Raw genomic sequence first — 70686 nt, forward strand, 5'->3', positions numbered from 1 at the left:
ACTGTCCTTACCCTGGTCTTGGCTCCCTCATACATGTCCTTGATCGCCCTAGTATACGCTACAGGTACACCTTTGGCCTCCAAGCATCTCCATAAAACCTCTCTTGGCACTTAGTCGTAAGCCTTTTCTAGGTCGATGAAAACCATGTGCAGGTCCTTCTTCCTCTCCCTATACTGCTCCACCAGTCTCCTCACAAGATGGATGGCTTCTGTAGTTGAGCGCCCCGGCATGAATCCGAACTGGTTCTCTGAAATGGGCACGCCTCTTCTCACCCTTATCTCCACCACCCTTTCCCACACCTTCATAGTGTGGCTTATCAGCTTGATCCCTCTATAGTTGTTGCAACTTTGAATATCACCTTTGTTCTTATACAAAGGGACCATCATACTCCACCTCCATTCCTCAGGCATCTTCGTCGTCTTAAAAATAACATTAAACAATCCAGTCAACCACTCCAAACCTGCCCTGCCCGCACTCTTCCAAAACTCCCCAGGGATCTCGTCAGGACCGGTAGCTCTTCCCCTGCGCATCCTGCGAACAGCACCCTTAACCTCCTCCACCTTTATACTCCTACAATACCCAAAGTCGCGGCGCCTCTCAGAGTACTCCAAATCTCCCAACACAATGTCTCTCTCACCTTCCTCGTTCAAGAGTTTATGGAAGTATGACTGTCATCTCCGTCTAATGAGAGCTTCCTCTACCAAGTCTAGATTATAGAAATAAAAAGAAAGGTTCTTAAATAAATAAAATATCTAAAGACCTAGATTTCTAACTTTTATGGAGCTAAGGAAAATATTCTATAGTATTAACCTATACACACAGAATGAATCGATGACATTTGTTTCTATTAGTAAGTAACTTTCTAGCATAGAACTAAATGGTGCAACAAAGAAAGAGGACGGGAACGGCATCTTTCCTTCTATCTAGTTTAGAGGATTGAGTTCTTTCTCTAAACAAATTTTGGATAGGAGAAGCAAATGATTTTGTTGTATCCATACAAGGAAGCCAGTTTTCTGCTGTACGGAAAAGCTACTGATTTTTGAGAATTTTCTCTTCTTTTGCATTTTGTGTGTATTTTGTGAGCTGAAGTTATAAACATTGCCCAATGTGTTCATAAGTTACCAATGAAACAGATACATAGCCTGTCTCAATAGACTCTAACAGAAATACATTCCAGTAATGTCAAGGAAATTTAATGAAATAATTATTCCTACAACGAAGCAGCTGCGGACTGTGGTAATGAAACATAAAATCTAAAGTCTGGAAGAGACAGCTTCTTTTTAGCTTGAGGTTCAATAGCCAGGCTTGTTCCATAGAAGCATTGACCAATGGACCATAGCTAATCCTGTTGTTGTATCGATGTGATCGACTCTAACTGACTTTCCTGTGGATTCAAGAATATAAGCAAAAAATCTCATTAGACTAAAACATAGGTGTACACTACAATGAGTTTATTAGAAAAGCCAGAAAACACTACCTGTAAGCGGCGACAGATTTCAAAAATTTCAGTTAGGGGTGCCCAGTCTCCAAAATTCCTTTCAATAAATTGATAAGCAATTCCGCTTTTTCCTTTGCCAACAATGAAGAGTCCTCCTTTTGTCTCACCTTCACCCCTGAAGTTTTGATTCACCCCCATAGATTTTGCTCGCCTATAATTTGAAATAGCTCGAGGATTAAATAGAAAGCCTGAAATGAACTTGTCTTTTAGCAGATTTCCTCCTCCCAGAGCTTTATAAAATTCCATGCTTTTGTCAAAGACGACTACACCACCCCAATATCGAGGCCAGAAATCCTTTACCTGGATAACAAAACCCAGCATAATAAACCAGGTCCTTCCAAAGTAATGTCAGCAAAAAAGTAGATAAAAGTTACCTCTGATTCTATTTGCTCATGAAGAACAGCAAATAACTGAACCCCCAACGCGTCAAATATTGGTTTCCTTGCATAGAGTTGGTGGGCTTCAGCTCTGCACATGATGCACCTGTTTCCATAGTCTTTTTGGGATAAGATCCAGTAATTCATGCTCATAGATAAAGATTTAGTTATCTTCTTTCTTATAAATAGAAATACCCCTTGTTCTTTAAAGGAAAAAACTTTCCTAGGTTGTATCTTTCATCAATGCAGCAGTGTTTAGTGGGATCACAGAGATTATTGGATCTTTCAGTCTTCTACTCTGATTGAAGTTCTATGCAGAAATGGCTTGAGTTTCCTTAATTCCTCGAAATTATTGCAAGGGGTCTCATTATTTCTGTTTAAACTAATATGTGTAATTTCCTATAAGAGGCAGTGCCCGAGACACTAGCTTAACAATTGAGCTAACATTTATAAATTATAGGTGTGAATTGCAGAAACTATTTGATGCCTTACCCAGGGCGACGAATGCATAGAAGCACAGCTGGTTTATCACGCCAGAGCTTAGAAGCCTTCAGCAGCGGAGTCTTTGTTTTCACCAGACGCTCCATTCCGATCTTGTACTCTGGTGTTAGTACCTGAACTGAGATATTCTCTATGGAAGAATAAGGAGCAACATTCTCAACTATTGGGGTTGCCTGGACACAGCCACATGCTCTAGGCTCATCTGGCATTGAACCTACAATTCCCTTATAAACATGTCCATCTTTAATTTCGAAATCAGCCATTGTTTGTTCAAGGGATATATCAGAAGTTGTACTGGTTCTTCTAAGTGATCTTGTCATACTCTGCTTCCTGGAGTTGACAGGAGAAATATCCTTCCTGTAAAGACTCCCATTTCTCGAGGCGCTTCTTCTCCTCACTTGGAGGTTATAGGCTTCTGAAAAAGAATCTCTCCTAAAAGCTGCAGTTTTGTCGGTAAAACGGGCAACGTGTCCCCTTTTCATTCCAAACTTTGAAGTAAAATCTACCGTGCTTAGGTTAAGAAGCTCAGTAAGGGAATTCCCAGACTCCTCAAGCTTATCTGCGTATTGCATCAGAACACGATCATGCAGGTATGATCTGATTTCCTGCGCATCCTTGAGTAGGAAAGAAACAATCATCAGAAGAATAGCTTACTTTGTTTCTATAGTTGTTCAGATACCTGTTGTTTCATTTGTTGTTACTACTGTTCTTTTCTCCATTATTTTCTACTTGGCTTCTTCAGTCGCTACTTTATTTTTTCATACTGTTTTTGACATGCTTTACTTGAGCCTAGGGTCCATCGGAAACAGCTTCTCTACCTTCACAAGGTAGGGGTAAGAAAATGCTTACACATCACCGTACCCAGACCCCACTTGTGGGATTACACTGGGAATGTTGTAATTTTTCAGATGTGCAGAAAAAACAGTTTAATAATTTCCTAGTGAAAGTTTGTTTTGGCAAAAATCATTCAGAGGGGAATAGAGGCATTTACTGCTTCTGGCTAAACACTGAGAAGTCTTATCGAACACTTGTTTCCTAGTGCAACACAAGAATTACTAAGTTGTTGACACAGATTTGAAGGAGAATATGAAGATGAAACACATATGATATTCTCGATATATATACAAGAAGGGTGAATTTTTCAGTAGAAAGAACCTTTTGTCGTTGAGTCATGTTCAACTCGTGCATATCATCTGCATTCATAATCTTCAAAGTTGGCACATCATCCCATCCTTCTTCCAGCAGCTTTGGAAGAAGCCCCTGCAGAGATCCATTTCCAACAAAGTCCTCGATTGCAAAGGAAGCCATCTCTTTCTCAAGAAGAGAATCAAAGATATAGAGACTTAAAAGAAAGCCCTGTGATGCTATCAATGAATGGACACTTTAATTTATATATCCACACAAGTTTGAAACACATTCAATTGGATAGTGTCTATGGCTCTGGTTAACTCCTGTATTAATGTAACGTACAGTCTTTAATAGTGATTGATGAACTACTTCTCTACTCATAAGATCTGTTCATTAGTCACTACTATGATAACCTAGTTTATCTTCTTTTGTTGAAGGATTATTAAACTCAAGCAAGAGGGCCATTCATTTGACATTGGATGTTTACCAAAATTAAGATTACGAGTTTTCGTCCTGACCCTAGAAGAATGAAATGAAAGCTGAATTATGGGAATAATGACAGATGGAAAAAGGTTAAACTTGCTCTTGAAATCATTTTAGTTTAATCAGAGAGGGGCCAATTTGAATATTTAAAGCTTTGTTGGCCATTGTGTCTCAACTGCCGGCCAAACATTTTTGCCAAAGATGCAACAGTTGTGCTTTCAATTCTCTCGGTTTGCTCGATAAGTTCAATAGACTGAGTACAATAAGATGTGTTTAAGAAAAAAAAAATTAAAAAACGTTGTCTATGACCATAAAAGTTACTATAATATTATTTATAAACATTTGAAAAGATTGTACTCCCTCCGTCTCAGGTTATGTGATATAGTTTAACTAAGGGTAAAGTGGGAAGTTGTAAGTTAAATTGTTTCAAGATATAAAAATGTATCATTCTTTTTGGGACAGACTAAAAAAAAAGTATATCACTTCAACTGGGACAGAGGGAGTAAATGTTATTAGCCATAATAAAATGTTGTCTAAACATGTCCATGATGATTGCTTTATAGTTTTGTATTACTGGATATTGAAGTTATTTTTGACTGAACATATATCAACTACGACCTCGGAAATGTTAGATAAGGTTTGAGTACATCATATCCTATTCCCTCTTGACCCCACTTGTGGGATTACATTGGTATGTTGTATATATCAATTACTAGAAATTTATTACTAGAAATTTTATCTGCAGCTCTAGTAGATTTTTCTTTTTGCTACTATAGTAGACTGAATTAATTGAATTTGTGTAAACAAAAAACCCCACGACAATGAAATCCAAAAATAGAGACTATAGATTTGGGTTGGTTTGTTTTATTAAATTGACATTGTAGTTTGGTTTCTCTTTTCATAAAAATGGAACCAAATGGAATTGAAAACTCCTATCACATTTATTATGACCAAGTTCGTTCTTTGTCAAATAACAGATGCTTCTACCGAACCTATTTACGTGCAATAGTATACCGCCATACTACGTTGAATAGTTATCCAATTATATCTTTTCAGAATTATCAAGGTTCAAGATTTTCATTAATAATTTATCAATAGTTTAAACGAGGGACCCCCCCCCCCCCCCGCAGGGGGGGGGGGCGGTGTTCATGAATATCCAGGCTGAATCAAATATTTACCCATCTATTACTCATTTACAGAAATTCACCTCTTAAAAATTACACTTAAATACTGGTATTATAATTCACCTTGTATAATCGGTATACAATTCAACGTTATATACCGGTGTACCGTGTACGATTCACGTTTGTACACTTTAATGATATATATCATTAAGAATAGTTGAATCACATTGTTGCAACATGTGAATTATATAGCCTGAAGGTATACAAGGTACACACCTGGTGGGTACATATTATATAAATATTTTTGCCCTAAATGTATATAGAGTGTAATATTTTTCTTAAAATGGAAATTTTTACATAATTTTATTTGGTCTCCTCGGCACATGCATGAATATAATGTCCCATATCTCTGGCTTCAAAAAAAAATGTAAAGAAAATCCCACTAGATGCAAACATGAAACAAAAGTTCAAATTATAGCAAATTCTCAACTAAAGAGAAAGTACTATGAACAAAAATTTGTACAAAATGTTACTACTACTACTACATATTTTTATGTGGTAAAACTAGCAGTGTTGGCAAAATGTGGCATTTTATTCAAATGCATCAAGATTTTCTCAGCCATTTGCCTAGTGCAAACATCTCCATGGTGAAATGCACTGACAACACTAGCAGGAAACAACCTGTCCTGTGATATATCTGAAACAGATTTGTCCCCACCTTTTGATAGAAACTTCTCAATCAGCCAAAATGATTTGTGCCACAGAACATTATTTTCCCTGTGCTCCTTCACCACATTCAGCACATGCTGAATGGTTTGCATCTCAATCAATAACTCAACACTCTTGTCCACATCAACTTTATCGTCTAGTAACGTCGATATAGCTGATAATGAAGCTTCAACTACTTCCACATTGTCATGGTGCAAACAGGATAGTAGCCTTTCAATTGCCTTGGCATCAATTAAACAGAAACTTTCTTCGGCAGAACAAATGCCTCGGTGAACTGAGCATAAAGGTACTTTCTCAGATTTTGAATGAAGAGACATACATCTTCTTAGCAGAAAAGATTTTAAGTACTTGTTGTTGTTCTTGATTGGTGGTGGTTTTGATAAGTTGACTGATTGCTTCGATAAGTTACCTAGCCCTATTGCTGATAACTTTTGAACTTCATCGCTTGATGTTTTCGCGAGTAACTCTGTGAATATATACGTGAAGTTGAACGTTCTCACCACGTGTAAAATTTGATGATCATAGACTGTGGTTGTCAATCTGACAAGAGTTCCTATTAGACCATCAAAATATACATTTGTATACCTGCTTGTTCTTGTCCCACTGACATGGATTTTGTTGATTTGTTCTATGACAGTAGGAATTGTGTTCTTATTGACCAATGCTAAGTTGAGTGTCATGTTTTGGTGTGGAAGCTTTGCAAGAAGAGTGGCGGAAACTGCTTGCTTTTCTGTGATTGTAGGACTTTCAGATTGATCATGAATTAGGCTCTCGGGTTGTCCTTCAGTTTTGCATAATCTGTCTGATATTGTGTGCCCCATGAAAGGCGAGAGAGCGATAAGAAGCTTAAGTGCTGCAATGCTGAGTTCTTCGTCGGGGCTATTGATGAGCTCGGTCAGATTGTAGCTAGCGTCTGTCTCTTTGATCACAGAGATAATGGTAGACGATGCATTAGGATACTTCATCAGGCATATCAGGATCCTGACTAAGTGAAAATTGATTTCTTCAGGGGTTGAGTTTTTGATACTCTGAACGAAGTTGAATATCATGTAATCCGAAGCCAATGTGTGTCCATGCCCGTTAACTTGAAGGTTCTCTAGCTCTACTAATCCGGACTCAAGCACATTTGCAAGTATACCAGCTGCTTCTTTCTTCGAGTTCACTGGCTCATCATGAGCCGTTTGATTGAAAATCTCTTCCATCATGATTTGGACAAGGCCAGCTTCCACAAGTGTGGAGGCATTTGGATGGTAAGAAGAAATTTGTTGTAGAGCTCTAAAGGCTGCATTCCTTCTCACAGAATTTCCACTCTCTACCATTTTGATTAAAGCAGGAGAAGCTCTCTCAGCAACATAGATAATGCAGTCAGGTCCAAGCACTATTTCCCCGAGGTATCGTGCCATCTCCATTTTCATCTCTTCACTGCCTACTCAAGTTTTTTGGTAGTAGAAGTAACAATCAGTTCCTTGAACTTAAGAGTTAACGGAAAAAAGAAAGGGATAATTACCTTTTTGGACCAACCTAAAACATAATAGCTGGAAAATGTATATGTTTTGTATATTGAGTATAAATATACATATTATATGCAAAATATACATATTCAGCGTAATGTTGTGTATATTTTGGCAAGCGCCTGTAATTAATTTCGGCCTATCTGGAATCGATGTCTTGATACCTGTCGATTGTTGTTGTTGTCTCTGTTCTAGTATACTTGATGATTTCTTCTTAAAAGATAAAGAGATTACACGATTACCTTGAAGAAGATGATTTAAAAGTGGCTCCAGATATCCATTTTCAGCCATGTGTTTGATGTTGCATGGATATTTCTCCAAGCTTTGCAAGACTTCATCAGCTTTATCTGCAACGTATGCATCATCGGTATGTCTGTATTTGGCTGTGATCAGCATGAGGATAGCTCCAGGAACTGCTCCAATATTATCACATAGGAACTGGGATTTTGAAAGCTCAAGTAAAAGTCGTAGTGATGCATGCCTAATAGGTCCATGATTACTCGAGAGCATCCTTGTAACTGTAGAAATATCGATAGTTTCAGCAATTATTTCCTGCATTTAGACATCAGCTCAAATCAGTACATGTCTAGAGGATACTCTAATTATGTTCAATGTTGAGTAGAAATGTGAAATGTATAGTAGCTGTATGCATTTTGATACTTAAAAGCTTTTCAAGGATAGAAGAAAATGACCATTACCTCATCATCATCTTCAGCCAAATATCGCAACAATTCCAACGTTGCACATCTTATAGTTCTGTTTCTGTTATCCAGTAAATTTCCAAGCAGTGGTATTACACCAATGTTACGAACTTGTACCTTATTGTAAGGCTTTCTGAGGCAAATGAGTTGCAAATCTTCGAGCGCTTTGAGTATTATATCATTTGTACTGGCTGAAGACAAAGCTGCTCTTGCAGCTTTGATCCTTGCTGCTTCATTTCTTTCATTCCATTCGTCTATCGTTGCTTTCAATGCTACATTAGTACTAAGATTTCTGCTCTTTAGCTTCTGGCCTGACTTTGGACAAAATATTTCTTCGCGGTTATCAGAATTTTTAATCCATTCTGAAATTGCTTCCCTCTCGTATGTTATTCCACTTTCTATAGTGACAGGATCCTCCATAATCTTCTTTGTCAATGGACAAAAGAAGGTTTCATATAGAGGTTCTATGTATTCAGACTCAGACATCCGCGGAAAATTTGTCAAAGAACCATAGCTCCAGTTACGTAAGCCTATGCTGATACTGCTTCTTGAATTGTTACTTATATGAATATTTGTTGAATCAGCTAGTCGAAGATTCTCCATGGAAACGTCAACATCGATGGAGTAAAGATCTGTTTCTGTTTCTTCTGTTCCATTTGTCAATAGTTCCCTTGAAGAAAACTTGTGAACTTCTAACTCTGTCTGTTCTGAAACCAGATTTTTTCTTGCTACAAATGCTGCTGCACCTTTCATGTCTTTTGAGAGAGACTTAACTGCGATTTCTGCACATTCTTGTTCCCAATAAACAGAAGATGGTATTAGACTTAATCCTTCCGCAATATGTCCATTCACAACTTGAAGTTGTTCTACGACAGCATTTGCACTTGATTCAGTTAACTGATTTAATTGCCTGTAGTTTTGGCATTTCTTGATAAGCTCATTCGCTAAATGAACATTTTCAAACATAGACTGTAATTTCTCTATGACATTTGATGTTGCATTTGTTCCTATTTGCAACTCCATTATGACTGCAGAAGCGCGGTACAAGTAGCTTCCAATCTCAATGAAATTCTCTTTTTCTACATCTATTGAAACCACTAATTTGATGAACTCTGAAATATCTTCCAGCAAGGATTCAACAAGTATGCCAACTCTGTCCCTTTCTCTATTGATCTGAGGAAGAAAATGTGGCATTGTGCTTTCAGCTATCATCAAGCTAAAATCGGAACTTAGAGACTTAAAACAAACATTTTTTTGTAGCTAAATAATTTTTGGAGTCTTTTGAAATTGTTACAAGAAGAATTACTACTAATCTTGATGAAACTAGGATGCAAGAACTAAATAATTTGTTATTAGGTTCTTACTACTGTGGTCAGGCCTGTCTTTTGAAATTGTTACAAGAAGAATTACTACTAATCTTGATGAAACTAGGATGCAAGAACTAAATAATTGGTTATTAGGTTCTTACTACTGCGGTCAGGCCTCTCTATAACAGTCATCCCTTATAGCAACATTTCACTATAATTGTCAAGTTTTTTTTGGAACCGACTTTCATGTTATGTTATATTATATGTTCTCTATATCAGCATTTCATTATAGTAGTCAAAAAAGTATCACAAATGACACTGTTATAAAGAGGTTTGACTGTATGTAACCAAAAAAACAGAAGCAAAAACAATTACAAAAGCTTGTTTGGGTATGAGAAATTTGCTGGAAAAAAAAGGAGAATATACTTACCAGTATGATATCAGAATCTGTACTGCCAGACATGTCCATCTCCACAGTGGATTCAGTGTCTTCAAGTTCTGCAAAAACTAATAATAATAATATGGTAGTTCTCCAAATCAAGAAGACATTTTAAGGGTTGATCTGAATCAGCCACTTTTTCACTAGAAGTAAATTTGCTTTTCTCGTGACTTGTGAGCAACTATTATCTACTAAAATTTTATTATGTCAGTTTGAGGATTTTCTTGCTCAGGTAGGTAGTCTGAAAGAAGCAATTAATAGTCAAGATTTAAGACTCAGTCAGCTGTGCTAGGACAAGATATTAGTAAATTTTTCTTTGATTTTATTTTATTTTACTTTGCTATTTGACTTTAGTATTTGAGTAAGTAGGATCATCAACTTCATATCAGCACCTGAATTTCAACAATTTGTAATCCAGAAAAGGGGGAAACAAGAAAAGAAATGGTAAGAAGAAACTTTTTAATTGGACTTCATTTATTATGGAGTTGTCATGTAGATATTGAGTGGATAGAGAGTGACATCAACTTTGATCAATTCAACTCATAAGATATAATTGAGGTGCTATCAATCTTATGCTAGTTGTTATCTTATAATGGCTACCACTTTTATTTGGGAGTATAAAAATTGTTGAGAATGAAATTTATATATTAATATCATCAATTTATTTTCCTTTTAGCTTTATCTTCACTGACTTTTTATGTCCAGAAGCTTGGGGGCTATTAAATATCAAGTTATAGTTGATTTAGAAGTTTCTGATGAAGTTGCTTATCCAACAAGAGTTACTCCTTGTGACCTAAATCAGTAAACAGTCATGGTCAATGACTAGCCTCATTTTATCTTAGATTTAATTTATATATACTGATGATATAAATCAATGTATTTTAAGCGAAGCTAGGGGCGCAAAGGGGTTCATCCGTACCCTTTTCGTTGGAAAATTGCACTATATATATAAAAAAACATAATTTCTTTTGTACATATTAGTATATGTTGAATCTCTTTGTCTTCTTCGTGCATTTACTTTTTCATATTTTGAATCCGCTAAGTGAAAATCATTGCTTTGCTAGACCGACTACAGAAAGTTATCTATTACTTATATTTTAATGTATATATATTTCCATAAAATAACTATATATAGACGGTTACATGTTTCTATAAGCAAACTTAGCGTGGTAGTGTAAGAAAATCTGTATACTATACAGAAGTTAAATTCTTTTATCTTTACTATTTTGTGGTTCATATGAAAAGTATCATGATTCATGCCGGAGAACAAATTTCTTTTCTTTAAGAAAAAAAAAAAGGCCAAAGTGCAAAATTAAGAAAACGTAAAAAGTTCTTGAGTCTACTGTTTTTGGTTGGAAAACAACCACGTTTTCTGTTTACAAATTGGTTTCTGAAACCAAACTTTAGATCATGTTGGTTTCAAGATTGGAACTGGTTTGATCTTAAAATGAACATATCTAGAATCCAGATATACAGAACTGTTGTAACTTTATATTTTTACGTAGAAAATAATTCAGCGATATATATGTTAATATGGTGAATAGATTATTAGATAATTACCTTTTTAGGCCAAATATTTTTAACAAAACTAACCAATTCAAATGCCTATATTCATTTTTTTTTCCCCTTACTGCTACCGATAGATAAATGCTTGCATGTTCCAATCGTGACAGCACATGAGCAAAAACTATTTTGCATAGAATGCGAAGACTACATAAAAGCATAAAAAGTTATGTTGTTGGTTAGCTATGGCTATGTTTAGGTGATCTATCTAATATTAGAAAAGAATTTAATGTAGCGTGTAATGTCTTACGTTGTAAGTTACTGATCTCACTTTTTATGGACGGCTGTGTACTTGTCATTTAATAACCTGATAGTGTAAAATATTTTCACTGATGGTAGCAAGTGAAGTAGATCCTTGCTTGGCATATCATGTAATTGTATGAACAATGAACAAGATCATAACTCCTTTCTATTAAAAAATCTGTGAACTGTGTTTCTTATTACAACAAAGCTCAGGATAAAGATAAAGATGTATAAAAAATAAGGTGACATTCCACCATAAAAGATATATACAACCTGCTATGTAAATGGTACAAAAGCAAGTAATAATCAGATTTTATTGAGTAAAAAAAAAAAAAGGAAGAAGCTATTATCTTACTGTTCTACTCAGCACTCTGTAGAGCCATCTAGGTCAGTCTTCATTAGTTTGCCTTTTCAGTATATTACTGAAGGAACTTGATTCATATCCTCATATCCATCACAATCATGCTGGTCCATTGCTCTAAGTACAAGCGCGGGAGGCGTTTCCGCTTTAGCTTACACCTGCCTCTACTTGTTTGTACACAAATAATATTTCATCGAAAACATTTGCCGACTGCCTTCGCCCCGTACAACTTTTCGTAGAACACTTATGTCCCAACTCATCCGAGAAATCCAAATCTTGTCCAACATGTATAGTCAAATGCCGCCTTCTGCAGTAGCGTATGGCACGGTTATCAATGCAGAGCAGCCAATGTGTCAGTATAGGCTCTTGTCCTGACATCCAGCTCAGCAGTTTGAAGATCTCACGAGTTTTATCGTTGTAGGGGATAAAGCAAATACCAGACCACACAAAATCGAAAAAATAAGACTGCTCGACTAGTTGAAGAAGTAGGGAGATTCCAGAACCTCTCTTAGATCAAAATCACCCCGCTCTGGTAAGGGCGGGAACTGCAAGTTAGGGAATGAATGCTGAAAACTCTCCAGTAACTGTTAACAATTAGCAGTGTGTTAATAATTTGTGACACAATATACTTTAGCAGTATTATCTTGCAGAAACATAAGCAAAATCCAATGCAAATTTGTTGAAGATAAGAAGGGCTACAGCAGGATACAGTGATTTGAAGTTTGTTATGAAAAAGCAGCAGTAAATGATCATTTTCCTATAGGACTTACATTTTCCAATATAGGTGCGTCATAGAGTTCAACAAATTTTTCTCTCAAAATTTTGTTCATTTGGTCAACGTCACATGCATGTGTCCAGTATGAATCATGCACTCCTGCCACCAATATTGGTATGAAAGCATTAGAATGTGTCATCTGATGCTTAATCACACGGTAACTTAACATTTCATGCAACTGGAAAGAAAATAGGCAGCACTAACAAACCTGCAAAACTTAAGCCAGCTTCTTTGCAGGTAATGGCAGTCATCATCATGTGGGATCCATCAAGCGAGTGAACAAAATTTGGAGGGAATGCTGTTCTCTGCCGCTTAACCATTACCTGTAATTTATGATCATGAATAACAGATAACATCACTTAACTTGCAACTTATTGTCGAGGATATGCAATTCAATACATTGATCCAACATCTCCAATTAGTTTCACATTTTCGAAAGTGTAATTGTATGCTGGTATCATTACTTTTACCTTATCAAAAAAAAAAAGTTATTTTATGTTGGCCAGTCGGCAAAAATTAATTACGGTGCTAGCCAAAACATACAAAACCTATACACTGATTGCGTATATTATATGCATATTTATTACTTAATATACAAAACCTATACATTTACCGGCTACTTTGTAAATTAGATCACTGGAAGGTATTGGACTGTAATTATCTCTTTGAACTAACTTTTACCTTCTCCCACGAGTAGTAGTAGGAGAAAGTTGCATAAAAGGATAATCAATGTGCTATGAGTCCAGTATAACTTCATTAGAATCCAAATTATAGCATCCAGAAAAGCATTAAAAGTGGAGGAAAAACACAACGGAAAGACAAGTTAAATGGACGCAAAGAGGCACCTTATCTGTTTCACGTTGTAATGTCAAAATCTGAAGAGAAGTTTTGATCTGCATAGAGTTCAGTCACATATAGTTAGTGACATTTAAATATGAATTTATCTGCCAAAGACATTAGATTGTTTTGAAACTCCAAGCAATTTAAGCTTTGATGCATCAGAACATTACAAGATGTCTTCCTAATTTGCGGTAAGGTTGCACAACAGGAAGTCCAAGTGGAGTAGTCCATCGTACAGGCTCGTTTTCCATGGCTATAATCTGGATAATTAAGTTTTAAGCATTAGTAAAAGAAAATGAGACCATAAAAACTTCAAATCCATCAAAATGAAAAAAATAAGATAAAATCAGGAGCAACATATTTCAGGTGATACTGGCGTTTTGACATTTCTTTTCATTCCTTTACCTTCAAATCTTCCCCATCTGAAATTATTTCCTCCTTAAGGTTACAATTAGGAACAAAGCACTTCTGAAAACATTGACTAAAACCAAATTGAGTTCAATTAGTGGGTTACAGAATACATTTTGTCATATGCAATTTTGCCTATGCTACTGTTTTTCACACAGTATAGACCAGAACTCATGGAAGCATCAAATATTTTTTTAATTCCACCTTATAGATTCCTAAAGATCAGCTTCTGTGCTAATATAAGAACAAGGAAGTCACTGAACTATGTATCATACATCAAACTGAAATCCTGAACAGGTTTAACTACTCGAATTTTAATTTAAAACTCAAAATTTAATAGATGTACTGTACTAACTACGAAATGTAACAATTGGAATAAAAGCAAACCTTTGCACAATCTCCAAGCCAACTCATGATACTTCTGGCAGCTTCAAACATCTCTCCTAAGGCAGTCAGGGTGGTCTGACCATGTAATGATAGATAATTAGACCAAGTACATAAGCATAGTTGGTGTTGGCCAAAGCCAAATTCAAGACTAAATGTAGAAAAATGTTTCACATGAAATGGCAAAATGATAAAGTACATGGAAGTATGTACTATGTAGAGGATTTAGAATCTCGTAAGATTGCATAAATTTATCCGAAAATGTGTTTGACCAAAGTGAAATGAGCATAAGTTTTAGGATTGGGGTAATACTACATTTTGCACAGGTAACTAGACCCTTTTTTTACAAACAAAAAAAAAAAAGGAAAGAAAAAGAAATTATTGCATAGGGGTCAGGGGAAGGGGAAGGGCCGAAGGGGATTACAACGTGGGGATTCGAACTCTCACCAACAAGGTGAAACTTTAGGTAGCAACCAACTGAGCTACTAGATCCCTACGGGTAACTAGACCTCACTCCCATCAATTTTTTATTTTTTTTTAATTTTGTTAAAACAACACTAGGATTTAAAAGAAAATAAACATTTGACTTCTTTTAACATTTGCTGGGAGAATATGTTGGAGCCTACATTGAATTTTGTGTTTATGGAACAGAACAGAGGAAAATTCATATCAGAACAGTGAAAAGACGAACAATATTTACTTCTATATACATAATATAAGTGATGACCCATATTACTGTTGACAGTATCAAAAGCATAATATTTCCAAAGAATGTAGACACCGTTTCAGGACTAACCACAAGGAAGGATATCTTTTTGAGAGAGACAGATTTATTTTGTTATGCCATGACATTTACTATAACTTCACTAAATAATTTTAGTGAAAAGCCCGAGCAGATTTGAATAATATAAGCACATACCTTCGCCGCATAACAAGCTGCTGCGAACAACTCATTATCATCTTCAATGGCACCACGCTCCTTCAATCTTCTCTTGATTTGGTCACGAGCACCAATATATGTGACACCGTAAACAGATGTCATCACTGTTTGCTTGACCAACTTCCTATCCACCTGCGTTAGCAATTAAAAGCAATGCATTATAGAACAAATATTATTCAGCACATTATAATGATGCTTAGAAGAATAGTTAAATCAGTTCAGAGGATTAAGTTTGATTATCTTTTGTTATTTCATTCATGATGTAAGCTGGAGTATGCTAATGAGGCAGAAACATCGGGTCTTTTTTTTTTTTTTTGGGTAAGGTAAGATTTTATTAAAAAAAGCAGTTTAGGTTACATTAAAAACCTAAGCAGTCTAGCAGGTCCACCATGTTATCTAAAATTCATAACAACATTTCCATCTTTCCAATAATACAACTGGTGCAAACAACTATACAACTGGTGCAAACAACTATATTTCACAGATTGCAACTGCTCCTTTTTGCCTTCAAAACACCTCAAATTACTTTCTTTCCATATAGTCCAAGCTATGCTAAGAGGAATAGCTCACCAGATCTTCTTTAGGGATGCATCAGGACATGCAGTTTCCCAACATTCTTAACACGTTCCTGAACGTCATAGGACTTGTCCACTGAATACTAAAGTTGGATATGAACATCGTCCACACCTGCCATGTAAATTCACAATGCACAAAGATACGATCCACACATTCACAAGCTTTCTCACACAAGTAGCATCTGCTGCACATTTTCCAATCCCTTCTCTTTAAATTTTCTTTCGTTACATGAGCACCATGAGAAACTAGCCACCCAAAGAAAGCAACTTTTGTTGGGACTGACTGTCAAAGGCGCGCTTAAGCCCTGAAGCGAGGCTCAAAACATGTTGAGCGCCTCGGCTCGCTTAATGTGCGCTTCAGTGTCATCATCAAGATTCTTAGACATATTTTTCCTTGCCAATAAGTGTTTCCCCGACACCAAGCAATTACAATATTTCACTTTATTGTTATTTTTTTTCCAATTTCTTTGTCCATATATTTGTTATTCATGCTTATAATTATTAGTCTTGATCTAAACAAATATATTTGTATTTTTTCTCCATTGCGCCTTTTCTCATAAAAGCCCACGCTTTATTTGCACTTGGCGCTTAAAGCCCCAACGGACCTTAGAGCTTTTTTGCACTTTTCGCTTTTGATAACACTGACTGTAGTCTTCCAGATCATCTTCCAAGACAACTTTTGTGCTTGCCCTGGCTGAATGGCATTTAGAATTTTATAAAATGAGCTGACAGTAAACGAGCCACATTTATCCCCTTCCCAGATTAAGCTATCTTCTCTATTTGGAATCAACTTCTTGCATTTCTCTATCAAAGAGATTCCTTCTGAACTGAAAGTTCCATCCTGAATCAATAAACATATCAGCTAAGAGGACTTTCGGATTATAGGTCAATCTGTACAAATTGGGAAATTGATTTTTCGGCAAACCATAACCATCCCAATTATCTTCCCGAAGTCTGATCTTTTTCCCATTGCCCACCCTCAAAACAACATACTTGTTGAATTCATCCCAAAGATTGCATATCTGTCTCTAAACAGCAACTCCATATGGAGTCTTCACTGTTTTAGGTGCCCAAAAGCCCTCTCTTCCATAAATCACCTCAACCACTTCTTTCCAGGGAACTTTTTTCCCATCATTAAACCTCCATAGCCATTTACTTAGCAAGCCTTGATTATGGGCTCTTAAGATTTCTAACTCCCAGGCCCCCTTCTTTCTTATGTTTCGTCACAATGCTCCATTTAACTAAATGGTATTTACTCCTTTCTGCATTGCCTTCCCATAGGCAGAAACATCGTTAGTATTCATAGATTTCATCAGTTGAAAAGAGCCATACTTTTAGTTTTCTTTTCTTCTTTTGTTCACTTGTACAGAAAATGTATCACTCTCTTTGTGCTACTTATTAATACAGTTACCTCTTAAACAGTGTCTATCAGACGTTTAATTGAACATAAAAACCAATTATAGATGTATGCCCCTTATCTATTACTCCATAAAACCATAGAAAAGTTACAATTTTCCATCATCGAACGGTATATAAACGAAAAGAATTTAAACACATCAAAGACAAACCTGGTTAATTAACAGCCTGGCACGCATCACATTTGGATCAGTTGCGGGATCTTTTTCGGCATCTCTCTTCATGATATCAAGAACTCTGGTTGAAGAAAGAAACTTACAATCATGATACAGAAAATAAACGAAGTCGGTTTCTCGATGAAAGTACACATTATCACGTGGAATGTGAGGGGATTAAACGACCTCGACAAGAGGAGGGTGATCAAATCTCTAATACTCGATTGGAAGGCTGATATATATTGTTTCCAGGAAACTAAAATGGAAGGGGATTATGGGGAAGTAGTTAAGCATTTATTCAGTAATAGATGGGCAGATTACGTGGGTTTGGAGGGCAATGGTAGAAGTGGAGGGATTCTTATCATGCGGGATAAAAGGGTTTGGACAGGGGAATTAATCAATTTTGGTTTTTCCTCTATTTCCTGTAAACTCTGTTCTAGATTGGACAATTGCAGCTGGGTGTTAACTAGGGTTTATGCTCCTAATTGCAGAAAAGAAAGAAAGGAGCTTTGGATGGAACTAGCAGGAACTAGAGGGGCATGTGAAGGAGCCTGGGTAGTGTGTGGGGATTTTAACACCACCAGGTTCCCTACTGAAAGAAGGAATTGCACTGTTTTATCTTAGAGCTATGAAGGATTTCTCTAGAATCATTGAAGACCTGGAACCTGTGGATCCTCCTCTGCTAGGTGGAAAATACACCTGGTTCAGGGGTGATAATTATGAATGTTCTTTAAGAATTGATAGAGTTTTGCATTCTGTGGAATGGAATGAAAAGTTCAGCAAGATTAAACAATCTGTATTTCCAAGGATTATCTCTGATCATTGCCCTATATCCTTGAAATGTGGAGAATGGGATTTCTCAAAATCATATTTTAAATTTGAGAATTGGTGGATGGAGGTTGCAGGTTTCAAGGAAAGGGTGGAGGAATGGTGGACATCTTGTGAAGAATCAGGTAAGACCAGATTATATTCTGGCCTGCAAACTGAGGTTCCTGAAATCAAAACTGAAGGAGTGGAGTGCTTCAAATGAGGGGAAACTGAAGGTCAAGAAAGCAGATATCCTATACAAAATCAACTCTATGGATTCCACACAGGAGCAAAGAACCTTAACAGAAGATGAACTAGTTCTGAAAGCAAGTTTACAAATGGAGTATCATTTAGTGGCAAAAAATGAGGAAATCTCATGGAGACAAAGATCTCGAATTCTATGGCTGAAGCAAGGAGATACAACACTAAGTAGAGATACAACACTAAGTTCTTTTAGAAGATGGCTAATTGTCATAAGAGGTACAACCACATTGACAGTCTAGAAGTGCAGGGAGATACCATCACTGATCCACAAGTAATTAAGGGAGAAATTGTGGATTTCTATCAGAAACTTTACTCTGAGACAGAATCTTGGAGACCTAGTTTCAATTTACAAGGAGAATTCAGAGTTACTGAAGGGGAAAATGTTTGGCTACAGATAGACTTTGAAGAACAAGAGGTGCTCGACTGTCAGAAATCATGTGCGGCTGACAAAGCTCCGGGTCCAGATGGCTATTCTATGGGGTTTTTCCATTGCTGCTGGGAGAATGTGAGATCTGATGAACACTGTTAGGAATTTCCATAGAAGTGAATTCTTTGAAAAGAGCTTTAATGCTACTTATATTGCATTAATCCCTAAGAAGAATGGTGCCAATAGACTAAAAGATTTCACACCCATTAGTCCGATTGGGAGTGTGTATAAAATCATCTCTAAGTTGCTCCCAGAGAGGCTTAAGAGAGTGATCAACAAGTTGGTAAATGGGCACCAAATGGCTTTCATAAGAGGCAGACAAATCATGGATGCAGCTTTGTTAGCAAATGAATGTGTTGATTCTAGATTTAAAAGACCGAAAGCAGGCATATTATGCAAACTTGGTATTGAGAAGGACCACGTTAATTGGAACTCTCTCCTTAAAGTTCTAAAAGACATGGGTTTTGGGGTGAAGTGGATTAAATGGATTTCTTTCTGCACAAAGACAGTAAAATTTTCAGTATTGGTGAATGGTTCACCAGAAGGTTTTTTTTCCTCAGAAAGAGGTTTGAGGCAGGGTGACACTCTTTCACCTTTCCTCTTTCTCATTGCCATGGAGGGTATAAATCAGATGTTTCAGGTAGCCAAGGACAGGGGTTTTGTGAAGGGGTTTAGAGCTGCGGTTGGGGGGGAACAATGGGACTGAGATCACACATTTACCATATGCAGATGATTCACTGGTTTTCTGTGATGCAGATATCAACCAGGTGGAATATTTGAGATCTATTATGGTGATTTTTGAAGCAGTATCAGGGCTACATGTTAACTGGAATAAGAGTATGCTTTTTCCAGTCAATAAAGTGGATAATATTTAAGTACTAGCAGAAATTCTAGGGTGTGAGGTGGGAGCCTTACCCACCATTTACCTAGGACCCTCCTTGGGTGCAAAAAGTAAAGCTCTGGAAATTTGGAATGGTGTTTTGGAAAGGTGTGAAAAGAGGCTTGCTATTTGGAAGGGGCAGTATTTATCATTGGGCGGCAGAGTCATTTTAGTCAACAGTGTACTGGATGACCTCCCCACATATGTCATGTCTTTGTTTCCTATCCCATCTAATGTTCTGGAAAAAATAGATTACTTGAGGAGAAATTTCATTTGGCAAGGCAACAAAGAAAAGAAAGCAATCCATTTGGTTAAATGGGACTGTCTCATCACCAGTAAGAAGGATGGAGGACTTGGCATTAGGGATCTCAAAATCCATAATCAAGGCTTACTTACAAAGTGGTTATGGAGATATAACATGGAGGCCAATGCACTATGGAGGAGGTTTGTGCATGATAAATATGGCCAAGAAGAAGAGTGGTGCTCTAATACAGTGAATAGCCCCTTTGGAGTTGGAGTTTGGCAAGCTATTAGATCATTGTGGACATCTCTGACTGAAAATATCAGTTTAAAAGTGGGCAATGGAAGGAAAAAAACCCTCAGGGGTTGGCTTGGTTGGCTTGGTGGCAATTGACTTGAGCCTTGGGGTGCTCCCTTTCAAGGTCTCAAGTTCGAAACCCACTGGGTGCAAACAATTTCTGAGGGCCATCGGACTGGGTAAAACCTGAATTAACCGTGGTGCACTTGCGGGAAACTCCTTGCCGAGGGCCTGTGCACCCCCGGGATTAGTCGGGGCTCTAAGAGACCCGGACACCCGGTGCTTAATCAAAAAAAAAAAAAATGGAAGGAAAATTTTCTTTTGGCATGACAACTGGCTTGGGCATGGTTCTTTAAAAGATTTGTTCCCTGAGTTCTATAATACTGTTACTCTACCAGATGCAAAACTTGAGTCAGCTAAAGGAGTACATGGACGGAATATTACTTTCAGAAGATTACTACATGACTGGGAATTGGAAAGAGCTGTGGAATTATTCAAGACCTTGGAACAATTTCAAGGTTTTAAAGAATCTGAGGACTCTTTGTGCTGGAAACATGGCAATAATAGTGTCTTTACTGTCAAATCAGCATACAATTATCAGCTTAGGCAATATGCACAATCTGATCAGTGGCCATGGAAATTCATTTGGAAGACTAAGGCTCCTTGTAAGGTTTCATGTTTCTCTTGGCTGGTAGCAAGAGAAGCATGTCTCACCCAGGAAAACTTAAGGAGAAGGGATTTTCATCTATGCACTAGATGTGTTCTGTGTGATGCAGCCAGAGAAAGTAACTCTCATTTATTTTTACATCGTCCTTTCACTATACAATTGTGGCAACTTTTCTTGAACGTGGTAGGACTAAGTTGGACTATGCCGGCAACCAGCTGTGAGCTATTGAAGTGCTGGAACTATAATAGAGGAGCAGTAAGACAAAAGAGTTGGTGGAAACTTATTTGGTGGTTAATTTGGAAGGAGAGGAACAATAGAGTTTTTGAAGACAAATACAATTCTGTGCAGAAAATCAAGATGAATTGTATCATTTTGTTTCACTTTTGGTGTAAAGAAAACTATGTAGAGGAGGCTGAATCACTAGTTGATATGATAGGTTCCTTGTGAAGCAGTAGTCCTAAGCATGGTGGGGTTTTTGCAAGTATGGCTGCACTGTTATGGTGCAGGTTTAATATATATATATATGTTACCAGTCTCAAAAAAATAAAGGGCGGTTTAGTGGCCAAATAGTAACTCACCGAGCAGCAATTCCAGAGTAAACATCAGCAGGCTTTTCTCCAGCAACAAGATTGACTGCATCTGCTCCTAACTGTAAATTAATCCAGACTCAGTCAAAACTATGCCAACTCAAAACATATTAGCACCATTTAGAATTAATTCTGTAGTGCAAAACACAAAGCTACGCCATAATTTTGTCAAGTATATCTGAATGATGAATTAGCTAATGCTGCAGCAACTCAAGCCCAGAGCAGGCATACTTGATTACCAAACAAAGACAGCTCATTCTATGAGTCAATCTCACAAAGCCTTAAAGACGACATGCATTACCTTATCCCTGCCAAGGGCGGCATAATGTTGTAGCCCATTGCACGAACCATCCTTCATTAAAAAGTTATAAGCAGACAATCAGATTCACATTGTAGATAAAACTTTAAAACATGTCATATGCATGCAACTCAACATTTAGGTAAAGCTACCACATATTAGAATGTGTAGTTCATCCTTTGAGATTCACCGTAGTGATCAAGCAAATATCTCATCTGTTAAATTTGGTTAAACAGATTTTTTGCAAGTAATTTGGCTAAATGAATTTGAATTATCAAAACTTGTGAAAGTCGTAGAAAATAATCTTTTTAGTAGAATGGTGTCCTGCATTTTTTATTTTTTTTTGAGAAGGTAACATGTTGATGGTGTCCTGCATTTTGGAACTCCCAAAGTAAAAGATTCCCAAGGTAGATTTAAGGACAAAGCAAGTGAGATGTATTCTAATCTCGAGCCATGATTAAGCCCTGAAGCTAGGTGCAAAACAGGTTTCACGCTATGCCTCCTTTAAGAAGCACTTTAATGCAGGAGCTAAGGCATGCACCTCATTGCCCGTGGCCTCTGCCTTGAAGAGAGCAAAACTTGAAAAAATATGTTACTTAATTTTTTTTTTTTTTTTTTTTTTTTTTTGAGAAACTGGTACTTGAAATAAAAAAATATGTTACTTAATTGTATGTTTTTCAATTCTTTTGTCTGCGTAATTTGGTTTGCTATTATTCTTGAACACATATATTTTTTCTTTTCTTCAATAGCACCTTTATTCATTAAAGCGCACACTTTATAAGCATTTCCCGCTTAAAGCCCCAATAAAGTTCAGCTTTTAAAAAAAAAAAAAAAAGCTTTTGATAACACTGAAGGGGACAGTAGTCATTTGGCACAGAAGAACTACTAGACCCCATGACTTTGAGACCTCAACTATCTAAATGGCACCACTAGTTTGAGGGCCTTCACTTTTTTTTGAGAGTGGAAAAAAAAAAGTGAAGGCCCTCAAAAAAAAAAAAATAGTTCGAGGGCCTTCACACAAACCAAAGTCCATCAATCCATCTCGTAGAACACCCCCCCAACCCGGTTCATCACTATGCTAGCAAGGTTCAATTATTAGGATGACCATCGAAACCCTAAACCTAAGCAAGTTTCATCAACCTCTCAAATTGATTAAGGAAATCCTAAAACTATGAGAATAACTTCACACCATTATACTATACATTCACAAGCTATGCACCCTCAGTGACCATCTAATCTAGTTGTGGGCAATGCATCATCTAGAATTAGTGAAAGTACACAAATCATGCAACATAAAATTTAGCTTTTCTTTCCTGCAGCCCTCTCATCTAAGGAGCATTCAAGAGGTTCAAATAAAGCACAAACATTACGAACTCCACCGCAAATACATTCTCGCATTATGTATTACCTGGTGAATGGGCATATGAGATATAGAGGTCTCTGGAGAAGGGCTTCTCAATGCTTCAGATATATTAATACATGTTGCTAAGCATTGAAAAGGATCTTCCGCCCCCAACCACCAACGCTTTCCTTCCAGTGGCCTCTCTGCAGAGTCGAAAATATCCTCCACATGGTTTTCACTGAACGCTTCACGACCCTCATATGATAACTTATCAACGCCACCACCATATACATTCGCTAGATGTATCTTCAGCCAGCGTAAACCGGACTTTCTAAGTGGGCGCCCCTCTGCGAATTCGAGGATGCCGCGGCACAAATCAGAGCCAAGATGGTTCAAATACGGGTGCATAGGGTATGCACGACCACGGAAATCAAGATTATGTGGATAATAAAAACCATCTTCATCCTTCATTTTCCGCGCAACCTGCTCTTCAAAGTAAAAGGTCATGGAATACTGTCCATCAACACGAGAAAAAGTGAAATAACTTAAGACGAGGATACAACTTACAGCTAGTTTGAGTTCAATATCACACCGCTGAGAGTGCCTCTCGCAGTTCTCTTTTTTCACAGATTTAACTTTCCACTTCCATTTCTTGATTTCTGCTTCATCTTCTGTGTCTGGCTCTTCAGGTAAAGGTACCTGCAATCAACTCACCTCTAAGAAAACATGCATGTAGTTAAACAAACCTCAAAAAGCAAAAGGGAGACAAAATCTCAACATCATGTAGCGTCGTCACCCACATCTTCCCTGTCGACTAAGTCAGCAAGACGACCTCCACTGGCCCATATTCTGTCTACTATGCCAAGTACCCTTCTATTCACCCTCCATTTGGTATTACCAAGAGTGTCAAGTGCCTGAACCGCCAAAATATAGAAAGGTGAAAAACATGGCCTGATTTTTTCTCCCTTTTTTTTTTGGGGGGGGGGGGGGGGGGGGGGCGCTAGAATTTTGAATTACTATTATATAAGAAACAAACTAAAAAGGGAACATCTGCCTGCAAACCTGGAATACAGGTTCCAATTGCTTCTTTGGAACTCTTTTGACTGCTTCACGCTGCTGTTTTGCTCCATGTGTCCGCATAATGTATGATGGTAAAAATAAGTATGCACCTTTGTCATACCTGCCAGAAAATGTGGAAATTTAACTCAAGCAACCGATGCTAATATGTGGTCATATTGCCAACCACAGGAAGTCAATAAACCTTATTCACATATAAGTTTAGCTTCCTATGAGCAGACATCTAATAACCACAGACCAAAATTTTCAATTGCGACTTTGAAGATCAATCAAGTTCTTCAGGAAGAAGCAAATACCAATAACAGGTTACACACTAATGGGTACTCGTATGAACTTTGGTCAAATAATCTAGCATTACAGATAAATGGGAGAAACCTCAGTCCACAAATACTATCTTGAGAATGGATTTTGATACACCTCAAAAGTACTAAAGTTCCGGCCAACACGAAACAAAAGCATTTATTCACTAGGGTAGAAAAGGAGAAAATAGAGCAATTATCTAAACTCAAGTATCTAGCAGACAGACTGGAAATAAGAGAAGAAGGTGTGCATACTAACCCTGACCAATTCTGGGGAGGAACCAGCATCGGCATATATGGAATCACCATATGTCTAGCCTGTTCGCGAGCAAAGATTTACTGTCATTATAATTCCTCTATGGCAATTGATTATGTAAGCAGGAGAATCACATTATCACCCAACAGGCGATGAATACCCGTGAAATACTGTACTCACAGTTTTATCTAAGCCTTTACGAACAAGCGGATCACATTGAATCACACCATATCTCCTGCTACCTTTCCTGTAATCACAAAAGCCACAAAAGAAATCAACAATGAATGGTTCATAGATGTTATCTACATCAAACCCCTTGATGAAAAGAGTGGATTTCTTTTCTCTTTTCCTCTATTTCTCAATTGAGGCAACTCAGGGAAAGGGATTCATCGAGTTATGTTTGTACTCACATTGTTTCTACAGTTTTGAGGGTGTGAACAAATGCTGGCCGAATATCAGGCGGACAATCTTCTAACTGGTCATTTGGAGGCTGTATATAGGCGGTTTCCATTAATATCTGAATCAATCGGCATCCAACCTATAAAAAGGCATTACTTTCAGCACAAAAATTACAAACTATTATAAATACAAGGGCATGCCCAAGGAAGGAAGCTCCAATACTGATCATATAAAGGTGATGAAGGAAAGACACTGTTAAAGACAAACCTTGACAAGGTTATCCTGACCCCATGGCTTTTCATCATCTTGGCTCTTCACAATCTTTCTAACCTGCTGCAGCTTCTGTTTCTTCATCAAAATTTTTACTTTTTTCCTTAGCCTCTCTCTTTCTTTCATTATATCACCAGCTGTTTCTTCCACGGCACCACTCAATGCATTGTTTTTCTTGGTCTTCTCCAAAAATCTATGTATTCTGGCCTGAGAAGGAATTGAAACAGGAGTAAATGAACTAGACAAGCCTGGCTGAACAGCTCTCTTTTAGTTATATACTTAAATTTGATTAGTCATGAGAAACACTTCGGAATTTAGGCTAGCAAATGGAGATAACAAACAAAGAAACCATGAAGTTCCCAATAACCTAAAAGGGCAGCCCATTGAACAAAGCATCCCCTGTTAGCAGGGTCTGGGGAAGGGCCGCATCCAAAGAGTGTGATGTAGACAGCCTACCCTAATGCAAGCATTAGTGGCTACTTCCACAGCTCGAACTTGTGACCTATAGGTCACACGGAGAGAACTTTACCGTTGGAGCCGTTGCTACAAGGCTCCCCTTCCCCAATAACCTAAAAGATTAACTTAGAATAAAAGAGCCATCAATACGATAGCACTATGTATAGAGAGCCCATTAATATAGCAGAAGAACATACAATACATGAACTCAGAAGAACAGCACATTGCTTTAGCTGATTTTAGAGGTCCAGAATCTGCAGGTGATCTAATTTTCTTGTGAACTGGAGAGAGAGAGGCAGTAAATTAAGAAATAAATACAAAGCACTTATTGGACATTATCCGCTACCTCCAGTACTTTCATCTTGGTGATGGAGGTGTTGAACAAGATGATGGACCGTGCCATTTTGGGGGGCTACATAAAGGGCTTTAAGGCTAGTGTGGGAGGACAAAATCGAAACACAATGGCACACCTTTATTTTGCTGATGACACTAGTTTTCCTGCAATGCAGATCAAACATAGTCACAATCCCTCAGATAGGTACTAGTATGGTTGGCAGCAGTATGGTTGAAGATCAATTTGAACAAATCTGAAATCATACGAATAGACGAGGTGGACAATGTTGTGCATTGTATTGCAAAATTGGATCATTGCACTCAACCAAGGCTAATTGTTAGGAGCTTCAAGTAAGGAAGTCATGATGATAGAAAGAGTAGAGAAAAGGAGGAACTAGGAAGATAGCAGAAGCAGACCTTATCAAAGAAAAGGTAAGGAAGCTTTGATCAAGATCACATCTCATGCATCCCAACTTCCGGTATGTTCTTGACGAGGGCTCCGATTGCGGTCACCGGGAATTTGCAGAATCACAGGAAGGATGCTAAAGAGGGAGTGAAGAAGTTCCACTTGGCAGATTGGAAGATGGTGACAACCCCAAAGAAGAATGGAGGACTCGGGGTGAGAGACTTAGGGATTTTCGAGAAAGCTCCTCTAGAATATAGAGGTTGGACTAAGAATAAGCCATGTGGAGAATGGTCATAGCTGGCAAGTACGGCACACAAGAAGAAAGTGGAGGACGGAGGACAACAGTACAACATGGTCATGTACATGTGTGGTTTATGGAGGACATCATAAAAGGACGGGAGGACCTTAGACAGAAGGTGACATTTAGCATTGGTAAAGATAAAGTCAGCTTTTGGAAGCACAAATTGTGCGGGGAAACAGCAAGAAAAATGCTTTTCCCTCAATTTAAAATATATCGAGCCAAAGATTCCATCAATGGCATAGGTGTGCCGGTTGCATATAAACCTTGAGGGATTTGGACTTCAAAAGAAACTTGCGGGTTGGGAGTTTGACGATCTCCAGAGAATGCTTGAGCTTCCTTAAAATCAAAGAATTATGCCAATGAAAAAGGACATTTATCGAACAGGATCAACGAAATATTCTTATTGCATGCTCCTAGCGTGAGAAGGGGAAGTGATCCTGCACATCACATTTTGGATAACCGGAGATCCAAGGGAAGTGTTTTTCTTCACAATCCGGAGTCGTGGCAAATAACCGCAAAAAGAGGAAACGTGCATACTAGTTCGTTCTATATGCGCAAAAATGTTGGAAGAGGACGTGAATCATCTGTTGCTCCACCGTCAAGTAGCAAGCCACTTATGGTGGACAACTTCGAACCTTTTTGGAGTTCAACTGGTGATGCCAAGGTCAGTGAAAGATGTCTCAGCCAGCTACGCCAAATGAGTTGGAGAAAGAGAAGGAATGTTGGAGGATTTGCATGGACATTGTTTCCTTGGAGCGAGAGAAATAGGAGTTCATTTGCTCTATCTTATTATTGTCTTGCCATATTTTTCTTGATACCATGCTTCAAATTCTTGTTCTTTTCTTTCAAGCCGAGGGTCTATCAGAAATAGCCTCTCTACCAACATAGGGGTAAGGTCTGCGTACACCTTACCCTCCCCAAGCCCCACTTGTGGGACTACACTGGGTATGTTGTTGTTGTTGTTGGAATACATCGACAGCCCCTTAAACTTGCCAGTAAATTTTAGTTAGACACTCGAATTATAGTCTATTCCAATTGAGCACCTGAACATGATAAAGTGTTCTTATTAGACACTCGGCTCAAATTTTGGAAAAACTTTTGTGCATGTTCTAAAGCGCCTATTGTGTAGATGCATTAACCACTTAAAATATGTCACCTCCTTTAATTATACACATCAGCGGTCAGCCTCAATTGGAACAAGTCTGAGGTTTTACGGCTTATTGAGGCTAATGCGTATAATTAAAGGAAGTGACATATTTTAAGTGGTTAACTTATCTACATAACGGACACCTGAGAACAGAGCAGAAACATTTCATAAAATTGGAGCTGGAAGTGTCAAATAGGAACGTGCTCAATTGGCACAGGCTGTAGTTCGAGTGAGTAAAATATACTGGCAAGTTTAAGGGGCAGTGGATGTATTCAACCTTCTTTTTTAGTCAATTTTTGGAAACCCACGAGATTCCAGTGAGTATTGACGATAGGGTGTTCATTGTGGAGAACCATGTTTTGCTGTAGGTTCTACCACTATTTGTACAACAGGGTATTCTCCCAAATCACCAATGAAGTTATTACTTTAGCACAGACAAAAAGAGATAATTTTGCAGCCACATTTCACCCATGTTGATGATGAATCATACTACACTTGCATAAAGGGTTGAGAAGTTATCGCAGCCTCTCGTAGTTCCATAGGGAAAAGATTGCCAGTAAAATTAAACAAGTTGTTGCGTAAATCAATACAAGACTAGCGCAGAAAAGGATATTAAATCAACTGGAATATCGCCCTAGCTAAGCAACTTTTACCCTCACCACTAGGGATGTAATATTTTCATCTAGTTCAATTCATGTGTCTGTGCTATCACTTTCGCCCTGAATTGCCTATCCTTTCTAGATGAGGGGGAGTTCCTTAGCACATGGTCACTAAAAACCCCCATAGGGCAATTTTAGTTCTAAAAAGAGATAATGAAACACCAATATTTCACTCCAAAAAAAGAATCTGCTGGAACATGTTGCTATGAGGCTTTGTTGATTACTCTAAGGAACATCCAACAAATGTATAGACTGCAATGTTAATACAAATCAAAAAAGTCTCCCTATAAGTGGTCCATTATGAAGAAGAGATCCCTAGATAGAGACAAAAAGCAAACATGAGAACGAGCGGAGTAGTTCTACACAACACATAGGGAGTGCTAGACTGCAGGTATCAGCCTCTTCTACTTTGATCTTTATTCAATATAGCATATTGCAATCTTATCCAAATACATAAAAATGCATGAGATGCACATATGGCGTCACTTACTGTACTACTATCAGCCATACAATGATGGCATTGTGGATCTCATTCGTATTCCAGTTTTTTTTTTTGGACAAAGTTAGAGTAGTCATTTAGGGATAAGTCTTTTTTCATTATTCTATTAGCATTAAGTGGTAGTCATTTGCCACCGATTCAATCGGATGATCGAATTGATTATACAAACATGAGTTCAATTAGACAATTTATTAGTGACCAAAAAAAACATTATCAAGACGAGTGAATAGATTGACCTTGAAACAACAACGATTAATTACTTTGGACTCGATAAAATGTATATATGGAAACTAAAAGAAAGCAATAAAAAGTATATTCAAAATCCCAAAAAGACAAAAACGAACCTCATGCTCAATTGCTTCACCAATGTGGGAAGCAGCTTGCACAACTCTAGCACTACCACTTCCTCCACCAGTCATTAACAACCCCATCAACTTATGCATTGTAATCACAGCCATCATTTCAGCAGGCAATTGATCAAAAAACGGAGCATAAGCTCCACGATTCTTCCCTTCATCACACAACTTCTGCTCAGCCGCTATAGCGTCCCTCAACGGCTCAAACCAACCCAAAAACAAAGATTTCATGTAAGGCAAATTAGGTGCCAACTTTTGCTCACACATATCCATCAACAACTCCTGATATTCCTTAGCCGCCTCTTCCCAAGCTTCAGTTTCTACCTTTATTTGCCTTCTCCTAAGCAAATTATACTTCCCAACCCCCATTCCACCTATCGTTTTCGGCTGTTTCGGTTGCAAATTGGTCTTTAAATCCTCATTTTCTTTGTTCATTTCTTCTACTAATTCTTGAATTTCATCAATATCTTCTTCAGATGTTGATGCAATAGCTTCTGCAGCACTACCATAACTCCTCAAATATTCTAAAGATCCACAACCCCTTTGAGTACAAACACGAAAATCGCCTTTAACTATAGAAAAGATTGAATTTTGAGACAACCCCAAGTGGTATTTCTCAGAACTACCTTCATACATGCCTTCTAAATGCCTAATTTTACCAGTAACTCTAGAAAAGATCAAATTTTGAGACAAACCCAAGTTTGGGTTTTTAGTACTATCTTCACATATGCTTTCTAAATGCCTAATTTCTCTACTAACTCTAGTAAAGATTGAATTTTGAGACAACCCCAAGTTGGGATTTGTATGACTTTCTTCAAACAAACTTTGTAAAGGTTTATTTTTTCTAAAAGAACTAGAATAATGAGCAAAACCAAGAAAAGCTGAATCATTGGTGTTTCTTGATTTTCTTGAATAAGCTTGTTTTGATATGTATCTCCACATATTTCAGTGGATCTTTTTTTTTTGGGGGGAAAGTGATGAAAAAAGATTAGTTTAATTGAGTGATATATAAGCTTAAATGCTTGTTAGCATTGAAAGGAAAATGTTTGAGAAGAAACAATGGAGTTGGCAATGGAGGCTGGCCTTAAACCCTTCCAAAAACCTATTCTTTCTTTGCCAACAATTAAATAATATCCGGGTTAAAATCGGGTTTTACAGTAACTTTTGGTTTCCTGGTGTTTTTGAGGTATGGCACGGAAATTCAAGAATGTCCAAAAAATAAGATACTCGTAATTTATATTCCATCCGTCCCATATTATTTGATCACTTTTCTTTTTGTACGTTACTTAAGAAATCATAAATAAAATATGTACTCTCTCCGCTCACTTTTACTTGTCCACTATTCCCTTTATAGATTTTTATTTTTACTTGTTAATTTTCACGTATCAAGATAAGACAAAAAAAAAATGCATATTTTACCCTTAACATCTATTACTCATTTCAAATCATTTTCCCAACTCCAATACAACTATACACCATTTAATAGGGGTATTGTGTTAAAATATCTATCTTAATCATTGTTTCTTAAACAACGTGACAAGTAAAAGGGAACGGAGGGAGTATTTTACTATCTTACCCCTATCTCTCTCCAATAAATACATTCTAATCAATATTGACTATTTTCAAGAACATTTAATACTAAGAGTAAGATAAGAAAGATTTAATTAATTTTATCTTGATTTTGTAAATGAACAAATAATTTGGAATATATATTTTTAGTAACGTGGCCAAGTAATATGGGACGGAAGGAGTACTCTCCTACACTCAAATTATCTGCCCTTTTTTTATTTAGTCTCAAAATAAGTGTCATCTTAGCCAAAAAAACTGTAACAAAATAAGTAACACTTATTTCGTGAGGGAGAGAATGGGAAGTAGTTTACACTTTTATTAAGGGGTAAAATGGGAAAAAATAATTAATTGCGTCTTGAAATTCTAAAACGATGAATAATTTGAGACAACTATTTTTAATAATCACGACTAATAATTTGACGCGAAGGAGCAGTTTATAGAATTCCATAAAACTATTTTTAATTTAATACTAATAGTAAATGATAAAAGTAATATATGAGGCTTTTTCAATATCTTAACAATTGGACATTAGACTCTCACCCTAGAGAATATTTCTTAAATGTTTTTTGTTCTATTTCTTTACTTAGCATCAATTAAAATGAGAAAAATTAGCCTAATTGAATCTAGAAATTGGCCAAATTTTTCATTGATAGAGAAAAATAAAAGATTTGACTAATAGAACAAGTACAATAAAAATTAAATTAAATTTACAAAAGAAAAAAGCAAAGTAATTTCATAGGTAGAGGTCAGTCTTTAATAAAACAAATATAAATATTAAAAAGTTTGAATCACTAAAAACTATTTTTAAATTATCATAAGCAAGAAATATCTTATCAATATGAAATTTTCATTTTTTTGAAAAACAATATTAAATTGTGCATCAAGTAGTACGAGTAAAATGTAATACAACTTTCAAACTTCATATATAGCGCTTCCCATTTTCAATTTTTTTTTTTCCTTAAAAAAGTAGGTTTGCTAATGAATCATCAAATTTAACAATTAAGTTGTGCAAAAGTGTTGTTCGATGGGCCACAACATCTTCATGGAAGAAATTAAGACCACTTAAAAGTCAACAGAAATCGTCAAGTGAATGATGCTTATTATAGATTATTTTTTCTCTCTAGACAAATGCACACACGTCACAACCACAAATAACCTACAAATTTGGTCTGTGATTTTGTCTATATATTCCAAAATTTAATTTGTTACTTATTTATTTCAGGAGCCACACTTTTTATCCACCATTTTACAAACTCATTTTTGTTGTCATTCACACAATTAAATCACATTAAAAATCAACTAGTAATTGTTTCATTAAATAAGATCATAATTCGGAAAAAAGAAGGTAAACAAAATTTTCAATGGACAAAAGTAAAGTGACCAAAAGAATAAAGTTAAATTCTGAAGAAACATTTTCAGGCACAAGTTATCACATTAAGGGCTCGTTTGGTTGGGAAATAACTTATCCCGGATAAGTTATCCAGGATTAGTTATTCCACCCTAAGGTGGGATAAAATAAGACTACAATCCCGGAATAACTAATCCCGGGATTAGTTATCCCGGATTTTCATTCCAACCAAACCTGGGATAATGAGACACTAAAATTTTATCCCGTAACTATTTTTGCTTATCCTTCACACCAAACGACCCTTAAGGGTTCTCAATATGCAATAGTTATGACTAATGCGTTAGTTAAACGAGAATGCAGCAAGTGACATATGAGTCAGAAGCACATTTGGATCCTGCCACAGACAAATCCAATGTTTATTTAGAGAAGAGTAAAGAGTGAACTTATTATCCACTGAGTTTCAAACCATGCGTCAATAACCTTACAAATTTCTCGGCTATAAAAATAAATAAAAAGGCTGCAAACGAGAAGAAGAATGCTGCATTTTATGTTGCCACTTTTGTGCTCGTGCAGTAGTGTCTGTGTTTGGATTGGAGAACATAGGAGTAAATGGTAGTAATGCAAAAGGGGAGAAGTAAAGCCAACCAAATCTTACTAATTCTACAACTAATAATTATTCATCCAAAATTTCTTCAATACAATTTCTAGTTCCCCATAACATTCTTGTACCCCTCACCAAAACCAAAAATTATTTCTCTTCTGGCAGTTACCTGATGACATGCCAGAAAGAATGCCTAAACAAGAAAAACAGTTTATGAATCACTCCCAATAATCGTTGCTCTCGGTCCTAACTTCAGATGGCTCGACAACTTGTGCCTCTGAGACTTCAGCAGAGCTTGCATCTGATTCCGTTGATGCTTCTGCTGATGCCTCCGTCTTGTCTTCCTCATATCTTCCCCATCTTCCTCCAAGAGCCATTGCCATCATCTCGTAGATCTTGTTACCCAACTCAGCAGGACTATCAGGCTGTTTCCAATGTCCCAGTGTTAAATTCATGTATTAGGTGAAACGCCTACTCTAATATTTGTTCCGTTAATGAGAGAAGGAAACAAGGTATATTTCACGATACTTACAGTAAATCCACTGGAGATCAATGCGGTGTCATACAACAGTTCCACAGCTCGCTTGGCATCAGAACTATCGGGTGAATTTTTGCATGCAGCCTGCAAGTAGTTCCACAGAACCATTGGTCAATAAATACATAAGATTCTTGGTCGAACTTATCGTCTTTTTCTTTCTCTTTTTTTTTTTTTTTGGGTGAAGAACTTATCGAAGTGAAAGCATAACAGCAATGCACAAGCTTCAATAGATTATTAGAAAACACACTTTTATGAACAACGTAAACAGTTGATATTCTTCAATGAATTTATAGGGTTGGATGAACGAAACTTCAAGACACGATCAGAACTAGTTTTACTAGCTTCAAGTGATCGACATAGTTCAAATTATCTGAACGATATTCCAACATGCTACCAAATTGATGTATGTAAAATTGATTCCATATGAACTTTCTGTTTCTATTTTATTTCTAATAAAAATGTTAGTAAACAGTAAGCCCACTATGTTTTGATCATTAAAAAGTTACTACCCCCATCCCAATTTATGCGACACTCTTTCCTTTTTAGTCCGTCGCAAAAAGCATGACACCTATATTTAGTAACAATTTAACTTTAAATTTCCAATTTTACCATTAATGAGATGATTTATAGCCACACAAATATTTATGGGTTATTTTGGACCACAGGTTTCAAAAGTCTTCTTTTCATTCTTAAACTGCATGCCCAGTCAAACACCTTCACATAAATTGGGACAGATGAAGTACCCTTTATAGATTTCACAACACTCTATTAAACTTCCAACTTCGATAGAGTCCAAATCAAGGAAATAGCTATGCAAATCAAGCAGGGTAAACTTACATTTAGGTCTTTGATGATTGGATGGTCAGTGTTGACCTCCAATATTCTTCTTCCTCGCATAAACTCCAGGGTTGAAGTGTCTCCCAAGGTTTGTGCTCTCATCAACCTATTTCATCATACACACAAAAAAACGAAGTTATCTTCAGCAGAGAGTCCTGCAATTTCAAAAATTAAATAAACTGAAAGAAAAAAGAAAAAGAAGCTAGAAATCATAGCACGCAGACCTTTCCATGTTGGCAGACCAACCAAACTTTCCAGATACAAGCACACATGGTGATGAGCTTAAACGCTTAGAAACTTGTACTTTTGCCACCTTATCACCCAATTGTTGCTTTATCCAATCACATAGAAGATTGTACTCCTGCTTGTCTTCCCTATCTTTCACCTCGTCTTCATCATCTGAAATCAATGCCGCATTAAAGTGTGTTATTAACTTTCTGGAAACAGGTCAAACTTGAATGACCGTTTCATCTATATTTCTCCAATACCCTTATTTGAGCGTTTACATAGTGAGAAATCAGATTTATAAGAAAAGGGAAGAAGTATTGAAAAGAAATCATTTGTATACGAAATTCCCAGTCAATGCGAGAGAAAAATGAGCTTACCAAGCTCCAGATCCTCTTTACTTATGTCAACAAACTTCTTTTCCTTGTATGTTTGTAGATTCTGGATAGCCACCTCATCTATTGGTTCAACGAGGTACAACACCTATATATTGGCAACACAAGCAAATGTTAGTTGTGTACAAACAAAGGGTAATCTAGTGAGAACTTAAGCCAGATAACGTGATTCTCCGACACAGCCTCCCCTTAAACACAATTTTTTTGTCTTCCATCGGACATCCAAGAATAACATGACATGTAGATTAAGATGAGAGTTGAATTTGCGTTTTTGTATAGTGCCATATGCGGAGTATGCCAACAAGTTCTGTTTTCCTCTATAGAGAAATAAATTGGTAAGTTCAAAAGCAGGACTCATACAACTTATTGTGATATACGCTATAATGGGATTGTATCTGTTAGGAAAAGTGGAAAATGTTCTACCGTTCCGGGACAGCCAAAAAAGAAAAGGCGGATGTTAACTGACAGATAAGAGCAAGAATAAGGTGGTACAGAAATGAAACTATTCATCCAAACAACAGGCTGGATGTCAAAAGAACAAAGAACCATAATTTTTTTTCCAAAAAAAAAAAACAAAAAAAAAAAAAAAAGATCATCATTTGGACATCCTAACAGAAAACTTTCAATGACGCTTTAAACTATCAAATTAACTGGTGACACTCATAGTATTCAATTTTTTTGACATTTCGTGGAGGCCTTGTTATTCTTTTTTTTAATTATTTACTTGTTCTTCTTTATAGGGGGAGGGGGAGTGGCGGGTGTGGGGGTGGGGAGTACGTTTGGTAAATAAATCCAGCAAAAAATTAGGATGAAGTACATACCTCAATACCCTTCTGAACCAATTTCTCCAAGAAAGGAGCAGTCCTGGCACTCTGTAAGCTATCAGTAGCCAAATAGTAAATAGCTTTCTGATTTTCGCCCATGTTCTCAACATAGTCGTCTAAGCTTATCAATTCCTCTTCGCTCTTGGAAGAAAAAAATCTCAGCAGTGGGGTTATTCTCTTGTGATTACCAGTGTCTTCAATACATCCCAACTTTACAAATTTACCGAAGTTCTCCCAGAATTTTTTGTAATCCTGTAATAAAATAGCAGCGCTATTTACAGAATTCAAGACAGTTTTTTTTTTATTAAGGAGATTACTAAGGTAAAGAAAGCTCTGATGATATTTTACCTCCTTGTTCTCACTTTCAGCGAGATCCTGAATCATGTCGAATGTTTTTCTCACTAGTCTCTTTCTCATTATCCGAACCTGGGATGAATAAAATAAATGCATCACAGTCCAAGAAGAGGATCTTTTTCAATCAAACTGCAAAGGATAGCTCGAACAATTGACCATAATGCACCACCAACATCTTTGCAGATTGCTAAACAAGAATAAAGTTCGATTATAAAAAAGGTAATTCATTCAAGCACGAAAGCGCCTTACAATTCGGCTCTCCTGCAGAATTTCTCGAGAAACGTTAAGAGGAAGGTCATTTGAATCCACCACTCCTTTAACAAAGCTCAGGTACCTTGGAAACTGAAATACATAGAAATTAGTATCAACTGATTACTATGCAATGACACAAAGATAGAGATATCAATTCTCTTGACATCTCTTTTACAAGTTGCAAATCGAGCTAACATACAGAACTTACCAACTCTCCATCAAAATCATCAGAAATAAAGACACGCTTCACATACAAGCGTATGTTCTTTGTCTTGGGATTTACGACTTCTTCATTGTTAAGAGGAGCCATTCCAGGTATATACAGGACACTTCTAAACTCCACCTCACCCTGCACAAATTGTTATATCAAAGTCAAAACATCAGTATTTAAAAACCAACAAATGACAAGTCATAGTTCCAATATTACAAGGGAATACCTCTGTAGTGAAGTGAGTGTGGGCAAGTGGATCCAAGAACTCATTAAAAGTCTTCTTGTAAAATTCCTGGTACTGTTCTTTCTCAACTTCTTTTGGACTCCGCATCTACAATTTATTATGGGGAAGAAAAGGATTATACTAACCAGAATAACTACGAAAAAACTATCACATATAAAAAAAAAGAATACAATATTAAGAATACACATCAGAACTCTCGCTGTAGCCAATAACTCACCCATATAGGTTTTGTCTCATTTGTCAACTCCCAATCCCAGTATTTCTCAGTTTTGGTCTTCTTTGTCTTTGGCTTTTCTTCCTGTCATTATAAAGAAAAAGGAAACACAAGTTTCAGTAACAACAATAAGCTGAGAAGCGTAGACACATACTGAAGAGAATACATTGTAAGCACATAAGTCTGAAGCTATCACCTCTGGTTTTTCTTCTCCTTCCTTTGGTTCTTCCTCTTCCTCTACCTGTCAAAATTTACCCGTGAGATTTAGGGCCAACAGCATTTGTGAAATAATAGACGACAAACTAGCATTATCTAAACGAGTTGAAACCCCCTTGTCCGTACCATAATATCAACAACAATAATAACAATCTCAGTAACAGTAAGGTTAAAGAAAGAGGGCTTCAAATATCAATAACTTTGGAAAATATATTCATGAATTTCTCCTTAAACACCAAAGAAAATAGAGGGTGGGGGTTAAAGCAGCATTACTCTATACAAGAACCTTACCTCAATTGTTCTTGATTTCTCCTGCCATGTGTAAATCGGAAAAGAAACAAACTGTGAATAATTCTTCACCAAATCCTGGATCTTCTTGGGCTCCGCATACTCGTATTTGTCATCATCCTTAAAAAAAAAGATGACAGACAATCAGATTGCATCTACAATAGGGAACAAGACCATTCACAGCGCTCTCTACTGATCCATCATAACACACCCAAGAAAATAAATCACAAGGTTATGATCATCAGCTGACATGGTCAATGATGAAGTTTAGGAGCAGAAGTATAGAAGTACCCTCAGATAAAGTGTAATTTGTGTTCCTCGAGGTAGAAGATTTTCAGGATTAGTTTCCTCTCTGATGACAAACGAGCTATTGTCAGCCTCCGCCTCCCAAACATACTGCTTATCGGACTTTGGGCTCTTTGTGGAAACTACGACCTGATTGTACAAAAAGACCAAAAATAACAAATCAGTGAAATCCGATGGCTCTTCTTTTTAATAAAACCATATAAAATTAACAGCTACCTTTTGAGCAACCAGAAATGCAGAATAGAAACCAACACCAAATTGACCAATCAATCCATTGTCAGCTCCAACGTCTTTGTTTTCCTATGGATAGAAAAAGCAGCTATTTCTTAGAGACAATAACTTCAAACCACAATCAAAGTCCATAACATGAAAATATGCTTTAGTACCTTAAGCGCCTGTAAGAATTTCGAGGTACCACTTTGGGCAATAGTCCCAAGACAGTCTATGAGCTCCTCTTTGGTCATTCCAATACCAGTATCTCTGCATTATCAATTAATTAGTCCTCTTTACTAGGAAAGCATTAAGGCGGAAGCTAGATTTTAACCACGTACGTTACGGTAATAGTCCCATTGTCTGGATCGGGTTTGACGCGAATCTCCAGCTCACCAGAATCTCCAAGTAAAGAAGGCTCCGTCAAACTCAGAAATCTCAACTTATCAAGAGCATCACTAGCATTACTGTCCAAAAAAGAAGCTGAAGTTAGCAATAGCACATAAAGGAAAAGAGGGAATTCTAAAAGACAATTACCAAAAATCACGAAGACTTCAACAAGTGCATCAAAAAAATAAAATGGATCCTATGGAAACCCAAAAAAAGGGCAATCTTTTGGTAGTAACCAGAGCTAGATATCAAACGGAAGAGAAAAATGGGAACTCTATGACGAATAAATAGTATTTGACACAATTAGGAGTGACAAACGGGCGGGTCTGATATGGGGGGTCAACAGCAGGTTAAACAAAAACAGATAAAATATCCGACCAGCCCGAATTTAACACGGATAAAAAATGGTTGCAGGAATAGTCAGGTGAAAACACAAGCTAAAAGCCAAAATAAGCTTAGACTCCCAAAAGCAAGAGCTCATAAAATATAACAAGCATACAAATGGGTATTGACAATAGGGATATCCATCCACACATTATTGACATCTAGATATCCATTTTTTAGTGGACAATATCCATGTTTAAATGGTTAATTATCCAACCCATATTTATATGGTCCATTTTTAAATGGTTAATTATCCAACCCATATTTATATGGTCCATTTTTAAATGGTTACTTATCCAACCCATCTTTAACAGGTCGGATTGGATGGTTACATGTTCTTTTAACCATTTTGCCAGCCCTAGACAAACCATACATCATGATGTCTACTCCATCTACAAGCCGTAACTATTAATCCATAACTTCATGAGGTCAATGATTACTGATGTTATCAAGAAAACAATGTAGTAAGTAGTGTACAAATGTCTTGCCATTCGGGAAAGAAAAGGAGAGAGATGCCCTCACCTCACAAGCTCTCGCAAAAAAACTTCCTTGTGACTGTAAAGACTGTGAACAATCAAGTCCATTAGGCGACTGACCTGCAAAAAGCAATATTCCAAGTTTTAACATCCGAAGAGGAGAGTTTGGAACAATTAAATTGACGAAGGACTATCAATAATCAACTAAATTGTACACTAAACATTCAAGAGCTCCTACAATTACATAAAGATTACACTTTCATTTGTCGGGAAACCATAACAATGATTATTTCATAGATTGATTTCCTCATTGCCTAAAATGAAACATCTAATTTCCGACTTCCGATTACTCTTCAATCAACTATACCTCAATGACAAACTAGTCTCAATTGACAATACTAATCAATCAATTCAATGTTTAGAAGGTTCATAATATAGTGACTACAGGTTGAGTTTTCCAATTCATTTTCCCTCCCAAAATTCATGTATAATCAACATAACCCAACAACAATAGCATACCCAGTGTAATCCCACAAGTGGGGTCTGGGGAGGATAGGATGTACGCAGACCTTACCCCTACCTTTGTGGGGTACCGAGGTTGTTTCCGATAGACCCTCGGCTCAAAAGAAAACAGACAGCAAAATAGCAACAGACAAAACAAAAGCAGCAACAGATACACATCGAAGAATAAGCGACTACGTGATAACTAAGTACCAATATAACCCAATACAGCTAAAACTGAAAAATACAAACCAAAACCTTAAACTATGGTATAAAAGAAACTGCAGGTGGAGTTCTCCAACTCATTTTCCTTTCCAAAATTCATGTATAATCAATATCAACCCAATACAGCTAAAAACTGAAAAATACAAACTCACTTAAAACTTTACAAAAGAAAATGAAAACCCACCTCAGCTTGATACTTTTTAGGAAACAATTTCCTTAAAAATGAGGATAATGCATTCTCTAATGGATGTCGAGAAAACAACGCCCCAAATCCCCACCCTTGACCATCCCACCCCCACCCCCCAAACAGTGTTTTGCTAGATTACATATAAATGCTCTTGGGATAATATTTTTTTACTTAATTACCAAACACTAAAAAGTAAGAAACACACTTGTTCACCACAGAAAAACATTTTCCGACATACCAAACACACCCTAAATACTTCCAACTCATCTTTAATCAACTAACCTCAACAAATGTGTTTTGCTAGATTACATATAAATGTTCTTGGGATAATATTTTTTACTTACTTACCAAACACCAGAAAGTAAGTAACAAACACACTTGTTCACCAGAAAAAAACATTTTCCTACATACCAAACACACCCTAAATACTTCCAATTCCTCTTTAATCAACTATACCTCAACAAAACACTAGTTACAACTGACAATACAAATCCATTGTATCCATTCAATGGTTAGAAAATTCATGATGTTATGACTGGTCAAAATTCACATATAGTCAAAATCAAACCAACACATTTAAAAACTTAAACTTTACAATAGAAAATGAAACCCCACCTCAGCCTGATCAATATCAACCCAATAAAGCTTAAAACTGAAAACATGAATAACCAATATCAACCCAATACAGCTAAAAACTGAAAATAACAGATAAAAACTTAAACTTTACAAAAGAAAATGAAAACCCCACCTCAGCCTGATCAATATCAACCCAATACAGCTAAAAACTGAAAACATGTATAACCAATGTCAACCCAATACAACTAAAAACTGAAAATAACAAATAAAAACTTAAACTTTACAAAAGAAAATGAAAACCCCACCTCAGCCTCATCAATATCAACCCAATAGAGCTAAAAACTGAAAAATGTATAACCAATATCAACCCAATACAGCTAAAAACTGAAAACATGCATAACCAATATCAACCCAATAGAGCTAAAAACTGAAAAAATGTATAACTAATATCAAACCCAATACAGCTAAAAACTGAAAACAAGTATAACCAATATCAAACCCAATACAGCTAAAAACTGAAAACATGCATAACCAATATCAACCCAATACAGCTAAAAACTGAAAACATGTATAACCAACATCAACCCAATAGAGCTAAAAACTGAAAAAATGTATAACCAATATCAACCCAATACAGCTAAAAACTGAAAATAACAAATAAAAACTTAAACTTTACTAAAAGAAAATGAAACCCCACCTCAGCCTGATCAATATCAACCCAATACAGCAAAAAACTGGAAACAAGCATAACCAATATCAAACCCAATACAGCTAAAAACTGAAAAATACAAACTAAAAACTTAAAACTTTACAAAAGAAAATGAAAACCCCACCTCAGCCTGATCAATATCAACCCAATAGAGCTAAAAACTGGAAACATGTATAACCAATATCAACCCAATAGAGCTAAAAACTGGAAACATGTATAACCAATATCAACCCAATAGAGCTAAAAACTGAAAACAAGTATAACCAATATCAAACCCAATACAGCTAAAAACTGAAAAATACAAACTAAAAACTTAAAACTTTACAAAAGAAAATGAAAACCCCACCTCAGCCTGATCAATATCAACCCAATACAGAAAAAAACTGGAAACATGTATAACCAATATCAACCCAATAGAGCTAAAAACTGGAAACATGTACAGCCAATATCAACCCAATAGAGCTAAAAACTGAAAACAACTATAACCAATATCAACCCAATAGAGCTAAAAACTGAAAACATGTATAACCAATATCAACCCAATACAACTAAAAACTGAAAACTACAAACCAAAAACTTAAACTTTATAATAGAAAATGAAAACCCCACCTCAGCCTGATCAATATCAACCCAATACAGCAAAAAACTGGAAACATCATATCAACCCAATAGAGCTAAAAACTGGAAACATGTATAACCAATATCAACCCAATAGAGCTAAAAACTGAAAACAAGTATAACCAATATCAACCCAATAGAGCTAAAAACTGAAAACATGTATAACCAATATCAACCCAATACAACTAAAAACTGAAAACTACAAACCAAAAACTTAAACTTTATAATAGAAAATGAAAACCCCACCTCAGCCTGATCAATATCAACCCAATACAGCAAAAAACTGGAAACATCATATCAACCCAATAGAGCTAAAAACTGGAAACATGTACAGCCAATATCAACCCAATAGAGCTAAAAACTGAAAACAACTATAACCAATATCAACCCAATAGAGCTAAAAACTGAAAACATGTATAACCAATATCAACCCAATACAACTAAAAACTGAAAACTACAAACTAAAAACTTAAACTTTATAATAGAAAATGAAAACCCCACCTCAGCCTGATCAATATCAACCCAATACAGCAAAAAACTGGAAACATCATATCAACCCAATAGAGCTAAAAACTGGAAACATGTATAACCAATATCAACCCAATAGAGCTAAAAACTGAAAACAAGTATCAACCCAATAGAGCTAAAAACTGAAAACATGTATAACCAATATCAACCCAATACAACTAAAAACTGAAAACTACAAACCAAAAACTTAAACTTTATACTAGTAAATGAAACCCCACCTCAGCCTGGTACTCATAAGTCTCCTCAGAAGACTCTTCTTTTTCAGCAACAGCAGAAGCATCACATCTAACAACAACAACTCTACCATCTCTTTTATCTTGTTTACACTTCAACCCCCCTGATTTTAAAAATCCATTCTTTATATTATTCCTAACCAAGAAACTACTTTTAACACACACCCTATTTGTATTACCACTACCTAATACAAATGAAGAAGTATAAGGCAATGAAGCCATAGGAACAGAACTCAAACTCCTACTTACTACAGGTGCCATTATCTAAACTTTCAAGAAAGGATTTTGGTGTTTCTTTTTTGCACTGTGTGTTTGTGTGTGTGTGGATAAAGGGTTGTTTGGGAAAGAACTGTGAGGGTTTGTGTAAAAACCCTTGAAGTGTGAGGTAAGGGGTTTAAGGGAAAGAGTAGAGGGTTCTAGAATTTGGTTTTTTTGGAGGTTTGTGTTTGAGAATTATAAGGTGAGGATGCTGCCATGTCAGCAATCATAATTATCTTGATATGTTTAATTTTTATTTTTATTTCTAATTTACAGTAACTTGTAAGTTAAAGCAATTTTTGAGTCTGGGGATTCTTCTGAAACTTCTCATCTTGCAATCTAGAAAGGATGAGAAAGGGATCTGCTAATGATAGGAAAGTTTTAGTTCACTAATTTATAAAATTAAAAAAAGTTGTGGGCCTTCAGTGAGCTTTTTTGACAAAACAAGGGACCAAATTGTATTTAAAACCAAAGTATAGAGAGAGCTGAGGATTGTGTTAATTTTCATGAGTCATCACTCTTGGTTGTTTATATTTTTTGTTTTTCTTTTCACTTGGTGTTTTGTATTTTTGGGGTCTGATTAATATGATTTGTATTGGAAAGATCCATTTTGAAGATAAAGTATTCTCTACCAAGGTCAATTTCATACTTTAGAACTCGAAATCTATAATTAAGAATAAAAATTTGCTTATCACTCCAACATAACTTTAGTGACTCTTTACTAGTTTATGTAAAAACTATTGGTCATCCATCTTCTGATTAGTGCCTGAAAGCAACTAGTGGTGTAGAACTTTGAATTTTTTTGTACACAAATATAGCTCATGTAACAACTTTGAACTCTCATGTAACAACCTTGAACCTAGCTGACACCTCAACAGCTAGCTATTAAAGTGGAAGAGCCCAAGGCTATTTAAATTCACATAAGCATATTATGTTCACAAATGTGGGACATAACAGTTCAACTCCTTTTTGTTTCCCTTTTCAAATGACAATTCTTATTTAAGGCAGGGGTGGAGCCAGGTGGTGGCTAGGGGTTCACCTGAACTCCTCTCGGCGGCGAAAAATTATCCTATATATACTGTATATTATTTTTTATCTATTTACAATAGATGTTGAAATCCTTTAGCTTCTTCTTTTGTTCACTCTCTTATAATTTTTTTTAGGGAAAAGGGTTAAAAATATCCCTCTACTTTGGGAAAAAGGCTAAAACTATCCTCCGTTACAAATTTGGATCAAAAATACTTCTCCCGTCATTAAAGTTTTCAAATATATCCCTATCTTAACGGAAATTCTCAAATTACCAAAAGAACCCGATTTCATTTTTAAAGCGGTATGTCGGGTTTTTGGGCCCTATGTTGAATAAGGGTTCAAACCTTCTAAAAGTGATAGCTATGTGTTCTTTCTTGGCACTCTCTTTCTATATTATGCAACCTAAAAAGAGTGATGAAAAGTGGATTTCAGGTTTGATAGTCTCGAGAAGGTATTAGCAACTAGTGATGTAACACCTCGTACCTTTAACTTAAGTTATGACCTTGATCTTAGACTTAGAAAATCAGATGGAGAATGTTGGAGTTGAAATTTTGCTACAGTTCAGAAAAAAGAAATTACGCCCAGAAGTTACGGTCCGTAATTCTTGATCGTAATTGAAGAGGGGTTTAGCTGGGCATTTTATTTTTAGACATCAAAAATTACTGTCCAAGAATTACTTATCGTAATTCAGTCCGTAAAACTCAATCCGCACCATAATCTATTTACCTGATTTCAGTTCTAATTTTTATTTTTACAAGTCTCTAAACTCAACGACTTGTCCTTCTCCTCCATCACTAAGAACACTAAGGTAAGTCCGTTCTAATCATGCCAAGTGAATTCTAACATATGCTAATGATTATTAAGCATGAATTCAATGTTCTTAACCTAGGGTTTTCAAGAAAACTCACCTCAAGGTTCAAGACTCAAGATTTTGGGAACTCTTCTTCAAAGATTCAAACTTTCTCACGTCTTCGGAGCGAACAAGGTATGTAGGACTTCTATCCACGTGTGGGAGCATCTTTGTTCTTCCCCACACTCTATGATTATATAAGAGTTCACCAAAACTAGGGTTTTAGATATGTTCAGGATAACCCTAGTCTATATACCATGATGTACCATGTTTCTAAATGTAGTTCATTATTGTGTTCTTCATATTCCATTTTGGTTATTGAGAATCTATCTGTAATCCATGAAAAACCCATCATTTGCATTCCATGGATTCTTACGTGCAAGTTATTAATTACTATGTTTATTTTCATGAAACACTCTACATGTTTACACGCTTTCATGCAAATATATTATGTAACTACATCCATGTATAATGCAAGTTACGTTTTATAAAAAACCATGAGCTCAGATGCCACATATATTATGTTCATGCTTTTTGGAGTTGCACAGATTACCGAAAAGGCTTTAATAGCCTGAAACTACACTAGCCACTATAGGATAAGGATCGTTCCGCCTATATTTAGGACGATTCCTTCATGCTTTATTGATTGGATCCTTTCATGCCATGTTTATATCTTATACCTCTGGCAAGGTATGAGAGCTCTGCTGGTCGAGGCAAGTACTAGACTCCACGTACCCATGCGGTGATTCATGTTGTCGATTATATTTATGCGCTCCCCACTTAAAATGTTTTTTCATGATTATATATATATATATCAGTTTCAGCTCTTATTATGTTATTTCATGTGTCATGTTTATTTCATTCAGTTGTTTTACATACCAGTACATTCAATGTGCTGACGTCTCTTTTTTATTGCTCGGGGGCCTGCATTTCACAATACAGGTGCGGATTTACAGGACGACGCATCTACTCAGTAGGATCATCCACTTATCAACTTTTGGTGAGCCTCATCTTCTTCGAGGTTTAGTCAATTATCTAGTCCTATTAGCTATGCATTAAAGATATGCTGGGGGATTTGTCCCAGCAGATATTTTTAGCAGACCCATGTTCATGTTAGAGGTTTCATAGACTAGTCGGTTTTGTTATGTCAGATATTCTAGTTGTTTAGCTATTTTGGCTTGTTATTATTATGTTTATTCAGACTATTCCGCATTATGATAATATGAAAATTTTCAAACTTATGATTTATGGTCCCATGCTTTACTTAAATTATGCATGTTCATCAGTTATTCCGCATCAGTTCATGCCCATGTTGAGTCAGCAAGCCATGTGGTTCGCTCGGTCACATGCAGTCAGGCATCGAGTGTCGTGTTACGCTTAGGCCATGGTTCGGGGCATGACAGGTGATCATACTTTCATAAAAGCACCATTGGGCGGTGGTTCCTCTTGAACCTCGAACAAAAAATTGATCTCGCCATCAGCTCGGCTCCATTTAAACCCGAACCAACTACATAAAAAATTCATATGCGACCAACATATTCTCCCGAGTCCTACATCTAGAGCCACTAGGCACATAAGCGAGTAACCCATATGAATTTTTTATTTAGTTGGGTCGGATTTAAACGGAGCGAGTTTAAAAATGAAATCAGTTATTTTGTGGGATTTCCGTTAAGACAGGGGTATATTTGAAAACTTTAATGTCGAAAGGGGTATTTTTGACCCAAATTTATAATGAAGGATATTTTTAGCCCATTTCCTAAAATAAAGGGGCATTTTGACCCTTTTTTCCTTTTTTTTAATCCCTTAACGAAAATTCTGATTCCGCCACTCCTTTGAAAATATGAAGAGAAGAAAGTTCAGACTACTAATATTTTATATTAAGGGCTCTCCAAGACTGCAACTACTAAACTTATGGTTACTAAAAGTTTATTATAGGGTTAATGCATGAAAATCGCTTAAACTATTCATGTCTTGCAATTTTTATACTCACATTATGACTTCATGAGGTGTTGCTGCTACACCCTTGAACCATAATGTTTCTTATTAGAAGCCTCGTGTAGTGTCTAGTAATATAGAGAGTGACTTCACCTTTTTTATGGTGTTTGAAAGCTAAAAACTAGGCCAGATCAAAAAAACATCCACATGACATTTTTCATTTATTTTTAATTAATTATTCTTATTTCTTATTTAATCAACTTATCAATATATATATATATATATATATATATATATATATATATATATATATATATATATATATATATCTTGAATTTTGAGCTTTTCAGTATGATTTAATTGCATAAACTAACTTAATTTGCCAATTTGCACGATCACTCTTCATACAGACTTGTCTTTAATTTTTGTCCTTCGCTTAAAAAGGCAACCGAAAATATCCCGAGGTTCTGAGTTCGAAACCCAACAGAGTAAAAAATAATAATAATTTTGCAAGGCCTATTTGGGTGTAACTACATAGAACTTATGCCGGAAGTGACAGACTTTGCCTTTTAAGGAAAACTTTGCCTTAAGGCATAAGGCAGACTTTTTGCAAAAACCTTAAGGCAAAGTCTGTTGCATAAGGCAAACTTTTTGCAAAATCCTTGCCTTGCGTTTTTTTTACTAACAAGGGTTCGAATCGAAAATCTCGAGATATTTTTGGCTACCTTTTTAAGTGAAGGATAAAAATTAAAGACTAGCCCGAAAGAAGGCCAATCCACGCAAAAAAAAAAAAGGGGACTTAATTTGGTTAGTTTAAATGGGCTTGGGAGATACAAAGAGAGGCCCAAAAGAGTGGAGTGATCAAGTTTGGAGCTAAAAATGTTAAGTGATAGAAATGCAGAAAAGAGATCGACAAACATTGAGCTATTTTAGTTCACTAAAGCAAGAAGTCACTTGAGCCTGGAAGCCAAACGTGGAGATGATATACAATTGTCTCCATGATTGGATGACCTAAAGATTTGATGCAACCCGTGGTATCAAGATCAATATCAAGAGTGAGGGTGTTAACTGTCTTAGATGCGCAAGCTTTCAATCACAACAATAGAATATTCATTAAAGAGAGTTTTTGAAGTTCAAGTACGCGGAAAGTGATTACAACAAAGGAAAGTGATTACAACCAAGAAGGTCATGTAGGACTTTGGACCATTCTTCCAACCATAATGAGCTTGAAGGGTTACCTTATTTAAAAAAAAAAAAAACAGCTCGGAGGACTTAAAGGAAGCATGAATGGAAGATTTCAAGGCCACCAATATGCTCAAGTGACTATGTTTTATAATTTGGTTACTTTTGCAAGACTAGTATAAATAATCTTTAAGTCTTCATATTAGAGTCAGCTAACTTTGAAGATAGAGAAAAACAGTTTATGAACCTCTTTTGGATCTCTAAGTAAGATTTCCAAGTATGATTTCATTTCACTTTCCCCCGGATTGAATTTAATGATTAATGTATTTTAATTGTTAGATTATTTCTTCTTTTCTTCTAAAGTCTATTCCCCTCATTTCTATTTATTAATCAAATTCTTGTTCTCTTTGTTTAATCAAATCTATCGTTATGTAACTACGAAAAGTCTCATTTTATGTAATGACTAATTTGGTCAGATCGCGTCGTTACCTTATTTTCCACTCTCATTTTGTCTTCGCTTATTAATCAATAATCATATTTTATCATTTACCCTCCAATTTTTTATAATAACTCTACACATACCTAACTTTTCTTTATAATATTGTAAGTTTACTCTTTAGATTGCTTATGTGTAGCCTTATGTAATTATCAGTGGGTCCGACCCGAAGGGTGTGATGCGAACCCTTTCGTCGGAAAATATTTTACTATATATATATAGTATTGCGTTTAAAATCATATGGAAGGAAAATGACACCCCTTAACAACGAGACTCGCTTGGAGTGTTTGTTTGGCGCATAATATTCTTGTCTCAGGTTGCAGGTTCGAACCGCAACCTAAGTGTGTTTTTGGCAAATATGACCTCTGTGGCTAAAAATTTGAATATGTAACGAGTCAAGGCTATCTCTTACATGCAAATGTGATATTAATTATTTATTGTATCTTCTATAAATATTAACCCCGGTTACAAAAAATCCTGCTTACAATATAGCACGATACGTTAGAAATCGATATGTAACAACCATCCAAACAAGCTGTAAGATAGTTCTTTTCTGAAAAGTTTTATTTTTTAATACTTCCTGATGTTTGCAGGACAGACAAGTTTCTGCATCAAAAGGGTATATCAGCAACAACAAATTGGTCTCTTTTAACCAAGATTAGGTGCCCGAAAATAACCTCAAAAACAGTGCAATAGTAAAATTTCACGGGGACACTAACACTTGGATGCTCCTAGTACTATAAGAGATCACGACTCTTCCAATTCTGTTTACAAAGTAGTGAAACATTGATTATACCCAACTTTTACCAATCTAGATTAGGTCAGGCTGGTTGAAAAAATGATAGAGTTGTTAAGACTTTATTGAGTTGCCTTTTGTCTGGTGTTTGAGCTACCAAAAAAAAAAAAAAGACGCTCTTGACCTTGTTTTACAGACTTTTAACTGCATTGTCACGGTCCAAGTTCATGGTAAGTGTTTCTTCTTTTGGTACGACATATCTCACGGATTTGTCCCTTGACTACGTCATATTGACCCTAAAACCACATCTATCAGGTGATCTTGTGCGCTGTCTTGTATTGCACTTACAATCCACTGACTTTTTGACGTAAAATTTTTCTAAGATTTTTTCTGTAAAACCTCACCGGTTTAAAAATCTATCAATATTTCTTATTGACCTGTCCTCATCAGTCTTCCCTCTATCACGAGACTTCTTACTCATTAATTGCTAACAATTATGCAGGTGATTACAGCCATATCCTAGGAAATGCTAATCAAGCTATCAAATCAAAATCATGATCCAAATGTTTGTTATAAAACAATATTTTGGAATATTTCTTTGATAAGATATCTCCTATGCTTTTTCTTTGTCAATGGTTAATAAAGGTGCTACTCCGACAAGGAAATCATGATTTTTGTGGCCCCTTTTAAAAGAGCAAATTCTAGATTATAAAAGCAATATAACTAAGAAGATCATTTACTGGCTCCCTAATCACTTTATCTTGCTTTTGCTTCTTTATTTTAGATCTTCTAATCTTCAATAACAAAGTTTAGAACAAAAAATCATGTAATGGGGGGTCCATAAATCATTCGCATGATAAAGAATGTGAAGAATGTTTCAAAAAGAATTAACAACCATGAAGAATGGACTGCAAATGTGGGGACCAAAACTATAATTTGAATAAAGAAAGAACATATTCAAATCACAAAACATGTAGGCAGTGAAGTAATTTCAACGTGGTCCATACATCTTTCACCTTTTTCTTTTTTCCTTTGCAGATCTCTTCTTCTTTGTTTTCCTTTTCCTTTTGCTGTAGTGTGCCACTTACATTAGAGAAAGAAAATACCATTCAAACAAAGGAAAAGGAAAAAAAAAAAAACTCTTGCAGACACTAATAACAATTTAAAGACTTTAGTTGTATTAGTCCTCCTCTGCTAGTGTCTGTTTCAAACAGTCAATATTGCACAATGCTACTGATCTCATCATGTCTCCAAAGCTGCAATCATTCAAAATCAATAGTCAAAATACAGCATGATGATATTTCTAGTCATATTGTAAGATCATAAGTTGAAGTGTCAACAATGAAAATAACTTTTAGATCACCTAAAAGGTAACTCTAGGTAATCGGCCTAATAAGTGGTGTTCGTTAACATGCAAAATAAGGGAGGTAAATTGTTATAACATGTTAAAACACAACGCTAGAGGTAGATAACCATAGATAATCATGCATAATAAGTGGAATTAGTTAACTTTAGGTAAATTACTATAACATGTTAAATTACGTTGTTAGGGGTCGGATAACTATACGTGATCGTCTATAATAAGTGGAATTAGCTAGTTAATGTGGGGTGGGGGTGGGGGGTGGGGGGTGGGGGGGGGGGAAGGAAACTGAAACAAGATGTTAAAGTACACACTGATAGTGTAAAATTCTTTACCGGTCAATGCTGTTCCGCCCTCTCTCAGATTGATCAGTGCTAATTCTTGATTTCCCGAAATAATCGATGCTTTTTCTTGTTTTTTCCCTCTTGTCAACACTAATTCTTGGCTTCAATTTTCTGTCTGTGCTAGGCCTTATTGCAATGATCTCTTTATGTTCAGTACTGATTCTTGATTTTTCAATATCTTCAGTACTTGGTCTGCACCTAATTTCATTTGTAATATCAAGAGTATAATCTAAGTCAATTATACTTTCCTCAAGTTCAACAGTTTGACAATAATCTGATTGTCTTTCCACTGAAGTTATGAACTTCTTGAGATGAGTAAAAAACTGAGGAAAAACTTGTAAGTCACAGTGATTTCCTCCATTTACCCACAATGGTTCATATTTCATTTTACTTAGCTCCCAAAGCTTTTTACCATGTGAAATATCAACTACTTCATCTTCTGTACCCTGCAGACCAAATGAAAATTGCCCAATGAAATCTTCTAAGTATTTCTTTATAAGTTGGAGACAATCAAGAAAATCTAATCCATGATTTAGTCTTAATTCTACTTAGTCCCTCTAAGTATTGTGTGGCAGCTAGTTGAGATGTGTATCATTGGTCTAAAAATTAATTGAAGTTCGCGTGCTTCAAGGCATGCCACAAAAACAAGAAAAATAATATATTCCGGTTCATATTATCTGTCTTTTAAAGTTTTCCCTTAAGAAATACATTTAATAACCTTAATCATAATAGTTATAGCTTTATAAGTTACTCTTTATCTCCCCTTAAATTGGAACAATAAAGGTTGAGATGGAAACAAATATTTCGTGTAAATCACCCTTCTAGAACGTCAAATATTTGAAAAATTCAGTTTGCCAAAACGACTAATACTTGAGATCGGAGACTTACATGAATCACAAGAATGGGACAACTGACATATGGGATTTTATCAATGTTCTGCCAAACAGAGAACAAAAAAAACAATGTTACTATAACATACTATATATTAAGAAATAATTAACTACTGAACGAAAAATTTGGCTAACCTTGTATATGTCGAGCCAAAGAGAATACTTTATACGATACATTACTCGAAGTCCAGAAAGTATTGCACTTTGCAGAATCACACCCCTAATTTGAGGCAATTTTGTGGCTAATTCAAGAGTTGGACCACTTCCAATTGATTGTCCATATAATATAATGTCTTCTTCCTTCACTTCATAAATCTCTTTTAGACATTTGTAAACAGCTTCTATATCAGCATATGTGTTTTGCTCACTTGGCTACAAAACCAACATAAACAACTTAAATTTCAGTTTAACTTCTACATACACTGACAGTGTAAAAGAGTTGTTACAATATGTTGTCACCTAAAACATATCTACAAGTTGTTCATAATAAGTGGAACTAATCGCCTGTAAGATAAGACAGTCAACCTGCTATAACAGGTAAATTACAGTATCAGTGTATATAAGTTAAATCCGTCCCAAATTTGGATATCTAACCTTTCAAAGAAAAAGAAAAGTAGTAGGAATGGAGTGATTTGATCACATGTCGTTGTGACATAAACGTGATTACCACTAAACAAACTTAGAACAATCACTAATTTCAAAGAAAAGAATAAATAATCACTATAGTTCATCAAGGCATATTTAATACATTATACTAGCTGAGTCTTGTTGTAAAGCTCAAAGAATAGCTTGATATATTTCTCTTGCCAGCACATAAAATAAGGCATAACATGTACTAAAATGAAAATTGCTTACTTCTCCATTAGACCTTCCATATCCAGCATAATCATATCTGCAAAAATAAATCTAAATTCAGCCTATAAAGATGAATCAAGAAAATAACCAAAAAAAAAAAAAAAAAAACAGACGAATTCACATGAAATTGTGATCAAATTACCCCATAACATTTACGCGTAAACGATCACTAAGCTCGACGAAAAACTGGAACATTTGGCCTATATCAGCAGCATTTCCATGTGAGTAAAGTAGTGTCAAATTTGCAGCTTTGTTCCTAACAAAAACTGCAAAAATATAATGTCCTCTCTTTGTTTGCAAAATTGAAACTTCACCCTTTTCACTTTGAGGGACACCTAATAGTTTCAATTTTTGTGTTTGTTCATCTAAATCAACTTGATATGATGGCTCTGGTGGAAAAAATGCTAACTTTGAGGCAATTGTTGATGCAGCACCACCCATTTTCTCAATATTTTGTGTGATTTTTCTAAGTCTTTTTTCTTCATATAATGAAGAAAAGAACAGTAGATATCATGTTGAAAGGATTTTCAAGAACATGTTTTGATGATTTTGGTATTTGCTATTTTTGTTGAAGGAAAATGGCTTAGTTTTGCAAGATGAAAAATGTCAAATGGAGAAGTGGACTATGGAGTAGAGTTGTCCTTAAAAAGACACTACCTTTAAAAGTGTGCTAACCGAAAACATAATAACACTAATAAAATGGTTAAAAGCTACTTTGATGACAAAATCAAATTAATTTGGGTGGATTAGCTTGACGCCTTGTGATAAAGTGGTTTGTATGTTTGATTCTCACTAGAAATATTAGTTAAATCAAGCTTTTAAAATATATGTGTTCTTTTTCTTAATCTTTTTGAGTTATTAATGCTTAACTTTTTTAATAATCAAGGTGCATATTTTGAATATTTTATTAGGTACCTGTTAAGGGAGAAGTTACGGTTATACTTATGGGCATTGACGAAGCTAGAATTTACACTAAAGGTTTTTAATTTAATATACATCTATAAAAAGAATTTTTGACATATATACAAAATATTATTTTCTATTCATGATATAATTTTTATCTTACTTCATTAACTCCCTTTGGGTTGTTAATATTTACATACACTTAGGTAATTGTGATGTCTGTAAGTAAACCTCAACAAAGATTATGAATTAACCACTTTATTGTCTGATCATTTGAGTAAATGATGTTAATTAATATCCAAGTAATAATCATGAGGTTTTAACATGGGATAGCCACTAACACCAAAAGTAAAATGTGTTTAGAGCAGTAATTAAATATTCTCTCAAGAAATGTTAAGTCAAAAGAAGCAGAAGGATCTTTGATAGTATTTGAGAAGATCATATCAGTTGATTGCATTTGATAAGACATGAGTTAATAATTTATATAGTACCACTTAGCACAAAATTAAAGAAGTTGTTGATTGACAATTTCTAAATTACTAATAGAATTCATAAGTCAGAAAAAGAAACTAAAATGACCCCATTTTAAAAGCAAGCATTCATGACATTGTGGGCCTAAATTGTTAAGATATTGGGGAACCAATTTATAATCGATGACTTTCTTTTCTTTTCCTTTTTGACCTAGGTGTTAGTGCGCTCGTGAATGTTTTAAGTTTAATTTTCTTAATTCTTCAAGTAAAATAATTTTCTTAATTCTTCAAGTAAATTTTGACATTTTTAGAGTTTTTTCTTATTACTACTAGTTTCCATGTGAATAGTTGTTGGAGAAATTGATGAACTAACTTCTATTTCATCTTATGCTAATTTGGATTTAATAATTAACAATAAAAAATTAGCTTGTTATTTGTTTATTAATGTAATCGATCAGTGCAAATGTTTGAAAAATACATAAGTGATAAGACAGACAAAAATATTTTATAATGCGATTAAATCCAATATACGTATTTTCTGTAAATGTTTTCCTTTTTATAAGTTTATTGTTTAGTCTGGTCCAAAAGTATGACTTTTCCCATTCCCCATTTTTTTTTTCTTCCACATCACCACATCATGTGGCCTTTTATTTTATTTTCACACTGTTGTTTGCTTGGAATCTTTGTCTAAAAATAAATTACAATCTTGCTTTCAGAAGTTATCTACCTTTTATTCTTTCACTTTTTGAAATTTCATGCATAATCTACTTGTAGCGTATGTTGGGTTTTATTCCTAAAGTGTTACTCCTTCATTCTCTCTTTTGCAAAATTTTCCGATACATCTCCTTCATAAATTCTACTCAGGGGCGGAATTACAGGGGTGCAAGGGGTGTCAATCGAACCCCTTTCGTCAGAAAATTACACTATATATATATATATATATATATATGGGGTCAATTTTTTTATTCATGTATAATATGAATGTTGCATCCTCTTAACATAATGGAGAACTCAGTTCAGCAGCTGAGGTGCTTATTATTAAGTCCATGGTTGCGGGTTCGATTCTTTATAACGACACTTTTTTTTTAACCCTTTTTCATCCAATCTCTTTTTCTTGAACCCCTTATCAAATGTTCTGGATCCACCCCTATTCTACTATTATCATTTAAAAAAAAAAAAAAAAATCTTGTCAAGCATGATTGTTTCACTATGGTATTTTACTTTAGAAATCTCTTTTTATTCTTCTAATGTAATGCCATATGTCACCTCGTACTACCCCCATCGTGCATCTGTGTAACATCAAAGAAAAGGGAAGGCTCATACTTATACTACCTATAAATATATTATAGGAAAAAAGGTTAATTTTGCTCCTGAACTATTCAAAATGGGACAATTTGATAATCGTTTAGGGTTTTGACACAAAAATGGCCTCATGATTAATCGTGTAGCTCAAAATACCCTCGCCGTTAGCTAAGCAACGCAAAATCGCTCTCCCACCTTGGATGTAAAATGGCCAAATTTTCCCATAAACTATTGAAATAAATATTTTATCCTCTGTATAATAGAACTCTTAATACAACTAACAAATTAAAAGAAATCACATTTATTTGTAAGTATAATGAGACATCTTGGGAATTAATAACATATAATATAAGTTGGGCAAGGTCAACTTGTCTCATTTTCCTTCCTCACATTATCAAATACAATACATTTATATTGAAGTTGAAGAATGCATAATCATCAAATGTCCATCTGGGCCCAACCAAATTCATCAAAAATTGGCCCACCTTAAAATTGTTTGGCCCATCTATATAAATTTTCAACTTCTTAGTTGGGTCAGCTCTCTCACAATCAAATCTAGATCCCTTTTGGAGCTCCCTCCAATTTTAACAGCTTCAAGTGCTTCATCTCTCAATTTTTTTGCCTTCCCCTTAAACAAATCATTACTCATCACTTCACTAATTCTCCGACCCAACTCTATCGGGTCGGGCACTGAGTTTGGGCCCTCACAAACTCGGACCGATGTTTTCATATTCTCCACCAACAACCACGCGTTAATGAACTGGTCTGCCTCCATGGGCCAGCCCAAAATTAGCACCCCCGCTACAATCGCTTCCAACACAGAATTCCATCCGCAATGACTCAAAAACCCACCAACGGCTCGATGGCCCAATATCTCCACCTGTGAGGCCCAACCCTTTATAACTAGGCCTCTTCCTAGTACTCTTTCCTCAAACCCTTTTGGCACTGATCCATAACCTTGTTCCTCTTGTTGGGCTGACAATTGTTTAGCTACCAAAATGAACTTAACTCCACTTTTCTCAAGCCCAATAGTTAAGGCCTCCATTTGGGCCTTTGTGAGTAACTTTTGACTTCCAAAAGCTACATAAAGAACAGATCCATCATCACACTCATCAAGCCAAGTGAAAACTCTCTCATTTCCACCATCATCCACATTGGACTTGCCAATTCTACCAGGCCCACCAACCAAATTTATCGGCCCAATTGAATACACACGTTCATGGCCCATTTCCTTTTTTAAAAAGCCCAAATACTCACTTTCCAAAGCCTCAAAAGTATTGAAAACTGACCCAAAACTCTTACCATTTGCAATAAACCCATTCCTAACAATCTCCCAAGTTGGATCACTTTCTTTGAACTTCTGAAACACTGAAGGAAGATGTTCCCTCACAAATTTTGGACTTTTAGGAAGCCCATTAAACTCAACAAAGCCCAAACCTTTATAAGCCCCAAAATTCCTCCAAATATCACCCAAAATAGAAACCAACAATGCCCCAGAAGTGTAAAAAACAATTCCAGGCACACCAAGTTCTTGGGCCAAATCTTGAGTCCAGCCCAAGAAGAAATCATAAACAATAGCCACAGGAGGATTGGGTTGGGCCTTAAACCATTCTAAGATTGGGCCATAAAGCTTACTAAGACCAGCAATGATTGGAGCATTGCCTGAGTTTCCAACATCTTTAACATTTTCAACACCAAAGGGAAGTGATGGGTGGCCAGGAAATGAAAAAACAAGAGTTTTAACAGATGGATGGATAGAAAGAAGAGGATCAAGAATTGGTAGATTTTTTGGTGTGACTAAAATTGTAATTTTAAAACCATGAAGAAGAAGTTGATGAGTGAAGTCAAGAAGGGGTAGTATGTGACCTTGTGCTGGAAAAGGAAATATTAGGACATGGACACCATTTTCAGAGCTTGACATGGTTCTTGAGTTTTTTTTGTTTTGAGGCAAACGAAAGAAAAAGTTATGTGAGTCTGACTTTGGAGCTATGTATGTTTAACATTTTAGTGATGATGTTTTAATGGTGGAAAATTAAGGAATCTTCTTGGTAGGAGCAATTATTTAAGTCCTTTTTTTTCTTTTTCCATAATTATTTAAGTCTTGGTATTAACATTCTGCAAAAAAGTAGATGGTCCTACTAGTCTTTGTTGCTTGTGGAACTTTGTGGGGAAGGTTATTATTCCACGACATATGTGTATGCTGATTTTTAAGCTAATATGCATATCACGTGACTTATTTTATTGAGGAGCAATAGCACTTTTGGCTCCTAAATTATTGACAAATTCTACTTTTAGTCCGATATATGTCTCAGCATATTTAATATTTAATTAATTTAAATTGTGATTTTTGATTCTTTATGTAGAAAATATTTTATATTTGACTACTTGTAGAATTATATAGTCATTAAACATGAAGTAACATTGCAATTTGCATGATACATGAATAACTAAGTGGCAAAAGTGTTACTATTAATAAGTATGATAAATCTGAGAATATTCACAAGTAAATGAGCTAAAATTGCACAAGAAACTAATGTACTTAGTAGATGTCATAAAGATTAAAATTAAAATCTATCAATAATTGAGAGATAAAAAATGCATTAACCCTTTCATTAATAATAAAATATTCAATCAAAGAGGCCGAGTACAAGTAAGGGGACTACGCATCACCTTAGCAATCCTATTGAGGTACAACCTTCTCCACGAGCATGTAAAAAATAATAGGCTAAATACCTAAATATTCCCTTCAACTTGACATGTTTCATAAGATTGCCATCTAAACTTATAAAGTGACCGGTTAGATACTTTTACTTGACAAAAGTGGAAAAAATTTATGATGGGTGAGGCTCAAACAACAAAAGTTGCGTGAGGCTCCACCTTTTGCTTTACAAGTGGAATTGTGGGTCCCACCACTACTTTTGCTTACCCACACCTTTCTCTTTCTTTTATTCTATTCACTCTATCATTTTGCCATTTAGACATGGTTTGAATTCATGAGATGAAATTATGTTTGGACATGCAATTTGAGTTTCTTAAGTTGTATTTTTTCTTATAGACATAAAAACCCCACAAGTTGTGAAAACTATCAAAATATTCTCAATTCTTATACAATCTTACCGAATGAGCAAGTTGTTGACACCCAATTTTGTCCCGCCTTCCTCCAAAATATCTATTTACGCTTCTAGTATTTTTGGCAACTTAAAAAATATTTATTTATACTTTACTATAATTATTAGCATTTATTAATACCGGCGTTTCATTATCCTATTGTAGTCACTGCTGTTATTATTTTTTATTATTACCGTTACTACCTCATTATTATTGTTATGATTATGATTATTATTATTATTATTATTATTATTATTATTATTATTATTTTTTGTCATTATTATTATTACCGGTATTATTATAATTCGCATTATAATCATTTCATCATTTTTACCATTTTATGCACACGCATCGCATTTGTTTTCGCGTAATTAAATAATAGCGTTTATTTACTGTTGAACTTTAAAAAATATTATCCCACAACTATTACGACGTCATATCATTTTTTTTATCTGAGCACTAATGATTACATATTTTTATATTAGATAATTTAGCACACGTTAGTATATAGTTATTTAAAAATAGGTCTTTTATTTAAATGTAGAAGCACAAATTGTTCCTTTCATTCAGCCAATATTAGCCCAAACCCGAGTCCAATCAATCCACACTATTTTTTTTTCCGGACCAGTCCATAATAATCAGTCCATTAATGATCAACCCATATTTTAAAGTCAGCAACCCGACCAGCCCACGTTTTAATTCATCAGCCCATTAGCCCTTAAGCCGACACGACCCAGTCCATTTTCCTTTTGTTGTTCAGCCTAAACCTAATACCTAATGAACAATAAGCGCCGCTCTTTCTCTTTCCCTTCCTCTCTTCTCACCCTCTCTTTCTCTCTTCAGCGATGAAAACAGCAAATCCACAGAGCTCCTTCGTGATAATAAGCCATGCATGGCCATTTGAGGGAAGAAATTAATGACCTCGTCCCTCCCCCCTTCATATTTGTAGCCATTGACGATTCTTCTTTTTGTTTGCTTCCCCTCTCTCTGCTTTCAACCTGAATCATCCTTAATGAGTTTTGGCTGTTTGTTGAATTCAAATCGTTTCTTTACCAGTTCTTTTTTCATTTTCTTATTACAAGTTTAATGGATTTTTGTCTCTTTGTCTCGTCTGTTTCTGATCGATGACAGAAAAGCATTCTAACGTTTTGTGTTTGAAAAAGGATTTGACTTAAATCCCGCCCAATTTCTTTTAAACCCTAGAAAACCCTAGATGTTTCCTATAAAGGGTCGCTTATGAATTCATTTGGGGCAGTTCTTTTTTTTAGCCGCCTTGATCTCTCTAAAAAAATTAACATTTTTCTCAATCCCTATACCATCGGGTACTCCTTCGAAATATTAAGACTTTGTTTTACCCTGTTGCTACTTCAAATTCGGGTGTAGATCCGAGAATCGAGCCCAGTTCGCTGCACTCGAAGAAGGTAAACAATCCTTCTTTAATTAGTTTAATTTCAGCTTTAGTAGTTTAATAAGTGTCTATGTGTTCATACATGTTTGTTGTTTCAGTTGGTTGGATCTCAGTTTAATGACTTAGTAGTATTATGCATGTTCATGTTTAGTTAGTTTAGTTTCGATTTTTAATAATGTTCATATGTTCATGTCTTAGTTTAGTTTGGGTTTTTGCAATTTAATAGTTGATTGCATCTATATGTTCATGTCTTATTTTAGTTTAGTTTAATTTCAGTTTTGTTAGTATTTAGATGTTCGTATGAGTTCATGTGTGGATGATTATATCGATAGTGTTTGGTTTCTAATTTGGCATGATCCTACTTGTTTAGGCCTGTTTAGATTAGTTTAGCCATCTGCTAGCTCTCGGTTAAGATGATTTTGTGCTTAAAATAAGTGTATTCTTCAATCAAATTCATGTTAATTCAACTCATGTGGCTCGACATCTATGTTTATGTGTGTTAATTGCTTTGTGGTTCACCCAACTGTGTTTAGATTACTTAAGTTCTCTGTTAGCAATATGAAATGAAGTATGAAATAGGATACACATGTTGTCTAGACTTACCTGATTATGGTTAGTTTATATCCCCGCCTATTTGAATCTGTGTATGTTAGTTTCCCTGCAAAATTGGGATAATCTGAGTCTATGCTATCACTCCATATGTTTAACTCTTAATCAAAGTCTGAAATATCTAATCCCTGTTTACCTAAATGTTTTTATCCAACTGTTGGTATCTCAGTAGCTCTAGATTGAACAACCTTTCTTGGTCCTCTTAATTATTGTAGTTGTTTATTTCTTGAACTAGCATGCATCAGCTGAGTTCTGAAGTTGCATTAAATAGCTGAAGGTTTAATTCAGTCCTGTCTGTTTGTGTTTAAGTGTCCAGTGAAGTATTAGTTTGACATCGTGACCTGAGCATGAGGTTAAGGTGTCAGTTTGTGTGTTGATTTGGTCTGTCTAGTAACGCATTGAATCTGTGTTAGTGTGCATTGTTAGTTTCCAACTCTTCATGGCATAGCACTCTTTAAAATTTGCTCATGATAGTTCTCTTCTGTGTCTGTTAAGCTTGTTGAAGGAATCTTGCACATATAACTGCTTCTTATTAGCTTTTAGGTTCTAAATATCGTGTATATCATTTGTGTTCTGTCTCTTAAATTGCTTCTATGAACTTCCTAAATGTATTATGACATGATAGAACTAGGTTTGTTGTAAGTTTACATATTTGTTTTGCTGGGATGCAAACTGTGTATACTAAAGGTATACCAAATATGCTAGGTATATACAAAAGCTCTGTATACCCGTGGTATATATGAACTTGTATATCTAGCATATATATGGTATATCTCTCGGTTATAATCAGAATGCTCTTACCCCTGTCTAAACTTAGCCATATCATGTTGTGATGTTTGATTTTACTGCTTCGGTCGCAGCAGGCCTAATGTTTTTTTTTAGTTTCCTTGTTTCGTGAAACATCAGCTCTATGTGAGGTCTGTATGTGATGCACATCCGCCTGTTTGTTTGTCTTGTTCTGCGTGATTTGAACTATTTCGAAGAGGAATATAGGGGGCTGCGCTGCTGCACTTGTTTAAATTATTTTCTTACTGTTTGTTTAGAAGACGTTAATATATTCACTAAAAGCAGTCTGCTGTTTTAATTAAGTTATTAAGTAGTTAATGGACTGTTGTAATATGTTCACTAAAAGCATGTTGTGTTCGATTTTCTTTATGATCCTTACATTATAATCATATCGTATTTGATTGAGTCATGTATGTTTATGTATATAATCAGTATACTTTAGTTAATACGTTTATGGGGAGATTAGTTGGTCATTATGGATCAAGCTTGAACCCTTCCCGGTGTTAGCCATGCCTAGGATTCATGAAATCCCTTGGAACTTGTGCAACATCGGGAAGATGAGGGCAAAAGTGTTACACCCTGGAAAATTTTGCGTTATCAAGCCTGTGGACGGCTTAGTATGAGCTCAAGGGAGAGCAGAGTTATTCAAGGATTAGGAATGAAGATTACATTATCTGAGTACAAGAATATATATATGACATTTGGAGATTGTATGGAGTAAATCAGTTAAAACGTTACTCGATGATAGCCCTCGTAACCATAAGTTAAGGTGGGGCCCACATGTCGGGATTTTGTAAAGGACATATGAAAAACGATATGAGTAGTACATGGAAAGTTGAGCAAATCTTAAGAAGGACCCTTAAGCCAAATATGGGCATAAGCCCTCCAAAAGGATGATTTAAAGATACGTTTTCGGATGACCTGACTTGGAGGGGCCAAAACGCTATTATAAGTTTGGAATTTGGAAAAACACCAAGAATTAAAGTTGTAGATAATTGAAAGATCTTTCCAACCGTAGGTCGTGGGCCCTCACACAATGTCGGGATCAAAAGTTATGGCCATTTTAAGATCAGGACTCTAAGCTGCCAAATGGCTCCGCGGGCCCCACTTGAGAAAGTCGGTGCAACCGACCTAGGAGGGGTATAAATACCCAATCAACTCCGTTTTTTCAGCAAAATAACACTTTAAAGGGTCCTAGAAACTTCTCCACACCTCCCCCAAACATTATAGTCCAATAAATCAAGAATTTAACAAGATTACACCAAACAAGTCCACGAATGGGTGATTGTTCTTGCTTCTACTTAAGTTTGGTGTTGGAGAAAGTTGATGTGGCTGAGTTTCTTCAAGTATAAGGTATGTTTTTCATCCTATCTCTTATGTTGAGTTTATTTGAAGGTTTAGCAAGCCTGAAAAGTGAAAATAGTTATGGAGGAAAGGTCATAAAGTGTTGTGTTGTAGTTGTTGTGTTCATGGGCTGTTTTGAACATGTTGTGGCTGTGTGGCTGGGCTGATTTATATGTATAGAAGTGGTATCTAACATTGTTGGTGTGTTTATGAGATTATACTCCTTGATTGGGATGAAAGGAAGTGTGTATTGTTGTTGTATGTTGAAAAACATCATGTGGGATGTTTATGGAATATATTGGTATAGATAATGGTGTTTTTGATGTTGGTATTGTTGTTGTTGTTGTTGATTGGTTGCTGAATTGTAATTTTGGGCTAGGTATATAAACAGGGGAGATGCTGCCCGATTTTCGGCAGAATATTGAGTAGTCTGATTTGAAACCTGGAACAAGTGTGCAATAAAAAGTCTAACGTCAGTATAACTCCTCTTAAATGTAGACTTGCGTGCTCGGACGAATAAGCGTAGCTAATAGGAGGTCGAACAGGTATGTTAAGGCTCGTCCCTTTCTTTCAAAGGCATGATTCCTACGTTACGATGTCATAAATGCTTCCATAGCTTCTTTGTTTTCAAAAGTTAGAAGTCTATGATTCCAAGGCATGATTCCTTTCCCGATAACCCGTAAATGTTTTCCAAAATGTCCGCATTTTTCCAAAACAGAGGTTTATGATTTTGTAAGCTCTTATGACAACAAGGATGGACATGTTTTTATCATGATTCTTAAAAGTTTCCTACGATACTAAAGATGAGATGTTTTCCATAATGTCTTTATCCTCAAAAGTTAAAGTTTCATGATTCCAAGAGTTTCTTATGACGCTGAAGATGAGTATGCTTTATAAGAATAAAGAAGATGAGATGTTTTCTATGATGCGCATGATGACGATGATTTTGATTCTAGAAGTTCCAAAGCTTATGATTTTAATGCTATTATGAGATTATCGAGTTTATTTCATGATTTCCTTGAGTTTCTCATTATTGTTGGCCTCACCTCATGAATTGTTCCTTCGAGGTGAGATATATCGATGATGATTATTCCATAATATAGATCGGAGGTTACCGACCTTACGTCACTCCGAGAGAGTTGTAGCTTTCACTTGGGCTTTCATGCATGCTTTATAATTATGTATGTATTTTAATAACATCGTGCCTACATGGCCGGGCAGTATAACACCGCGCCGTCCAATAAGTGGCCGGGCAGACACACCACTGCAGTGGGCAAGTTTATGATTACCCCGGACGCGGGAGGCCTGGACGCGGGCTAATGATGATCACACCGTGCCTAAATGGCCGGGCAGCATTACACCGTGCCTAAATAGCCGGGCAGCATTACACCGTACCTATATGGTCGGGCAGTTTACTTGCAAATATTTATATGTTTTTCGAAAGAAAGCTAGCATGCATGGCATCCGCCCTAAGAGGCACTCATATGTACATGTTATTCTTTTATCTTACGATATGCTCTATATTTCCCTTCGGTTATTATTCATACTTTACATCCCTTATTATGTCATTATTCATGCCTTACATACTCAGTACATTGCTCGTACTGACGTCCCTTCTTGTGGACGCTGCGTTTCATGCCACGCAGGTGTATACAGATGAGTAGAGGATATTGCTAGAAGATGTTCCAGCTGGATTGACGAGCTCCATTTCCTTCCGGAGTGTTGCCGAGTCAGAGTATCTATGTTATAGTATATAGCATGTTAGAGACTTTGCAGACAAAGTCGCGTATATAGCATGTCAGTCTTGTAAGAGGCTCTGCAAGCCGACGTACCATTATGCATTATGTAACAAATTTCATATGATTACAAATTTTACTTGATTTGAGAACGACGAAAAGAATGTTTTTCACAAGTTTTCATTATGCATTTCATTTCGTGATTTGAGAGTCCAGGGAGGTTATGAACATAACGAGAACCAGCGGGTTCGCTCGGCTCTGAGTAAGGGGTCGGGTGCCCATCATACCCTATCAAGATTGGGGTGTGACAAAAATCTTTCCAACATTAACCCTCTAAGCCTCCTCATGAATGTGTAGACGAAGTATACTCAAATATACATAGTATATACATAATCCACTGGTCTGTTTTGAATTTACATTATACATGTTTAGCCTTATTTATTGATTAAGTACTAATCCTGTTCTTTCATTTTTATGCATGACCTTCGCGTACGAGTCCGAGGGACTCGTCTTCTGCCGCATTCGGTGTTGGGCTAAAGCCCAACATGACTTCTCTCTCGAGTCAGTCCCTGTCCGCAGCAATAAAAAAAAAGATTTCTGGGCCAAAGCCCAACAGCAGCAACAGATCGCAGCAGCCCTAAAATGGGCCGATCCATTTAATTTCTGTCCCCCTTCTACCCTATTTTACTTTGTGTATTTGATTTGCATTGTATGACTAACACATTATCTTTGTTTTTGTTTTCTTAGCTTAGAGAATTCTAGCGGAATTAATGGGATTAGTTAGTGATAATGGGTAGTTAGAGTTGAGTTTGTTTTTGAAATAACGTATTTAAAGGTTTAATAATTTAGCCTATTTTCATCGGTTCAAGGTTTCTTTTTAATTACTCTTTTATAAGTTTAAAATGGGTTGAGTAATCCAATTAAGAATTAAGTCCGATTTCAAATTATTCACCTACTTCAAATTATAGCCTAAACGTTATTTTATAAGTTTTCTTTTATAGTCTAAGTTTTATAGTTAATTTTATATAAAAGCATTAAATGATCATTCTAGTAATGACTATAGATGAATCTTTTCTCAAATTTAATTTAAATACTTACCTTTCAAACAAAGCCCAATTTTTCATAAAAGAGAATAGTTATATCTTTAGATTACTTTCCATATAACAATAAAGAGCTAATTTGCTTATTGCCTTCTTGACCTTATTTGATCATTTAATAAATTTGAGCAAGTTAAATCAATTGATACTTAATCATCGAATTATTTCAAAGGCATGTTAGTATATTGACTAATCCAACACATTTTCTAGTATAATATGGCTAAAGTCTTTTCTATAAATTACTTCCTCTTTTAATTTAAATAGCAGCCTTATATTCTCTATTTTTGAAACCTTGATAATATTTACAAATTTTTTTCCTAAATATTCAAAATGTTATATTTGCTTTTTTAGGCCTTAATTAATTAACTTAAGTCTGGACGGTAACCGTATTTAACGGATCTTAATGGATGCCTAATACCTTCGCATTAGGATGTCTAGAACCCTTATCTAGAATCACACCAATTAAGTAGACCATTAAAGGAGGTTTAGTTAGGCTTTACCTTAGATAATAAATTAGGTGTCCTAATTCACCGTTAAATTGATTAGGTGGCGACTCCTTAAAATAAACAAAATAGGAATCACCAATATGTTGTACTCTACTTTGACCCGTTTAAATGGGGTATAACAACTTGGCGACTCTGCTGGGGACTTTAGGTTCTAACCATGACCGACTTAGGTTAATAAATAATTTATTGGATGTTTTGTTTATTTTGCCTTTATTGTTGCTTTTCCCTTATGTGCTTTTAAATGTTTTTATTATTGTTTTATTCCTTATGTGCATTTTTCTGTATAATATGTATGTTATTTCTTTCTTTAAATTGACATTCCGCTCATACTTCCTCCACTCCTGAAAAATTCACACAAATTCACACACTTAAAGCGGTTTCGCGGTTCGCGGCCGTGCACTACTAAATTACCCTTTAGTTGAATCGATCTTGTACATTTAGTCGATCGGCGGTGCAGTCGACAGTCACGGACTTTCCACTCCCAAGTTGTCCACTTGGGGGAGCCTTGCGTCATAGGAAACCAACTCCTAATCAGCCTAAGATAGAGCTAAACCAAAACCCTCTTTAAGGACATAGATCACGCAAACCTAGGAGGCTTAATACCCAAGGTGTATTAAGTCCATTAGTCAACCTCGTCCAAATGTCCGAGTGGGTCTATGACCCCAAGCGACGGTTATCACGTTATGTGCATTGATTTGAAGGATAAACTTGTGTGTTATGTGGACCATGTGCTATTTAGGTAGAACTAACCGTTTGTGAACGCAGGTAGCCATGAGTCAGTACAATATTTACCCAAGGTTTAGCATGGTTTTGAGCGTTCCTCCTCAACTAAAAGCATGGTGGATTGATTTGGGGGGCTACGGATAGCGGGTGGTACGTGGAGCGCTAGGGCACTTACCGTCTTTAATGGATATCCAACCGTGTAGAGGCATCATCGAGGCGTCAACTGTGTTTTGGGATGAGAAGAGGGTTGTGTTTAGATTTGGCAACAATGAAATGACTCCATTGTTAGAGGAAATAGGAGGCTATGTAGAAAATGCAGCTTTGTTACATAAGAAGAAAAAATGGCAAAATTGTGGCATGATTATTCCAAAGGAACCTTTACCAAAAGAATTTGTTGACAGCTTCGGGTTCAGGAAGGGTAAAGGCGTAGAATGTTGACAAGGGTCTACGATACCATTTGAGTACTTGTATCATAGATTTGGCTATCAACAAAGTTTCACCAATCATCAAGATGAGTTTTTCTCGTATGACTCTTGGAAACAAAAAAGGTGCTTCGCTTTCGCAGTGTGTTTTTTTGGAACTATGGTATTCCCAAAAGGGACAACGAGAGATATTCACACCTGACTCATTACTGTAACTGAAGCTCTATTTGGTGGCATTGACGGGAAATACTACACTGTGGTCCCTATGGTCGTGGCAGATATCTATCGAGCGTTAGCACTTTGCAAACACGGGTACAAGCATTTTGAGGGATGCAACTTGCTTTTACAGATTTGGTTGATGGAACATCTTCAAAAGGTCGACAGAAGTCTAGCATTTCGAAAGCTGACGGGTGAAAATCACATTCTTGGACATGTTCCAAGGGCCATCTTGATGAGTAGATCATTTGAAAAGCCAAATTGTGTGGAAGGGTGGGTAAGACTTCTTAGCCGTTTGAACGATGATTCAATTCAGTGGATGTTCAGTTGGTTTCCATCCGAGGGTTTGGTGTTTCGTACGAAGATCGTGCCATTTTTAGTTTTGATGGGACTTCGGGGTTTGCAACCTTATACCCCACTGAGAGTTTTAAGATAATCTGGAAGAAAGCAAAGCATACCTTTAGTGGCAGACATGGTTCATTATTGAGCCGATTACAAAGAAGGAAAAATTCCTTTTGCAAAAGAAGTTATAAGCATGTGGAAATCGAGGGAAACCCTGAAAGCAGAGTCAATTGAGCCAAACAGATACCAAGCTGGATGCGATGATAACTATTTGGAGTGGCTTACCGCTAACTTGGAAGGATCAATCAAACCTGGCGTTAGCCTGAGGGGACGAATTAAGGATGTAGAAGCAGAAGCACACATCTTACTCCGACAACTACATAAGAAAAATCTTGTCTCTGAAGCCAAGCACCATGCAGAACTTGAGGAAAAGGAAAGGGAGACAGAGAAATGGAAGCAGAAGGCACTTAGTTACGAGCAAAGCATGCAAGAATTAGATACACTTCTGGCTGAGCAAGGAGACACTTGCATCAAAGAAGGCATCAAAACGGGAGGAGTTCTGGCTATGTCATACATTATCCAAAATCGTCGGAAGATTGGTCAATCAATCCAAGCAATCAAGAGGCTCAAGAGTGACGAAGGGCCTTCCTCATGTTAATTAGCTTATGAAAGTCAAGTAGTAATTGTAATAATTTCTTTTGTACCAGGATTTTAAATTTTCAAACATTGTATGTTTTTTGGGGGTCTTCAATTAATAGCACATTGGGATGACATATAATTACATGTTTTATCCTTCAGATCTGCGTTAGGCCTACCTCTGGCACAAAAGAGGTCCCGTGCATAATAGGTCGCGCTATGTTTGCTATATTTCTTTTTTACTATATGATTTGTTGGCTATGCAATATGTGTTTCTTTCAATGTTATTTTCCCAATGTTCGCATTATTTTATTTAAAGCTGCAATCATTCGCACCATACTAACACAGTTTTCTTCATTTTTGAAGGTTTTCTTTTATTTTGATTATTCCCCCCAAAGGTTGATTCGTGTTGACTGCGAACTGGTAGACCAACCGTACTTCACAAGATCGAAAGCACGAGCATACAACGATATGAATGATTCAGAGGCATCCGAACAGACTGGCTTGGGACTTGTCACCGTTCCAAGAGACGAACCTGAGGCTTCGGGAAGAGGAAATGACGAAATTATCGCCCAATTGATGCAGCAAATAGCCAACATGCAAAGTGAAATTGAGCGACTGCGAAATCTTACCAACCTCTCCATTACCCTCAACACGCCCCACCATGAACAAAAAACTAGTGCGATAATCCCACCATCCTTTTTGCCTGTTGACTCGCCCGCTCCTCAGCCCTTTCCCTCAAACCCTCCACTTCACACAACCAATCCAAGCACCACCAATTCACCCCCCGTCCCACAACAAACTAGCCTGCAGCAAACCATCTCACAACAATCAAATCTACAACAAGCCATCCCAGCGCATATTAACTCCCAACAAGCCATCCCGCAACAAACCAACCTACAACAAACCATCCCGCAAGAAAATGACCCGCAACAATCTAACCCACAACAAGTTAACTACTAACAAGCCAATCCGCCACCTTTCACCACTCCATATATTCCTCAAACTTCAGTTATCCAAACTACCCCACTTACCCAAAACTACCAAGCAACTCAACACATACCAGTGGCACACACCGCTAACCATAACACGCAGTATGTGCCACCGGTATATATAGCAGAAACTTAACCTTTCACTACCTAACTGCAGGCCGGGCAACATCCAGAGGTTGACCCTTATGAGGAGATGGAAAGGGAAGCCTGGGCGAAAGCAGACGAGAATGTAGCAAAGGAGATTCGCAGTCTGAAGGAAGCAGTTAGAAACATCCAAACCCACAAGGGATGTGAAGGACTGAAGTACGAGGATCTGTGTATTCATCATGACATCGAGCTGCTTGCTGGATATAAAGTACCAAAATTTGATATGTTTAATGGAAAAGGAAATCCTCGGGCTCACTTGAGATCATACTGTGACAAACTTGTGGGAGTAGGGAAAGATCAAGCCATCAGGATGAAGCTGTTTATAAGGAGTTTGACGGGAGAAGTGCTCGATTGGTACACATGCCAAGACCCGCAGAAATGGCATAGTTGGGGAGAGATGGCACAAGAGTTCATGGATAGGTTCAGGTTCAACACTGAGACTGTCCCAGACCGATTCTATTTGATGAAGTTAGAAAGAAAGTCGACAGAAACTTTCAGAGAGTATGTTATGCGCTGGAGAGCGGAAGCCGCAAAAGTCCAGCTCCCAATGGCGGAGAGTGAGATGACAATGCTCTTTGTACAGTATTTAAAAGATGCCACATACTATGATAGACTGATAAGTGTCATCGGACAAAATTTTTCTGAAGTCATTAGAATGGGAGATTTCATAGAAGAAGGTATCAAGACAGGAAGAGTCACAAATCTTGCAGCCTTGCAAGCAACAAGTGAGGCAATTCAATCAGATTCAGCTAAGAAGAAGAGGGATGGAGTGTCCGCGGTCATAACCATTCAGGAACGTAGGCCAAACCAAATGTTAAC

At 36.2% G+C, this 70686-nt stretch overlaps 8 protein-coding genes across 9 annotated transcripts in view; 1 reads left to right on the top strand and 7 right to left on the bottom strand.

The window, feature by feature from the left end:
* The window catches only part of LOC132641906 (putative pentatricopeptide repeat-containing protein At1g68930), a 7354-nt gene extending 4872 nt beyond the window's left edge, over window positions 1-2482 (top strand). Inside the window, exon 2 of one of the 2 annotated variants that reach the window (XM_060359020.1) lies at window positions 2349-2482. The gene's annotated coding sequence lies outside the window, so the exon portion shown is untranslated. Of the gene's footprint in view, window positions 1-2335 lie in introns of both variants that reach the window. The other variant, XM_060359019.1, reaches the window with a different exon arrangement.
* On the bottom strand, window positions 1012-2639 carry LOC132641907 (uncharacterized). The gene is made up of 4 exons (XM_060359021.1): window positions 2368-2639; window positions 1873-1981; window positions 1478-1798; window positions 1012-1384 (listed from the first exon to the last, which is right to left on the bottom strand). Exons 1-4 carry the CDS (start codon window positions 2637-2639, stop codon window positions 1340-1342), a joined length of 747 nt encoding a protein of 248 aa, XP_060215004.1. The 3' UTR covers window positions 1012-1339.
* Window positions 2640-2679: 40 nt separating this feature from the next.
* On the bottom strand, window positions 2680-3684 carry LOC132639921 (uncharacterized). Its single transcript, XM_060356304.1, has 3 exons — window positions 3532-3684; window positions 2775-2990; window positions 2680-2706 (listed from the first exon to the last, which is right to left on the bottom strand). The coding sequence occupies exons 1-3, from the start codon at window positions 3682-3684 to the stop codon at window positions 2680-2682; spliced, it is 396 nt and encodes a 131-aa protein (XP_060212287.1).
* A 1691-nt stretch (window positions 3685-5375) lies between these two features.
* On the bottom strand, window positions 5376-10418 carry LOC132641909 (putative U-box domain-containing protein 42). The gene is made up of 4 exons (XM_060359022.1): window positions 9790-10418; window positions 8050-9225; window positions 7594-7903; window positions 5376-7266 (listed from the first exon to the last, which is right to left on the bottom strand). The coding sequence occupies exons 1-4, from the start codon at window positions 9826-9828 to the stop codon at window positions 5663-5665; spliced, it is 3129 nt and encodes a 1042-aa protein (XP_060215005.1). The 5' UTR covers window positions 9829-10418; the 3' UTR covers window positions 5376-5662.
* A 1336-nt stretch (window positions 10419-11754) lies between these two features.
* On the bottom strand, window positions 11755-30909 carry LOC132641910 (DNA-directed RNA polymerase 1, mitochondrial). The gene is made up of 19 exons (XM_060359023.1): window positions 29715-30909; window positions 25567-25776; window positions 25311-25438; window positions 25081-25147; window positions 24904-24962; window positions 24331-24448; window positions 24069-24182; window positions 23836-23967; window positions 23335-23751; window positions 21930-21980; window positions 21620-21690; window positions 17456-17540; window positions 15292-15444; window positions 14376-14450; window positions 13751-13840; window positions 13586-13633; window positions 12949-13063; window positions 12736-12839; window positions 11755-12549 (listed from the first exon to the last, which is right to left on the bottom strand). Exons 1-19 carry the CDS (start codon window positions 30666-30668, stop codon window positions 12439-12441), a joined length of 3102 nt encoding a protein of 1033 aa, XP_060215006.1. The 5' UTR covers window positions 30669-30909; the 3' UTR covers window positions 11755-12438.
* Window positions 30910-33274: 2365 nt separating this feature from the next.
* Window positions 33275-43616, bottom strand: LOC132641911 (heat shock protein 90-5, chloroplastic). Its single transcript, XM_060359024.1, has 19 exons — window positions 43171-43616; window positions 39655-39728; window positions 38700-38825; window positions 38535-38628; window positions 38365-38448; window positions 38134-38277; window positions 37846-37962; window positions 37535-37579; window positions 37342-37422; window positions 37107-37211; window positions 36878-37018; window positions 36667-36759; window positions 36412-36489; window positions 36061-36315; window positions 35225-35327; window positions 34844-35018; window positions 34620-34725; window positions 33777-33866; window positions 33275-33669 (listed from the first exon to the last, which is right to left on the bottom strand). Exons 1-19 carry the CDS (start codon window positions 43444-43446, stop codon window positions 33463-33465), a joined length of 2394 nt encoding a protein of 797 aa, XP_060215007.1. The 5' UTR covers window positions 43447-43616; the 3' UTR covers window positions 33275-33462.
* Window positions 43617-50586: 6970 nt separating this feature from the next.
* On the bottom strand, window positions 50587-53750 carry LOC132641912 (uncharacterized). Its single transcript, XM_060359026.1, has 6 exons — window positions 53263-53750; window positions 53121-53157; window positions 52401-52637; window positions 52264-52311; window positions 51367-51821; window positions 50587-50927 (listed from the first exon to the last, which is right to left on the bottom strand). Exons 1-6 carry the CDS (start codon window positions 53559-53561, stop codon window positions 50852-50854), a joined length of 1152 nt encoding a protein of 383 aa, XP_060215009.1. The 5' UTR covers window positions 53562-53750; the 3' UTR covers window positions 50587-50851.
* A 2317-nt stretch (window positions 53751-56067) lies between these two features.
* On the bottom strand, window positions 56068-57936 carry LOC132641913 (UDP-glycosyltransferase 89A2-like). Its single transcript, XM_060359027.1, has one exon. The coding sequence runs from the start codon at window positions 57714-57716 to the stop codon at window positions 56313-56315; it is 1404 nt and encodes a 467-aa protein (XP_060215010.1). The 5' UTR covers window positions 57717-57936; the 3' UTR covers window positions 56068-56312.
* Between the last annotated feature and the right edge of the window lie 12750 nt (window positions 57937-70686).

Source organism: Lycium barbarum, chromosome 5 (genome assembly GCF_019175385.1).
Source record: "Lycium barbarum isolate Lr01 chromosome 5, ASM1917538v2, whole genome shotgun sequence".
In the NCBI taxonomy this organism is placed as follows: domain Eukaryota; kingdom Viridiplantae; phylum Streptophyta; class Magnoliopsida; order Solanales; family Solanaceae; genus Lycium; species Lycium barbarum.

Bases quoted from the DNA above. Each gene is read 5' to 3' on its own strand.
- LOC132641909 (XM_060359022.1), bottom strand. From the start codon at position 9,828: ATGGACATGTCTGGCAGTACAGATTCTGATATCATACTG. The intron at 7,904-8,049 runs GTAATGGTCATT...GTCTAAATGCAG, and splicing joins TGGCTGAAGATGATGATGAG to GAAATAATTGCTGAAACTAT. The intron at 7,267-7,593 runs GTAATCGTGTAA...AAACTTGAGTAG, and splicing joins TTTAAATCATCTTCTTCAAG to GCAGTGAAGAGATGAAAATG.
- LOC132641911 (XM_060359024.1), bottom strand. From the start codon at position 43,446: ATGGCACCTGTAGTAAGTAGGAGTTTGAGTTCTGTTCCTATGGCTTCA. The intron at 37,580-37,845 runs GTAAGGTTCTTG...AAATTTTGACAG, and splicing joins AGAAATCAAGAACAATTGAG to GTAGAGGAAGAGGAAGAACC. The intron at 35,019-35,224 runs GTAAGCTCATTT...CATTGATTTCAG, and splicing joins TAAAGAGGATCTGGAGCTTG to ATGATGAAGACGAGGTGAAA.
- LOC132641910 (XM_060359023.1), bottom strand. From the start codon at position 30,668: ATGTGGAGATACATATCAAAACAAGCTTATTCAAGAAAATCAAGAAAC. The intron at 15,445-17,455 runs GTTTGTCTTTGA...TTGCTAACGCAG, and splicing joins CCAGGCTGTTAATTAACCAG to GTGGATAGGAAGTTGGTCAA. The intron at 12,550-12,735 runs GTAAGTCCTATA...AATTGTTAACAG, and splicing joins ACGCACCTATATTGGAAAAT to TTACTGGAGAGTTTTCAGCA.
- LOC132641913 (XM_060359027.1), bottom strand. From the start codon at position 57,716: ATGTCAAGCTCTGAAAATGGTGTCCATGTCCTAATATTTCCTTTTCCA.
- LOC132641907 (XM_060359021.1), bottom strand. From the start codon at position 2,639: ATGGCTGATTTCGAAATTAAAGATGGACATGTTTATAAGGGAATTGTA. The intron at 1,982-2,367 runs GTAAGGCATCAA...CTATGGAAACAG, and splicing joins CTATGCATTCGTCGCCCTGG to GTGCATCATGTGCAGAGCTG. The intron at 1,799-1,872 runs GTAACTTTTATC...TTTGTTATCCAG, and splicing joins ATGAGCAAATAGAATCAGAG to GTAAAGGATTTCTGGCCTCG.
- LOC132639921 (XM_060356304.1), bottom strand. From the start codon at position 3,684: ATGGCTTCCTTTGCAATCGAGGACTTTGTTGGAAATGGATCTCTGCAG. The intron at 2,991-3,531 runs GTTCTTTCTACT...TTCCTACTCAAG, and splicing joins ACATGACTCAACGACAAAAG to GATGCGCAGGAAATCAGATC. The intron at 2,707-2,774 runs GTGAGGAGAAGA...TGTCAACTCCAG, and splicing joins CAGAAGCCTATAACCTCCAA to GAAGCAGAGTATGACAAGAT.
- LOC132641912 (XM_060359026.1), bottom strand. From the start codon at position 53,561: ATGGGTGGTGCTGCATCAACAATTGCCTCAAAGTTAGCATTTTTTCCA. The intron at 52,312-52,400 runs GTTAGCCAAATT...TCTGTTTGGCAG, and splicing joins TTTGGCTCGACATATACAAG to AACATTGATAAAATCCCATA. The intron at 51,822-52,263 runs GTAAGTCTCCGA...TTTGGTCTGCAG, and splicing joins GTCCCATTCTTGTGATTCAT to GGTACAGAAGATGAAGTAGT.